The 64552-nt window shown below is 35.1% G+C and overlaps 1 protein-coding gene and 1 long non-coding RNA gene across 2 annotated transcripts; both read left to right on the plus strand.

The window, feature by feature from the left end:
- Window positions 1–5937: 5937 nt before the first annotated feature.
- Window positions 5938–28609, plus strand: LOC127714927 (membrane-associated progesterone receptor component 1-like). Its single transcript, XM_052220948.1, has 3 exons — window positions 5938–6290; window positions 20770–20925; window positions 28051–28609. The coding sequence occupies exons 1-3, from the start codon at window positions 5981–5983 to the stop codon at window positions 28164–28166; spliced, it is 582 nt and encodes a 193-aa protein (XP_052076908.1). The 5' UTR covers window positions 5938–5980; the 3' UTR covers window positions 28167–28609.
- A 13680-nt stretch (window positions 28610–42289) lies between these two features.
- On the plus strand, window positions 42290–45804 carry LOC127714639 (uncharacterized). Its single transcript, XR_007987839.1, has 3 exons — window positions 42290–42374; window positions 42551–43965; window positions 44851–45804. It is a non-coding gene; the product is annotated as an uncharacterized LOC127714639 (long non-coding RNA).
- The last annotated feature ends 18748 nt before the right edge of the window (window positions 45805–64552 follow it).

Here is a 64552-nt window from a genome sequence, read left to right on the forward strand (position 1 = left end):
GATATTAACTATCTCATTTTGATATGCAGAATAGGTTAGTTGTGAATTTAATATTTGTACTGCAGGTATCTACCATATTGATGATGCACCATGTTGGCATCAACCTGATGTGATTTAAATATTGTATTTCAAGCCTTCACAAATACTTGTGAGGTAGGTTATGTTATGTTGAATCTATGTGCGTTATGCTTATTGTATTGTCTGCTTTAGAAAGTGCTTTATGCTTTGCTTGCACGTATGTTCTTGCTTTGCATGTATATGTTATTTTCAAATATGCTTATTTAAATTTGGTATTTAACAGTTCATTGCATTACTGTTACAATGTGTTACTAATGCACCGACATATGCATTATGATTAGATTTGGTATTTAGATGTGTTTATGAGACAATAGAATTGGAGATCACTATTTCTGACTTAATGAAATTATATATTATTCTTTTATTATTGAAATGCTTGGAAAAGTAAACAGTTTCCTTGTTCATAATTGTTAACATAATGTTTTAAAGCTTTTATATAGTTACTTAATTATATTACATCCATTAATATAATGTATTGTTATTACAGGGTATTTATTTTGGATTATAGTATATATAAACTACGAAATAAAGAATCCGTAACCCTTTAGATTGTTTCTTGTGTGTTTATTGCCCAGAAACAAGACTACAATAGATCAAATTTATTTGTTCAGTGTATGTTCGCTGGTGTTAATATGTCCTTTGATTGAGTTAAGCCATTTCAGTTGATATTTCATAGTGTGTCTTTCTATGTTGTGATGTTACACTATTGTTTCAGATAAGGGTGAAAGTTTGGTACCATTAAAACGTTTAAACCCGCTGCAATTGTTTGCACCTGTCCCAAGTCAGGAATCTGATGTTCAGTAGTTGTCGTTTGTTGATGTGGTTCATAAGTGTTTCTCGTTTCTCGTCTTTTATATAGATTAGACCATTGGTTTTCCCGTTTGAATGGTTTTACACTAGTAATTTTTGGGGCCCTTTATAGCTTGTTGTTCGGTGTGAGCCAAGGCTCCGTGTTGACGACGTACTTTGACCTATAATGGTTTACTTTTATAAATTTTGACTTGGATGGAGAGTTGTCTCATAGGCACTCATACCACATTTTCTTATATCTATTGTCATTTTTAATCGATGTAACGAAATTCGATTATAATTTGTATCGACATATATATATCGACATCTACTTCAAGTCAATATTTTTATATCGCATTGTTTTGATATAACACAATATTTCGCAATATTTTTTATAATTTATTGCGGTATCGCCACACAAGTCGACATAAAATATATCGATAAGTATGATATAACGCAACAAGTCAATAGCAACAACAACAAAAAAAGATACCTATACGCTTCCGTAGACATGCAACAACAACATATTTAGATGATAATAAATTTGTAGAATGTTGATAGAAAAAAAGAAAGTTCACAATTTCCCAAATAAATAAACAATAGTCCTACGTCAAAAAGCTTATTCACCGACATACTAAACTATGTTTATTGGTTCAAAAAAGAAAGAAAAATATATTTCTAACATTGTCTAAAGGTCAAAACGTTCAGTTTTCCGAATAAAATGAAAGACTTCTTTAATTAAGGATGTATTTTGACTAAGAGATAAATTTTCGCTTCCATTTAGTGAAGTACCAAGATCTAAAGACAGGACAAAAAGTATTTTGTCTAAAAGGTGAATTCTGATTTGTGCATAAACTATTAACTTTTTCTAATACAAAATCGTCTTCTGATCATCTGTTATAAACTATTTTCTGATATTACATGGGTATCATTACACGGACACTTCCCAGTAATTATCAATTTTGGTGCGATTGTTTTTATTTCATGATCATCTATTTTCTTCATGTCGAAAATCCTTTACATTTGTGTGTACACTGTGTTGGTTATTTTCCGCAATCGTTCCACATTTCGAACTACGACACACTGTAAAACTTTGTAAAGGTCAGATAATTAGTTGACACCATTTAATTAACAATGTTTATTTTCAATAGAAAAGGGTGTTTTTCATTTCCAAGGTTTTGGAAATTTTTGGGAATGTATCGCGCAGTCACTATTTGAATGCATCATTCAGTAACTAAGTAAACATCTTAGGGAAACAGAATTTTGCTACACTGACAGTGTCTGTAAAGATCATATGTGCAAAAATGACACAAGCGTCTATGTACAGAGCAACGTCCCCGCTAACCTGAAGTCTGCAGGTTTCAGCTCTGGAGTTGGACCAATGGAGACATCTTTTTTTCAAGTATTGCACATTTAAGGTACACAGTTAACAAAATGAAACAAAAGTTGAAAATCTGAAGCACATCCTTACATATACTCATGAATTGACTTATTCTGAACTAATAAAGTCACTAGAATATGAGAAAAGCTATTATTTTATATTTCGCTGCTTGAATAGTCCGAGTCGCCTTTTAGTGCTAGAACTTATACAGATAGTACCACAATGCCATCTTAATATTAAAAAAATGAATATATACTTGACTATCAAAAAAAATAACATAACTAATAATGTTGAGCCACAGATTTTGTATGAAAAGACACAGTAATGAAAGTTATCTGTTTACAAATATAAAAATGACAGGAACTACATTCATAGACAACCGAATCGAGCGAACGAACGGGTCATTTTTGAAAATCATATTATTCTTTTTTCTTTCTCTTTTGTTCTCTGATCTTCTCATTTGCTTTTTTCATTATATTATGCATGAAATAAATACTTAACTGTATGCTTGAACATATATATGTTTGCGTCACATAGAAAATGTGGGATAAACGTCAACGAAACAGCAACATGTCGACTAAAATAGCAAAAAAGACAGTGAACACGTTTGACGGTAAGAAAAAAGATATATACTAGTATGCAAGTTTCCCTCAATGAGACAGCTAGCATCCCAGCGACAAAAAAAAATGTATGATTGAACTATAAAGTTAACTTGGCTGATGATATCATTTGGGTTTTTTATTCGATTCTATTTAAAATCTCTTGGCATCTTCAATTAACATAATGGAAAACAAAACTATTTATAGAACGAAAACTGTATACAGTGAAAAAAGTTTCTTTCATTTATTTTAGTAAAATTATTGCTTCATTGTATATTTCAAAGTTTGAACCCCGCCTGTTGCATTCGACTCCAATTTTAATTGACTAGAACTGCCAATTTTCCACCCTAAGGTCGGATGGTTCGGAGTGCACTCCGGCTTCCTCCACACATAAAAACTGACCAAAGAAAAAGCCAATATTGCTTAGAGTTGCGTTATAAAACCAAAAATCAACAAACCAATCATTGTTTGTGTCAGACGACACGTTTCCTACACATGCAGACATGGTTTTGTTAAACAAGAATTTATCAACTAGAATTTTAATTTGACTATAGCAATGTTTCCGCATTACATAACTATCCATTTGAAATATGACTGTAATATTTACTGCTGGACAGGAAGCAGCTTTATCAGACTAAATGGTGATTTTAATACCATGAAGAATTGTTAAATTGAACAATTTGTAAACTGGAATATATAATTAGAAAGTCAGTTAATTAAATGTAGAATATGAATTAAGATGATAAGAAATTCATGGATTGTAATGATGAAGCAGTAGGAGTTTGACCTGCGTTAAAAGGTCGGTGCATCCATCACAATTTGTATGTGGCCACCCTTTTGTTTAATTTTTTTCTTTAAAAAGTAAAACTTTTTATAAGGTTTAATAAGTTCGTATTCAAACGACGAGTGGAGTTTTTAACTACCTTGACTACCCATGAGGGTCTTGCACGGTCGGTCGTATTCAAACTCAATGTCGACCATGTATAATGCAGAATGTTTATTTTCAATAGCAAAGGGTGTTTTTTATTGGTTTATTAAGGCTTGCGAAATTTCTGGGAATGTATTGCAAAGTCACTATTTAAATGCATCATTCAATAACTAAGTAGACATCTTTGGGAAGCAGAACTTTGCTACACTGACAGTGTCTGTAATGATCAGATGTGCAAAAATGACACAAATAATTAGAGTAACGTCCCCGCTAATTAAATAAAAAAGGTCTTTTTGGGTTTTTGTGTTGTTGGTTTACTGCCTCACTGAACCAATACCCCATATCTCATTGTATTCATATTTAGCTAGTTTCACACTAGTTTCATATTTCTATATACATTGTTAAAGTCCTTTTACCAAATTTAGATTTCAAAAGTATTAGTAAAATTTAATGACTGTGAACAAATGGATAAACCTTTTACATAACAGAAATCACCATTCTTTTTCGATTAAATTAAGATGCGTATTTTGACTGCGTAACATTTAATTTTGAATAGCTAGGATTCTTATTACACTGGTTTTGTACTACAAAGTGCTATTGTAGGGAACATTTGCCTTTTACCTTTTAGTAGATATTATATAGTGGTCTGGATTATTTCCTTCAGTGCTATATATCTACGAAAAGACATCAGTTTGTGGTATCATTTTTGTCGAGCCTTCGACTTTAGTTGAAAAAGCGAGACATAGCGATCCTACATTCCGTCGGCGGCGTCGTCGTCGTCGTCGTCGTCGTCGTCGGCGGCGTCCACAAATATTCACTCTGTGGTTAAAGTTTTTGAAATTTTAATAACTTTCTTAAACTATCCTGGATTTCTACCAAACTTGGATAGAAGCTTGTTTATGATCATAAGATAGTATCCAGAAGTAAATTTTGTAAAAATAAAATTCCATTTTTTCCGTATTTTACTAATAAATGGACTTAGTTTTTCTGCCAGTAAATATTACATTCACTCTGTGGTTAAAGTTTTTAAAATTTTAATAACTTTCTTAAACTATCCTGGGTTTGTACCAAACTTGGACAGAAGCTTGTTTATGATCATAAGATAGTATCTAGAAGTAAATTTTGTAAAAAAATAAATCCATTTTTTCCGTATTTTACTTTTAAATGGACTTAGATTTTCTGCCAGGAAACAACACATTCACTTATTTGTGGTTAAAGTTTTTAAAATTTTAATAACTTTCTTATACTATTTTGGATTTGTACCAAACTTGGACAGAAGCTTGTTTATGATCAAAAGCTAGTATCTAGAAGGAAATTTTGTAAAAAAATAAATCCATTTTTTCCGTATTTTACTTTTAAATGGACTTAGATTTTCTGCCAGGAAACAACATATTCACTCTGTGGTTAAAGTTTTTAAAATTTTAATAACTTTTTTATACTATTTTGGATTTGTACCAAACTTGGACAGAAGCTTGTTTATGATCAAATGCTAGTACCTAGAAGGAAATTTTGTTTTCTTCCAGTTAACATTACATTCAGTCTGCAGTTAAAGTTTTTAAACATTTATTAGATTCATAAACTATCCTGGAATTTTACCAAACTTGGACAGAAGCTTCTTACAATCAAAAGATAGTATCAAGAGGAATATTTTTATTGATTTACTTCCTCATTTTTGTTGAGCCTGCGATTAACAGAAAAAGTAGGCGAGACACTGGGTTCCGCGGAACCCTTACGAATTTTTAATATCAGTTAATATATTTCCTTGCACATATATATTCAATTATAGAATTTTATAACGAATAAGTGGTACTGTTTATATGTATTTATATTACAATTCTTTGATTTAGGGAAGTGTTTTGCTTTGAGTATAATTTATGCTTTATTTTTTTTTGTCAATTTACAGATGCACAATAAAACCCGATAATTTTGTTTCGTTTTGTTTTTGTTTTTGTTTTTGATTGTTTTATTGTTTTTTGGGGGGTTCTTTTTGTGTTTTGTTTTTTTATTTTGTTTCGTTTCGTTTTGTTTTTGTACCTTTTTTCTTAGTTTTTACGATGTTTACATTATTCTTTTTATGATGGCTTATGAAATGTACGGATGACACGTACACACAATTTAACTCCCCCTTATGGATACCGGTTCCTTGTCAACTACCACAGCTTACCGCTCAAACCAGTACAACTAATAGCGATATATATTCATAAAATGGCTGACGAAGTTGTTGACGAGACCCAAAGTGGCGGATTTTTCTCAAATCTTCTGTCAGAATTGATTGGAAGCCCTCTTAATCTTTTGCTTCTTGCAATATGTCTATTTTTATTGTACAAAATAATTGGGGGAAGACGTGATACTACACCCTCGGCGCCGAAGCCGCAGATTCCCCGTTTGAAGAAAAAAGATTTTACACTTGAACAATTGAAAGAATATGATGGCAGAGGTCAAGATGGAAGAATATTGATAGCTGTTAACTTCAAAGTTTTTGATGTAACACGAGGCAAACGGTTTTATGGACCAGGTAGTTTACAGAAGAATAAATATGATAAATTCAACTAAGAAACACAATTTAGGGCTAGACGTTTTTGTGCAAGTCCTAGTCCAAATAGTATTAACTAATAGGGCAATACTTATTAGGTTTTGTAAGGCTGTTTTTGTTTGTTGATGTGTCACCTTCCTATACTTATTAGGTCTTGTAAGGCTGTTTTTGTTTGTTGATGTGTCACCTTCCTAAGTCATAGGACAGAGTGACAGTAAAAAATGATAAAAATAGCTTTACAGCTTCTGAAGAGGTCATAATTGTTTAGACAACACAAACTGTTCATGTCATGGTCATGTTTGCTACTCTACCGACAGGGTTACAATTCCATCCCATTACTTCCAATGGAGATGTAATTACATATTCCAGATCACCTGACTGTGGCGAATCTGGGTCCATTCTCCCAAAATCACGTTTGCTCCCATTATCATTCGCCCCTTTCACATTCGCACCCATTTTATTGGTTTTGTGTTGAATAATTTTTTAATTGTGTTTTAGTTGGTGTAATGCTATAAAAAAATTTTATTGTTTCAAATTACATGTAAAGTGACATTCTAAAAACGTAATCAGGTTTCCTACTTCATAAGCTTTAACCGTACGCAATCATTCAAATCATGAAATATTTCATTGAAAAAACAGCACTAAAATGTTTAAGAGTAACCAGTGTTCCAGCTTGAATTTCAGGGCAGAAGGGTGCTAGCTGTCTGAAAGGGCACTTTAGCGTTATAACCCAGATTTTAAGGGCAATGTTGGACAGTGTATAAATTACCTTGAATATTGCTAGGCTCAGCTGGAGAACATTAGTTGTATTTAAACCATATTCAGAAATTAATGTGTTCTTGATGTTGGTTCCAGTAAGAATTTTTTTTCATCAAATTATCATACCATGAAGCAAAGCATATCATTTTGATGTTAATCTAAACAAACTTGTACATTCGGTATGGAAAATAATCATCAGAAATTTCAATGTTTTATAACTTCGTTATACCAAAATAAACAAGTAGTTTTGAAAGATAGAGTTATACATACAAAATTGAATGTTGAATGTAATTAAATCATCTACATATAAATTACTTGTTCAAACATATAGTATATATATGTTATTGAGAGTTATTTATTATCATTTGAATTGTTACAAAAAAGTATTTTTAAGTACACACCAAAGTGCTCCTCAGTTAGGAGTTTTATAAATATAACAGGTGAGACAGGAGATGATCATATTTTATATTGATGCAATAATATATTGCAGAAGGTATAAACAGATACTTTTTTCTCCATCATTGTTAAAAATAAATTTGTTGAGTGCTCCTATGTCAGGAGGATTATAAAATACAAGAAGTATTAAAAACAGGAAGTGAATCTTATGTTCAAAGTACAAATTTCTTTGATTCCTCTTTAAATTTCATACTCATGGTTATGAAACAAAACATTTTTTACCAATTAAGTCAAAACTATGTATGCCTTTAAAATTGTTTAAGATTTTATTTTTTATGTTATGCCTACTGAAATAAATTTTTTCAGGTGTACATGCTGTACATAAACATTACAAATGGATAACATATTAAATATCTAGTATTTGTTCAATTATCTTAAATCCACTAATTAGCAGTAAACAATCATAAAAAAGGTGATAAAACTGCCAAAGCACTAGGTATTAAACTTAATACCCATCCATGCCATCGTCAGTTAATTAGTGTTACACAATCAGGTAACAATTTTACCGGAAACGCTGGTAGGCATGAAATTTGGAAATTTTATTTTTTTGAAAAGGCAGAGGGGTGCATTCTTTTACTTTGGAGGGCAGAAGGGCGGGGGTAAGCGCACCAAGGGCGGACCGCCCTTCTATTTAGGGCAGGCGGGAACACTGAGTAACCATTGTAACCACTTTCAGAGTTCGCGAAAACTTATTTTGACCCGTTGGTCATGGGACCGACAAAGCATGATTATTTGTCAGTCCTACAAAATTTTAGCCAGTCCTACAAAATCTGTCAATTTAATCTTAAATAAAATTAATGACATATTTTATCGAAAAATAACTTTATTAATATTAGTTTTATTCTTCGCACCCACGGCACAGGCACATTAACAATGAAGGACCAGTTCAGGTCTTTTGATTGTTCTTATTTAAAGTCATCTTCACTATCCATTTCATCATCTGAATCACTTTCTCGGCTGTTACAGTATTTGTTTGCTCCATTGTAGGGTTCAATCGCCGATTGTTTGCCAGGGATGGCTCTATGAACAAATTTAGTAGGCCACATGTAGATCGCCGCTTTGGTTTGTTCATAATAAATCCGTAAACCAGTACCGAAAATTTGCAGCGGGTACATCTGATAACCGATGTAAACACTTATTGAAAACAGTTGAGGTACATCTAATAACCGATGTAAAAAAAGTGCCGAAATATGCACTACAATGGCCGTTTTTAGATCGGTCATCGGGACCGGCACTAGCCTTCAAAATACTGGTCCGAGCCTCATTTTGACCGACAGGACCGACCATTTTCGCGAACTCTGCACTTTATAAACCAAAAGAGCACAAATGTTTAAAAAAAAACCTGAAACATCACATTATACACCATTAAAACACCAACAGTCAGAGCTCAGACATAAATAAGTCTAATTCGGCTTTTGACTCATAGAGGTCTAAATTTGTAGGTTTCAAGATTTGTCTCCCTTTAATTTAAGACAAATTATGACTTCAATAAGTCAATTAGTGTTAAGCAAGAAATATTTACCTGAATTAAAAAGTTGTAAATATTGACTCCTACAAGTCGATAAGTCATGTAAGTTACCAAAATTGGTCAACTTCAAGACCCAAGCATATTTATAAAAAGGTCAAGCATCTACATGAAATAATGACAACATTGAAAGACAATGCTTTGTTTTTTAAAGAAAAAAATGCATGAGAGCCTAAAAAAACTGAGATAGTGTTTATTTACTTTACAATGCAACCATCTATAACCACACAAAATGAGGAAAATAATCTTATGTTAAGTAAAAATGTTCAATCAGATGATTAAATATAGATAGCTCAGGTCCTTGTGAACTACACAAAATGGGGAAAATAATCTTGTGTTAAGTAAAAATGTTCTATTAGATGATTAAATATTGATACATGTAGCTCAGGTCCTTGTGAACGCTCAGACAGCTTTATGATGTCATAGGTGGTGCACTTTGGCCACCAATTAAGATTAAGTCTTTTCATAAACATAAATAGACCTAAACAAGTCTGTCATTTTCTGACTTAAATAAGTCTGAAAATGAAAACACATTTTTATAATAAATACATTTTTTATACGACCGCAAACAAATTTTTGTGGTCGTATATTGGTATGATGTTGGCGTCGTCATCGTCGTCCGAAGACACATTGGTTTTCGCACTCTAACTTTAGTTTAAGTGAATGGATCTCTATGAAATTTTACCTTAAGGTTCAATACCACAAAAGGAAGGTTGGGATTGATTTTGGGGGTTATGGTACCAACAGTTAAGGAATAAGGGGCCAAAAATAAGCATTTTTGTAACTTCCAGACTTAACTTGTGTGTTAGTGCATGGATCTCTCTGACATTGTACCACAAGGTTCCATATCACACAGGGAATGCTGGGATTGATTTTTGGGGTAATTGCCTCAAAATATTAGGAATTAGGGGCAAAAAAACAAGCATTTTTCTAGTTTCATGACAATAACTTGTGTGTAAGTGTATGGATCTTTATGAAATTGTACTACAAGGTTCCATATCACAAAGGGAAAGCTGGGTTTGAGTTTGGGGGTAATTGCCCTAAAAGTTTAGGAATTTGGGACAAAAAAGGGGCAAAAAAACAAGCATTTTTCTAGTTTCCAGACAATAACTTGTGTTCATGTGTATGGATCTCTCTGAAATTGTACTGCAGGCACTATACCACAAAGGGAAGGCTGGGATTGAGTTTGGGGGTGATGAATCATAAGGGGTTTAAAAAATTGGGGGGGGGGGATTTTTTTTACTTTAAAATTTTCCATTTTAAATTGGTTATTTCTGATTTATATATAAAAGCAAATAATAATGATATGGTTTGAATAGGTAAATTAAAATTTTTTAAGTTCTTAGACCACATTCATTCTGTGTCAGAAACCTGTGCTGTGTCAAATATTTAATCACAATCCAAATTCAGTGCTGTATCAAGCTTGAATGTTGTGTCCATACTTGCCCCAACTGTTCCGGGTTCGACCTCTGCGGTCGTATCAAGCTGCGCCCAGCGGAGCATTTTATTGACTTCTGTACAAGTCAAAAACAAAAAAACGACTTGTTTATTCCTGAGCTCTGACTGACCAATAGGCAATACTATCTAATATGCACTAATACAAACAGTTTAATTAAGAATTAATGTATCAAATTCAAATAACAGTCACAATTGTAATCAAAGTTCAAGTCTGATGTGGCGGAAAATCATCAACTGGTATGTCTGATGGTCCAGACAGTCTTCATCAAATTCCCCCAGCCCTGAATTTTTATTAATGAAAATATAGATATTTTGATTTATTCATCTAAAAACATCTAATAATTCAACCAGTTTTTGAATAAAAATAGGGTGCGAATGGACCCAGGGGTGAACATGTGGGGTGCAAAAGTGTATTCAGAGCGAACGGACCCGATACCGACTTTGGTGATCACAATACTGGTATAAAATTTTATTGCAGTATTGCCTTCCAGTAGTCATGGTATTGTTGGTTTTTTAAGATTTGTAATGTTTAATCCTGGAAGTAATATGAGGCAGGCGTTACCTGTGAAAGCAGACAATATCTGTTTAAATTATTTCTTGAATTCAAGCGTATTGTAACCTCAGAATCTGTTGAAAATGATTTTAAAATGTAAGGAATTTATTTTAATTGTTTAACTGGCAGTATTCTTTTGGAAATTAAAAACAACAATTTTGTGTGAAACAATATGATGCTCCTTAGTATATTTTACTCAAAGTCTTGTGACAAATGAGACCGGAAGAAAGAAAGAGATTTTTACGCAAAAGCGGGAAAATAAATTAAAGAAGTTAGAAAAAAAAGTTAACAATTTTGAGTTTATTAGTAATATTAATTTTATTGATTTTCTTACTGTTATTGGGGACTTCGCCCCCATATTATGTTAAGATACAAGACGTCATGACTTTTCTACATGTGTAAGAAATAAATAAACAAATATTCAATATTAGAAAAATATCAACTTTTTTTATGAAACTAAGAACTGTAATGGAATTCCAGACACTTAAGCACCAAGACAAATTGACAGGAGGACATATGTACCTGTAAAAGATAATTTGGCACCTGAGGAGGACATTTCGGTATCAAGACAAATCGGCACCTTGTAATGACAAACACCTACTTTTGTTTATTTTCCACATTTAGCTTTCAGTCAGGGGTTCTACTTGTACAAGTAATATTTATTTACTTGAAGAAGTAAATAAAATATACTTATATAAGTTAATTATATTGTTTGAATAATCTCCCCTTAATTTTCTCAAAAATTTACTTGTATAAGTAATTTTTTTTACAATCATACAAAAATTCTCAAGTTTTGAGATGTAAAAACATGCCTTTTACAATTTTTCTCAGGTTAGCTCATAACTTTTGATTAGAGTTCAATGTTTCATCTCATTAATTCAACAAAGAAACTGATTGCACAAAGATCTTACATTGTGAGTATTTGCGCAAGGCCTTCAAAAATTGCCCCTTGGGGGCTTGTAAATGAGCAGTGTTCTGAAGATAACAGACAAATGAGATTTTCATTGTCCATGAAATTACATTAAATGATATTAGTAAAGACATCTGCCAAGGACAGACAATTCAAAATTCTATTAAGCAAAGAAGTCCTAAGAATTCAAGAAATGAAGATAGGATGGCTTTTTGTCGAGCGTTCGACTTTTGTTGAAAAAGCGAGACATAGCGATCCTGCATTCCGGCAGCGTCCACAAATATTCACTCTGTGGTTGAAGTTTTTGAAATTTTAATAACTTTCTTAAACTATCCTGGATTTCTACCAAACTTGGACAGAAGCTTGTTTATGATCATAAGATTATATTCAAAAGTAAATTTTGTAAAAAAAAAAAATCCATTTTTTCCGTATTTTACTTATAAGTGGCCTTAGTTTTTCTGCCAGGAAACATTACAGTCACTCTGTGGTTAAAGTTTTTGAAATTTTAATAACTTTCTTAAACTATCCTGGATTTCTACCAAACTTGGAAAGAAGCTTGTTTATGATCATAAGATAGTATCCAGAAGTAAATTTTGTAAAAAAAAAATTCCATTTTTTCCGTATTTTACTTGGACTTAGTTTTTCTGCCAGTTAACATTACATTCACTCTGTGGTTAAAGTTTTTAAAATTTTAACAACTTTCTTAAACTATCCTGGATTTGTACCACACTTGGACAGAAGCTTGTTTATGATCAAAAGCTAGTATCTAGAAGGAAATTTTGATAAAATTTTGTTCCATTTTTTCCGTATTTTACTTATAAATGGACTTAGTTTTTCTTCCAGTCAACATTACATACATTCTGCAGTTTAAGTTTTTAAAACATTTATTAGATTCATAAATTATCCTGGATTTTTACCAAACTTGGACAGAAGCTACTTACAATCAAAAGATAGTATAGAGAGGAATATTTTTATTAATTTTTTTCCTCATTTTTGTTGAGCCTGCGATTAACACCAAAAGTAGGCGAGACACTGGGTTCCGCGTAACCCTTACGAATTTTTTACTTGTATAAGTAAAAAAATCTGAATGTCTAAGGGACATAACTAAGCCCAATTTTTAATTAAATAAAATACACTTGTATAAGTATCCTACAAATTTACTTATATATAAGTATATTAATATTTACTTCTTCAAGTAAATAAAAATTACTTGTACAAGTAGTACCCCTGACTGGCTTTCAGACCTTATTAATTATTGCATAACTCAACTGTTTTAGTGGCCTTCCATTAAAATTTCTTGAAACTGGATGTACAGTAACATAATATTGAGATGGTTTGCATGTTATTCGTGTAGCTTAACAATTGGAATATTAAAAACAATAAAATCTATTTACAGGTATCATGGGTATTTTTTTTTCTATAAAATTTTAGAGATCAAATGATCTTCATCTACAAACACAAGCTGTGCACTTTTGATCGTCATTGTGAAAAAACCTATTATGGCTACTTAAAATTTCAATAAATGCATAACTTTAATTTGTAATCAGTTTAATATGTTTTGATAACATGTGCATATCTTCAATCAAATATATACAACTGTACATGATATAAGAGTATCTGGATGGGGTTTACAGAAGAGAGAATAATGGACCAATGCTACAGAATAATAGGCCACACAAATAAAGAATATATAGGAAACAAGGCCAAAAAAAATAAGAATAGAGAATAATGGAGTGTTGAAATATAAAGCAAAACATATATATAAAGAATAGAGAAAAACAGCTTAAAAAATTAAAGAATACAGAATTGAGGGACCCCTCCTCCATCCAGACCCTCATATAATCAAGTTTTGTTTAGTAACAATTCATTTTATTGTAAATATTTATTTTCCTTATATTATCATAGTGAACATAGATTAATAGCAACTGTATTAAAAAAACAATGAAGTGCAATAATGTCTTTGGAAAAGGGTGCTGAAGTGTCTTTGTGCCGAAGTGTCTTGTTACTCTTTAACTGTTTCATGCCAAATACAAAAAACGTTTATATTTTTCTTAAGTTTACATTGACCTTATATTGTTTTTATACTGCAGCTTAATATGGCTTCAATTATTTATCAGTTAATGGAAATGATAACACAAGAATAAAATGTTTTTTCAATCCCTAAATGAAACCCAAACTGTGAAGAAAAGTGACGTTATATGAAATCGACATTGCATGAATTATCACTATCATGACTATATTTGGTAGATATATAAGACAACAGGAAGTGTTCAAGCTGCAGTATAAAATAGAATATACAGTAAATCCACCAATCACTTTGATGTATTATAATCATCATCATGATAAATTAGTAACTAATTACTCTGTGTTCCTGGAATAAGTAGTCATTAAGGAAGTTCGCTTGTCATGTTTTGGAATTTTTGTCAGATTTTCAGAATCCCCTAGTTTTATCTATTTGATTGCCTTAAAAAATTTTGCCCATTGACCCCCATTTTTCTTTTTAAAAATCTTTTACATGCATAATTATAAGCCATCTGTAAAAGTCTTATAAAATCTTAATTATTTTTTAATAGTTTTTGAGAACTTTAACTTGTCAATGAAAAAGCTATGAAAAATCAAGAGAGAATATTTTCCCGCTAAAATTTCAATGGCTAATATCTGGAAAACAAGCACATTGACCTATATTTTATTTTTGCTCTTTTTGTTCCTTTATTAATCCCCTATCAATATAGACTAGTGTTATGAAAAGCTTGTTATTTTGAAACTGAGTAGCGAACTTCCTTAAACAAGCTTGTTATCAAATTAAAATCACTTTGATCTATAATAAAAGTTTTCTTATTTAATTGTTTCTAAATGACAATTATTTAAATGATTAAATTTAAAGGAAAGGTTGCAAATGAGAATCTGACATGTACATGAACAAACAAATTGTAAGTGAATGTTGTGTACATACATATATATATGTTAAAAAGTATTGTTAAAATAATTGACACCGAAGAAGGCTATTTGTTAAGCCGAAATATTTGTCAACACGATTTATTAACAACATCTTCGTATAATACCATCTTATATTAGTATCGTTGTGCAAATCTCTAGACTTATATAATTTTTTTCCTTATCTGCACAGTATCGTCTATTCTAGACGATCCAGTACATAGTAAATTTGCTGGTTGGTCCTTTTTATAGACTTCTATATATATATATATATACACAAGTCTAAATTGAAAACAAAGGTCAAACCAACATGTATGATTGCGTTGTATAAAAACCGCAATTTTTATATGTGTGCATGCAAAACAAATTTCTTGTTGGAGGGGTCTAAATACAGCACAAACAACATTTTCCAAAAAGACCAAAAAAGTGAAAAAGTATATTTTAACATATATATATATACAGTTGTCACTACACATAGGCAAACATATTATATATATAAATTTACAGTGATTGTATGCTTCTAAAAATAGAATAGCATCCTGTAATTATACTGAAGAGATGAGTAGATGATCATTCCTTTACACTTTAAAATACTTTGTGTATTGAGTTTAGACGTTCTTGTTTAATTCCTACGAGAAGGTAACACCTCCCTAAACAATAGCTGATCTTTTATCAGCTATAGTTAGAAGACGGGATAAGGTGTCTCCGCAATGCTACGTTGTGTTGTCATAGAAGTATGAAGTGAAAAGTACAGGTTACAGCCCCGGTTGGGGAGGAAGTAAAGATTCAGATCTACTCATATTTTGTGAGGTTGATTTTCTAGGCACTTTATAAATATTCTTATGCCTGGTATTTCTTAATCATAAGAAATCCGATGGACAAGGTATAATTTACAGATGTTATTACACATAGGCAGACATATACATGTATATATATATAAATGTGAATTATTTTGTTAATATGTGTCTCATAAGCCAACTTAATGGCTGGATATTGATTGTTTAAATGTGTATTTTTATTACGTTATTGTATATTAATCATGTTAATGTACAATCAACATGATCAATATATATGTGACACAATAATAAAATAAAATTTATACATGAAGAATAATAAATAATGCTTTGAGGAATTTGAATTAATTGATTTTATATTTATTACATTGTATTAGAAAGAAAAATTATCTTCAGTGTTGAAAAAAAAAAATTCTGACATTGAAATAAGTTTAAAAATTATAAAGTGTTAATATAAACTAAAAAAAAGTATAAAAAGATATTGTCCTGTAAAAACTAAACTGACACTAATTACATGTACAAAAGCAGCAGAAAATCATCTCTTTTAATAACAAAATTACCACTTTCAATTTCAAGTACCTGGTTGATTAATTGGAATGAAGTACATGTACAGATATTATTTTGTCTTCTTATAAATCTGACAGACAATAAATAGCTAGCTATTGCAAAGTATTCCTTATCAACATGAGCCAAATCTTTAGTACTTCCCTAAAAACTTTGCTGATACACAATTATTTATGCTTTGTCCACCATACATGTATATATAAATATATATATAACATAATTTGATTAAATCATTACTTCTAACAATACTGGTATACTGGTATACAATCATATTCCAGTATTGTAGTATTTTTTGAAAAAAAACAACAATGCAATACATGATAAAGATATCATACCAGTATTGTGATCACCAAAGTCAGGTGATCCCATATTTCTAATAACTGACATTTTCCCCAGAATGTTTATTCCCCCACCCCTGCTGAGGGGGCATTAAGTGTAACCCTTGTCCTTCCGTACGTACTGGTATGTACGTCCAAATATTAGTTTCCTTTCCCTTACTTTGGTTTGCCTCAACCAAATGTTATGAAACTTATGTTCGAATTTTGGTGGTGTCATTGTTACCGTTCTAGAGTTATGCCCCTTTATAAACGGAAAAATTGCTTTAGTTTGCCTCAACAAAATGTTATGAAACTTATACACAATGCTTATTACCATTAAACACAATTTGGGTGGCATCACTTTTACAGTTCTCTTGTTATCAGTGATCTGGAAGGATTTTTTCTCTATGGGCCCAGGGCCCCCCAAAAATAAATTCAATGGGCCATTTTTAGAATGAATGGGCCATGTTGTCAAATGAGTGGGCCATTCGTTTACAATAAAAAAAATATAAAAAAAGTGTATATTTCACTGTACTTAAAAGTATGATTCTAATTAATATCATGGATATTGTTCCTGTGATTTTGTAATTTCAATTTCAATGAATATACAATAACTTTTACCAAACCGGGCAATATTTACGATAACCTTTATTTACAATGTTAAAACTTGTACTGTTCCCTTGTTCATGTTCATGTTTTTTTTTACATTAAATTTGGGTCTTCGTCGATACCATACTTATTCCAGACGTTCCGTATTAGAGGACGTTTCTGGCATTTCCTCTGCACTTGTATTATTATTACTTCATCACGATGACAAGAATAACAGTAGAGAGCAACGTTAATTGATAAGACACAACAACAATTCGCTGAAGGCATGTTTACAAAATTCAAAACTAGCCAAAGACCAAAAAAATTGACAAGGACAGTTAAGCCCCTTTTATGGAGACAAATACTATGCTATTCATAAAAAGGCTTTTGGATTTTTCAATCGAAATAATAGCAAGCTTACTTAAAAGATTATAATTAGAGAAGAATTATCGCCTGTACTAGCAAATTTAAAGTTGTTTACATGATAAAAAATTATATCATGAATGATGGTTAATTACGTTTTTTGGGTAATCAGTCATCCCGCATGTTGCTATAGCCTGGGATCCTGTGACTCTTTTCACAATAAATCTTACGATTAAAATTGATCGTAAGTTATACTGAAATGTTTATGACTTACGAGTATTTTTACTCTTAAGTTTTTTTGTGAAAAGAGCCGCTGGCCAACTGCTTGACAGTAGTATTAGATTGGGTCAGGATGCCAGGCTAATGTTGCTATTATTACCATAGGAAAACACCCGAGACGTCCCAAAAATATATAGGTGCTCCTATCATTGGAGTAAACACTACACAGTTGTGTACTCACACATGGCGGTACGAAATACGACCGGAAATCCATTTGACGATATCTCAACGTTTCAAAACGAAGTGAAAAATATCATGCGTCACACGGGCGCTTACATTTGTCACTCTATGCGCCAATTCTGGTCGATAAGCGCAATTGGCGCAAGGCGCACGTCCTTCCCGATCACTGGTTATGTCTCTTTATAACGTTATATACATACATGTATGCAAGTGGGGACATCAACTGTGTCCCATGGACACATTTTCCAGTTATTTATATTTAACACTATTTAATAAGTACTCTATAAAGCTTTATGATGGCTAAATTATCTTCAGCCATTGCCAACTGATTCCTGCCATCGTTATATTATCTTCCGCTATTGTCAAATGATCTCCACCTTTGTCAAAATATGTTTGTTTCGCTAGCCGCCACCCTTTTTCTTCGCAATTATAATCAATTGCATGTAATTGTATTATAATCCAAAGGGTCCCCCTGATTATAGAACTTTGTAAACAAAGCCCTCAGGGATATCCGGCTATAGATCGCTAATCACTTGTACAGGTAGATCAACACACCTAGGCCTGACAGGAGAACATTTTATCAAGATAGAAGCTTAATTGCATTATTTATTTACGTTTCAGCAAATGCTCATGAAAATTTAGATTAAAAAGTAAATTTTAAATCCAGTTACGAAGAAAAAAATTTAACAAGTCGAACACGTGCTTTTATATTGACTTCTGCAATCAGTATCCCCCTTTTTAAATGAGTACAAAATAAGAAGTAAAACAGAACATAATTTCATGCCAAATAACACGAGTACAACAATTATCGATATTATTGAATCACTTTACAATTTTAAAAGTATCAAAATACATGAATACTAACTGCTGCTGAAACTTGATAATTTGAAGGTATTGCGTATCATAATTCTGAATTCATTTCATTGCTTACAATCAAATTAATACTTCCAGTTTACATTCAGAATCGAAAGATGCATGTCGCATAGTCTATTACTATGAAAGGAGTTGGTTCATGAACTCATAATTTTGGCCCTAAAATTCAGAAATTTTTTAACTGCAATAATATTGTGAAATTTTTCTGAAAACATATGTTAGAATGTCCAATTATTTCAGTTAAAAAAAAGATTTTCACCAATTGCGTCATTGGTGATGTAAATTGTGACGTCGTATATGTAGCTGAATTTGTTACCTACATTGTACTGATTTTCTGCATAATTTGGGAAAAGATATGACAATTTTCAAAAAAAAATTAACAGTGATGCCACCCCTCACCAATGAATATTCATTTTAAAATGTTTTAAACATACCATGTTCTTTACTTTTCAACCAAAATTTCATTGGGCAAGGGGTGGCACCACATATGAAATCATGAAGTAAGGTCGAAAAAGATGACAAATTTCTATAAAAATGGACTAAAATAAAATCTATTCCTTTTCAGGCTAATATACTTATAATTTATGAAGCAGATATACAATTTTTGGTATTATACTTTAAAAAATAATACATTTAGCTATACATACACAGTAGATTTATTCAAACAATTAAAGTTTAAAAATCACACTTTTACAGGGCCGTTTAGTGGTGTTACTGGCTCTACTCCTTTGCAGTTAAAAGTCATTTAAACCATTTTAAGTTGTAAAAGTTTGCCCTCCAAATCTGTATTCAATGTTTTACAAAACGTCATATGAAAAGTTTCCAGGTCTACTTCAATAATTCCTCAACACACTGGATTCTATTTCCTTTATAATTTTATGCAATAAATATATGAAAATAGGCCTTTCTTACATCATGTACCTCTACAAATTTAAAGTGTAGACAATTTAAAAGGGAACCAGGCCATCGTTTCAGTAACAATTTTACGATTCATAGGATGAACATAACTTAAATCATGTACCTCTACGAATTTAAAATGTAGACAATTTAACAGGGAACCAGGCGATCTTTCAAGTTACAATTTTACAATGCATAGGATGAACTTAACGTAAATACTATTCAACCGATCAAGACAACGGAGTGGGTTTGAATTACGACCGCTTTCTTTTTGTTGTTATCTAAATAAAATGAAACTAAAGTTCAGAGAATACTTTGTATCTGATATAGTTTTGATTAGTACGTTTCAATAGACAAAAACACAAAAAAGAATTAAATGGGAAAAAAAAAAGATGAATAACCTAAAAATGTTTGTACATTCATGAGCCAAGGTAATTCTGGGACATAATATATTGTATAATAGTCCCAGGTAATTGCAGCTTTGATTGGTATAAACATGTCAAGGTATTTGGCACTTATTCTTTTGTGCAGCTAAAAAGCAATGCAAATGCTCCTTGTCATGCAAGTCTTGACACTTTCACAACAAATCATTAGCTAAGACCCTTACTAACTGAATATTTGATTTTCTGTCAGGACATGCATTTTTCAGAATGTGACAGGCTAGGGTTAAACATGCTTGTGAGTGTTCAACCCTCCTCTCACATGACTAACCTGGGACAGAGGTGTTACAGCACAACATAAGAACAAAGTCATTTGCAAATGGCTTAAATACAACTAAATACATATGTAAATGGATATGACACACACAAAAACCAAATAACATAAAAACAGGGTTGTTTTTCGATTCTGAGAATATTGAGTAAAACCTGTAAAAAATGTCTAAATCATTATGGCCGTATTATTATTTTTGAGACTACAGATTAAAAACTACAGAATTTTTATGGTTGTTCCCCTCTTGCATGTCTTGTTCAAGTTGTTGTTAATGGTCAACACAAATCTTCTCTTTTTCAGATGGTGCCTATGGAGTATTTGCAGGTAGAGATGCATCAAGAGGTCTTGGTACGTTCTCACTTAATGAGGAGGCTCTAAAGGATGAATATGATGATCTGTCAGATCTCAATCTAGAACAAATGGAAAGAGTCAAAGAATGGGAGATGCAATTTACAGGTAAATAAAACTGGTGTAATAGAATCCGCAATACTGTGGATTCATCATTATTCGTGGGATACCAATTTTTCCTAGATATCATTAGTATAGGTAACCCACGAATTAAAATGTTCAACGAAGTACATATGTTCTCAGGCTTGTGTGCAAAATTTGGCAAAATCACAAAAATAAGGGAACACCCATTTAACTTCAAGGAGGGGTTATGGTTTTTACCTAAAAAAATATTCTGATCCCCAATTTGATGAAAACAAATATTGTGGTCAAGCAGATGACTAAAAAAATATTCTGAATCCAGATTTTCCCCATACCTTAGTTTAAGTTTTGAAAAAAATAATTTGATTGATAGCGTCGAAAAACTAAAAAAAAAATTCACGCTTTGCTCGAAAAAAAAAATTCTGACTCAAAAACCATAACCCCCCCTTGAAGTTAAATGGTTGCTCCCTAAACAGTCAGAGCTCAGACATAAATAAGTCTAAATCTGCTTTTGACTCGTAGAGGTCTAAATTTGTAGGTTTCAAGATTTGTCTCCCTTTCAGGGATGGGCACGATTACTGACAAATGTAATCAATTAATAATCGATTACTTGAAGGATTTTTGTGCAATCGATTAATAATCGATTACTCAAATTGTTGTATGTAATCGATTGCAATCGATTACTTTATCAAAAGTAATTACATTACTTTTCGATTACTGTCAATTACATGCTTCAAAATTTTAACAAAAAAATAAAGTTAGTTAAACACAATTATTTTGCTCAAAGTTTGTATAGTGGAAATTTCGAACTTTACCAAAAACAGCATTTAAAGCATTGTTTCCAAATTATAAGTTGACAGTTGTTTTAGATGGAATCTCTTACTGAGAATCAGAAATATTAAAATAAATCTTGAAATTTTGACTTTCAACATGAATGAAAGATGATATTGCATTGCATCAATCACTTATTTATATTTAAGGTTTTTTCAAAAATTTTGCTTTCATACTGACTTAAGTTAATGTTTTTGTTTTTACTCATTAAAAACAGGTATATTTTAGCATAGTTAATTACAATGTTGGAAGTTTTCTCTGACAAAAATATAAAAAAGTAGAATAATTAATTTGTTCAGCTAATTTTAGAGATCAAAATTTATAATTATATGCATAATTTAATCCTTTTGTTTGGATAACCACCCTAATTACAGGTTATAAAACTGCCATTGGAGTACAATTTATAACCTGGGGCAAATATAATGTAAATCTCCCTCTTAATTAGACATACAGTAATTGAAATAAAAACAAAGTCTGTATCTTATTGATTAGAAGACTTTGATCATCTGATTAGTAAAGACAAGAAGTTTGTTAAGATTTTTTTATTCTCTAATCAAATTATAAACAATGTATATTTATAGTGTCAAAGAGGGATACATATATCTATTTCTGAAAAGAATTTCAATGCATAGCCATTGGTTCATTGTTAAAAGGATTTTGTGTACTTTCTCAATTTTTATATACATGTATATCATAACATTATAAGAAATCAACTGTTTATCTATTCTTAGTATAAATTTCAACTCTTATTGAAAATTATGCTTAAAGGAATTTTAATACAAATAAGCTTACTACTTTAATGTAGTACAGAACTTAACTTAAGACACATTTCTTATTCGAAATCTATTTTCTTATTTCAAATCTATTTTCTTATTTCAAATCTATTTTCTTATTTAAATATAAAAGGTCTTGAATTGTTGACAAGCACATAAATCCATTTGTTTCGAAAGCTAGATATAAAGTAAATTTTGGAAGGGGATCTGGTTGAAAATAATGCAGCTCGAGACAATAGATAGAAATAAGGCAGTTGATAAACTCTTTAAGTCATATCAATACATTCTATTTTATCTGTACTACAAAGTGATGAATACATATACATATTTCCATTTAAAATAGGTTATATATCTTCAAACAATTTTACAAAAGTAATCGAAATGTAATCGAAAAGTAATCGATGATTACATCATAATTTTTGCTGTAATCGATTAAATTACGATTACATGTAATCGAAAATGTCTTAGATTACAGATTACTGTCGATTACTGGAAAAAATGTAATCAATTACAATCGATTACGATTACAGATTACGATTACCCCATCCCTGCTACCTTTAATTTAAGACAAATTATGACTTCTATAAGTCAATTAGTGTTAAGCAAGAAATATTTGACCTGAATTAAAAAGTTGCAAATATTGACTCCTACAAGTCCATAAGTTACCAAAATTGGTTAACTTCAAGACCCAAGCATATTTATAAAAAGTTCATGCATCTACATGAAATTATGACAACATTGAAAGACAATGCTTTGTCTTCTAAAGAAAAATATGCATGAGAGCCTAAAAAAACAGAGATAATGTTTATTTACTTTACAATGCAACCATCTATAACCACACAAAATGAGGAAAATAATCTTATTTCAAGTAAAAATGTTCAATCAGATGATTAAATATAGATAGCTCAGGTCCTTGTGAACTCTCAGACAGGTTTATGATGTCATAGGTGGTTTACATTGGCCACCAATTAAAATTAAGTCTTTTCATAAACATAATTAGACCTAAACAAGTCTGTCATTTTCTGACTTAAATAAGTCTGAAAATGAAAACACATTTTTATAACAAATACATTTTTTTTCACTTCTGTAAGTCAAAAACAAAAAACGACTTGTTTGTATCTGAGCTCTGACTGCTAAATATCCATATAAAATGCCATTTGTAGTCAATCCAAGATTGAAGAAAATTGGTACCCACGAAAGTTGATGAATCCTCTGTACATCAGGGGTCACCACACCAGGCAAAGTGACCAACTATGTTGCCCTACCACTCCCTACTTCGCTCTAGAAAAGCTCCAGGGAGAAATTTATGTCGCCCTCGATTTTCAGTAAAATTCCCCAATTTCTCATGATTTTTGAAAAATTCTCGATCCAAATGCAAAAAAATTCCATTCTCAATTTTAATCAGATATTCAACGAAATAAAAAACATGTTATCATGTTTATCCCCGAATTCAGACTTGAATTGTCCACCGTCTTATTCTCCAACATTAAAATTGCAAGACAAGGTGTACTGTAAGCATGATAAGCAAGAAACAAGAAAAAAACTTGATTTTGTGATGTTTGTTTATTTTCTAACATCTTTGTTATTGAAATTGTAGAAGGCGCCCTTTTTTCTTTCAAAACTCTTATCATCTGCCTAATCTAATCATCTACCTAATCCATATTAATATGCAATTTGGGTTTTGAAATCTAATATTTACTGACATGACTGATAGATATCAAAATTTGATGCTTCATTAAAAAAATCTCATTTCTTTTCAAAAGTTGCATAATGTAACTGGAATCCTCTTGTATTTAAACTACGTACAAAGTTTATTTTTTGTAGTCAGCCGGGAACCAGCACAATGATGAATAACCTACAAAATGTAGTCTGTTTTTCGTTCAGGATTTGGTGTTATATAGACTGCTGCATGTGCTATGACATGTATGATTTAGCTAATGGTCCTTTAAACAATATTGTGATGAATACATTTAACATTAATTTACTAAAGGACAACACTTAACTTCAAAGACAACACTTAACTTCCAGAGTTGTATATTTTTGTAAACTATGAAGTACGAATTTTCCACCACATCTGGCACAGTATTTGTTTTTGATTTACAAGTACTTAATTCAATTTCCGGTAATGACATTTACAACTTTTCCAATGTTACTTTTTATAATTTTGTCACATTTTAACACTCCTGAAGTGTTTTAGAATCATTTAGAATCATTTTCAATGTCTACTTGATGACATCTTCGCTAGCCAAGGGTTACGATCCACTTCCCTCCTCTCCACCCTTGGCGGATTGAGATAGAATTTCGGAGACACAAGGTAATGATTTTCATTGGTTGCAGTCGAAACTCGCTGCATCCAATCAAAAAGTGCCTATAACATGATCATGTGTAAATGTAGAAAGTGTATGTAAACAATTGCCACGTGCTTATTGTGCAACAAGCCTTTACATCCCTAAACATACAACTATATTTAGTGACAATTTGAATGTTTTTAATCAATTGATAGAAGTTCCTGTGTATGTTTCTTGCACAAATGCATGAATGTCAACGTATATTTTCGTTTCCTGCTTTACCGAGTGTGTAGAATCTAGACGCTACCGTGTTTTTACCTCCAAATTGAAGAGTTCAAGTGCTACCATTGGTCATGAATAATGTATTCGGAATGGGCGTGACTTTAATCTACCGATAGATGGCGCAACATTGTTATCACAAATGTTGGTTTAATCTGCCAAGGGTGGAGAGGAGGGAAGTGGATCGTAACCCTTGGCTAGGGAAGATGACTTGATGATAGAAAACAGCCTTTTCCTTGAAAAAAACACAAACAATCGCACACGATTTGAAATTAACAAGAGTTTTACTACACGTTTTCAGCAAGTGACAAAAATTTTTTTTTCTGAATTCTTTTTAAGAATAAAGAACAAATATATTTGTTTATTCATTATGAAATGGCAATAAAAGACAGTGAAACCATATTCAAGATATATAGACTTACTTATCAATTAATAATTATTATTTTTCTTGCTTTATTTAAACACAATTATGAGCAATTGAAAATAGACTTTTGATTGAAAAATCTTTGATCAGTTGCATCAAAATTTGACTAATTTCAAACTTCAATTCATTCAGTCCTAGCTGCAGAACCATAGCTCTTATGGTCCTTATATTTTTTGACAATTTGTGTCCGTAGGTATAAAAAAAGGGAAAGATGCTTAGAAAATTTAATTCTTAGAAAGTATTTATGCGATCCATCAATTTTCCCTGAAGTCTACCTGTTGGGGCTTCACTTCTCCCTGAAGTCTCCCTGTTGGGGCTTCACTTCTCCCTGAAGTCTACCTGTTGGGGCTTCACTTCTCCCTGAAGTCTCCCTGTTTGGTCTTCACTTCTAACTGTTTGGCTGCCAGGGAGAAGTCTTCCCTATAATTCTAAAGTGTGGTGACCCCTGGTACATTATGATTGTACATGTTTTATATATAAATAGCATATAAAATGTAAATGCAATTTTTGACATTAACAAATCAGTTTGCAAGCATTCATTAGGACATGTAGGACAACTTTACCAAACGTTGATGGAACTTGCTATGAAGTTTGACTTTCATAATTTTGCTTCCATTAATATCTCCCATCTAAGTGATTATAATAATGTTCTCCATATATTCATTGATATTGTATCTATATTATTTTATTTTACACCTACAAAAAAAAATTGGAAACAGGAAATGGGTCTAAGAGACAACAGCCTGACCAAATACATGTAGCAGAAAACAGCCCAAGGTCACTCAAGAAAATCCCGCACCTGGAGACAAGCTTTAGTTTGCCCCTAAACAATAATGTATACTAGCTTAGCGAAATGGACGCCACACTTAACTCTGAAAATGTACAATTCTCAATTCTCAATTTTAAATGAACCAAAAACTTAAGTAACACAAGACTAACAAAGGCTAGAGGTTCCTGACTAGTCAGATACAAACATGCGGTGGGCATGGTGGGGTTAAACATGTTTGTAAGATGTCAACCCTCCCCCCCCCTTTTATACCTCTAGCTACATGTAATGTTGACTAAACAAACGCACAGCAAGTTATTAGAGAAAAATAACATACATGTCGTTAGTGTGGGCTAAAATATAAAAAAACTGTGATAACATATGTATGTTACATGTTTCAAAGAGGCAATATACTTCCTTTACTTTGATAAATTGTATACAAGTTCTACATGTTCTATAGGTATTATTATAGTCTTTATGTATACTAAACTTTAGAAAGATATAACAGTTCATAGTTTGCCAATCATGTATAGTACACCTATGTTATTACAGAAAATATATGCCTGTAATAACTAATGGGTGTTATTACACCTTCTCTACATCTCTTCAAAGCCATTTCTCAGACATATATCACAATATATTTTAATTCATTGTAAGAAATAATGATCAGAGCATGCAATGAGGGTCTGCGCAAGATTCCAAGTAATTCCCTAGTGTCTCATTTAATAAGTTACATGCCTGTAATAACTAATAAAATTGAGAATGGAAATGGGGAATGTGTCAAAGAGACAACAACCCGACCATAGAGCAGACAACAGCCCAAGGCCACCAATGGGTCTTCAATGAAACTAAGCCTTGTTATTACAGCTTAGTGTATCCCTTAAAAGCCTTGTCTCATTGATTTACCATGGTTGATAAAAAATGTATTAATTGAATTGGAAATTTAATTATATAGGTTATGTATTAAGTTTCTGCGCAAAGTTTCAAGAAATCCCAAGAGCCTACTAAAAATAAAAATATTTTTGATGTATTAACCAATAACAAACATGTGTTACTACAGATTAAGAAAAAAAGAGCAGACAACTCATGAAAGTATCTATAATAACACATGTATGTTATTTTTTCTCTAATAACTTATTTAAGTGAGACCCTTGACTGTTGATTTTGCTGATCATGACATGTACAGCCACTATGACAAAATAGGAAATACCAGATTACATTAAACAATCAGAAAGCTCTGACAATGCTGTAAATTTACTACTATTCAATAGTCCTGTATTACTTTATCACCCACGAACAGTGAATTTTATCATTTTATGTGCAAAACTCAACAGGATCACTATCATGAGGGTTATTCCAGAAAAAAAATGTATGGGGGTTTGGGGGTTGGAAGGCAGTTTGTTTCAGCACCTGCCACCCAGACAATTGTAATTGAGAATCATAGTGCATTATAGTGTAAAAAGTTGATCTGATACCCATCACCCATGTATTATTAATATAAAGTGCCTTCCACCCCCCCCCCCCCCCCCTCCTTTGCTTTGAATATATATATATGACATGTAAGAAGGATTTGAGTGCACTGAAAATATTCTACGATACTTACATTTAAACTACATGCACAGTTCAAGCAACTTTCAAATGTTTGTCAAATGACTAATTAACATTGCTTAATCTAAACATGCTAAGTTCAATCAATTTATAAAACAATTATGTATAAGATAACACTTATAAAAGAAGATAATTTAGTATCCTTTAAATACATGAAGTAAGTAAATGCAAATATATTTTCAGAGAAATATGATTATGTTGGACGGTTACTAAAGCCTGGAGAGACACCAAGAGAATATTCCGATACAGAAGATGAACATTCAGAAGACAAGAGCACAGAAGAGAAAAAGAAAGACTAGTTTGTTTTTGTTAAGTTGTTGACTGGTGCTATCTGCCATGTTTAAGCCAACTAATCTGTCTGGACCACATTGACATGTAATAAATCCAAATTAGTGCTGTCCTTTTTATAGTAGTCCTGAATCATTAGCACTTAATCCAAAAATGTTGTTGTTTATATGTTATGTCCAAGACATAAAGGTCTTTTAGAATAATGTGATTTAAACATGTTGACGCTAAAGCGTTAGATTAACAATGATTCATGATTTAGATATCTTGACCATATCAAGGATTTACATACATAGTTTTTGTGGTCAGTTGTTGCAACTTAAATGAAAGAAAAGTATTTATTAAAAATCTTGTACACGATTGTCAAACTGCTTTTAGTCTTATTTTAATTTTTTTTTTTACTTTTTCATATTGTATAAATGTATATGCTATTTATATTAAATGAGTATTACATGTATGTTATTTGTATCAATTTTGGGGGATCATATTGTGCAATGATGTGGCTGGTTTATTTTGCTATAGCTTGCTTTGATATATACTAGTAGTAAAACTACTTACAGGTTACCTGATCATCATGCATATTTCAAAATATAATATTTTTCGTCTGAACTAACATAAATATTTAAGAAGTGATCATTTCCAAATTAGCAAAGTGTAAAACCTTTTCTGAATAGAAATAAAGCTTTCTTTCTGAGCAGTTTGATCAAATCATGCTAGCATGGAAAGACACCAAGAATTTTTCCCACAAGCAAATTAATTTCACTATCTTTTCTTCATTATTTGTCCCTCAAGGCTTTGATATATCTGTTACCTGATTCTTAAAAAAAAAAAAAAAATTGATGGAGCAGCTTCAATGGCTAATTTTACCATATCATATCTTGTCATCGCTTAGTAGAAGGAAACAAGATAGTACCTTAACAGTATGTATCTAAGTGCCTGATTTTAATTCCTTCCTATTACCAGATGAACAAAGGAAGGCTAGGCTGCTGAGTTGACTAAGTAGGTAGATTAATGAGATCTTCTTGTGACTACCTTTGTGTTGTATTGTATCACATATATCTTATTAGCTGATATATTTATAATCATTTTTCAAATTGAAGATTAGCTTTAATTATCCATGTCGCTCTATGTTAAAAGCTGACACCAGAAATATTAAATTCTTTGTATTTTATGAAGTCTGTTCATTCACTGATGCAGAAAACTCAATTTGATTTAAGATGCATTTTGAAAGGTTGTCTTTTTTCAATATTGATAATTTAAAAAAATTTTTTTTTTATTTATTCCAGATACAATTTACCATGTTTAACATATGAGCTGCACATATGAGCAGCGTCGGAAAGAAATCGACCTTATACAAGTGCACGTATACATGTACATGTATAAGACTTTGATTGATTTTGGAACATTCCAATACGAAATAAAGATGAATTTTGGTCTGTTTTGTAGGGTTCTTATAACAACTCAATTTTCAAAGAGTTACAAACTTTGCATTTGTAGAGAATTTTTACACCCGATATAGGTTAACAGATGTATTGATATTCATTTGCATCAGGTCAATTTCTATCCTACGCAGCTCATAGATTGTTTCTCTTCAAATGAGATATAGTAACTAGTTCTAAACAACAGCAAGAGCAATTATGGAAACGGTACAAATTAATTTACTATTATGTTATTTAAAACTACAATTATGTAAGCTTATAGTTTAATATATCCAGTGCTTTAATTGTTTAACTATAGTATGTTGTTTACTGCTCTAGTGTCGGAAATATACAGATTGCTTTAAACTGGATAATTATGATAATTCTAAATAAGGAAGCTTTTGCTGTACATTTACAAAAAAAGACATTAGGTTAAATGTTGCCAGAATGTTTTTAAGCTACTGTTTGGGTGAGTTAAGTAAATTTTGTAGAAAAGAAACAACAAAATTTAATGAAAAAAATTGAAAAAAAAGATTCAATAGTTTCAATTTGATATTTAAAAATAAAAAAATAAAATGGGTCATGCTTTCTCATGTCTATGCTTTACAGTAAACGATGTAACTCTCCAGTAAAATCTTTGAAATTACTTCCCTTATAAAACAAATTAAAAGACTGAATAGATAGATAAATTTCTTTGATTAAGTGATATAATGTTCTTTTCGTGCACTTTATTTTGCCATCTATTTAGGAAATATGTTCAAAAACGACATGTCTTTTAACAACCGTATTTCTAAAAATGAAAGCTTTGGAGACAACCATGTCATTTAGAAGCTGACAACAAATTTGCTGTTGTAGGATCATATTGCATAATATATTCCACAGGTACTGTTTTTGAATTATTCACTCTTAGGTTCAAGGTACATAAAAGCATAATTTTGTATAATGTCACTGTTTAAATAGTAGATGGTATAGGATTATAGTGTGTCAAAGTAGAACAATCATTTCGCTGAGATTTGTTATTTTCATTTTGTTTGCTTGGTTTTTTTTTTCATTTGTTTTTTTCATTGAAAGATCTCTTTTCTGTATTATTTTATTTTGTGACATTCCATAAAGTTTTTGCATATTTCTGTAAATGAGTGGTTTGAAAATATAAGTGTATGATAAGTGTAAGTTTTAACCCCTCATGTGTAAATGTTTTGTGTTTTGCACAAGAACCAGTATGACTACTGGACAATAGATGATAGATAAAACAGGTTTTAAATAGGAGAATGATATTTGAAAAAATATGAACTGTAATCTTGGTAACTCGGCTGGCTTGTCTTTGTTAATAATAATTTCTGATTAGATGTAAACAGCTGTTAGCAGTATTGTTGATATTCTTAAAATTTTGATGTTTTCGGTAAAAAAAATAATAATTAATGAAACAGAATGTTTTCAGCATATAATAAAATAAAATAAAGGTTTAAAGATTTTCCCTGTTCTAAATTTAAAAGCATCAAATCTTCTGTGTAATACACTTTTAGTATCAGAAATTTTTTTGCAATATTGGGAGTATTTCCCCCAATTATAAGTCAGTCATTTTCTGTTCAGATTTAAATGACCTTTAAGTGAAATGTTGAAAGGACAATAGAAAATCAATTATAAATGAAGATAATGCAATATAATTATGATGTTAGTTGTCCAGTTGTTTTAAAATGCACGTGAATAGAAAGGTTTGCATTAATGAGACAGGAAGCCAAGGACACAAATAAACAAATGACATCCATAGGTCAATTTGCAGTCTTCAATAACAGTCAGCCATTCAATATGACAGACTCTAAATTACCCCTTCTGAAAGAAATAGATGAGACTAAATAAAATGAAGCTATTTATAATATACCTTCAACACCAAATGCAACAAAAAACCCAAGTAGATTCGATTTAATCGAAATTATAGATTTAACAGTCCTTTTGTAAATTTACTGTTAATGTACCTCCATCTTACAAAAAAGATCTCTTATGTGAACCACAAATTCCTTTAAGCAATTATGAATAAAGAAACAACATGGTCAGTTTCTCTTGCCATCATTGCATTACCTGTTCCAGGGTTTGGTTTGCTAGTGATGACAGTTGACTCTCTATATATCTTTGGTAAACATAAGTGGATTTGGATTTCATTGTCCACCAGAAACATTAACCAGAATAATTCAGTCCATCCCATTTATCGATCTCTCCAACTTCCAAGGACTTGAATTTCTAACACACATCACAAATCCTGGATTTTGACTGGTGCCCTGTAGAAGAGGTGACCAATCAGCGTTCAGCTGAATTTTTTTGAGATAGGTAAATCCTGAGCTAATTCCAAATGATTGATTGAAAATTTTTCATTGTCTATGCATTCAGGAGTTAATATAGTAATCGTAGATCAGCAGAATTTAACGACTGGATTATTCTGGTTACAGAAACATAAGCAAATATTACTTTGTTGGTCTTTAAACACTCTTCGATAGATCAATTGTAATAGCCTAGTTTATAAAACTGGTTTCAAATAATGCAGATTTCACATATTTCTGGTTTAAATTTTATTGTATCATATTTCTCATAATTTATTGCCGAGAGGTATTTGTACTATTTAACAGAGATGCATGTTCAGAGTAGTTTTTTTCCAACACATAAGGTATCTCAATCTGAAATCGACAAAGGATTTGAATCCCAAGGAGCAATAACACTTTGTTCAGTGCTATTCCAAAGTGAAATCTGGTTCGGATTCCCATGGAGGATTATGCTCCGTGGTAATTAGGTCCAGATTTTACTTACCATGTTGCGGTATTGGGAAATTCCTCCACCGGATTGGGATCCCTCTGCAGATTTTCAATCTGGATACCTGATGTGTTCAAGTGGATTTTTAAGAATTAGACCAAAGTTGATTGTACATGTATGTTGTGCCATATGAATTTTATGTTTTGTAATTTTATGCAGGGGAGAGGGATTAACCACCGTAAGGAAAGTATTCTTATGATGAATGGAAAAACCGTAATGCCTAGAGATACTATTGAAGTTTATATTGTTATGGACTATCAATCCAATACAGATAAACATAACATTTTAAAGTCTTACTGGATACTGTAAGTTCAGAAATTATTGCATTTTTTTTTATTATTGTGATTTTTTAAAAATGAAAAAAAATACGAGATTAATTTTTGCGATTTTGGTAAATGCTGCATACAAATTGTTCAATAAGAATTTTAAATGTGATTTTTTTTTGTAAGACCTATTCTGTTACAATTTTCAGAATAATAAAAACATTTGAAAAATTTCTGAATTTACAGTATTAATTTTTTAAGTATGTAAATCATGGTACCATGGTGGTATAATGCCCTCGGGAGAATACTGATGTGCAGTCTCTATTTTCAGACAAGCAGATGGTATGCCTAAAGTTAATCGAGACAAGAAATTAGCATAATATATCTACAAACCAAATACCATTAGTGTGGCTTTATTTGAACTCTCTGTCCCAGTACAATTGTACAATGCATATAATTTTGGGAGTAACAAAAATACTGTATCGAAATATTTTATTTGACTTGTGAATGATACACAGTCTTTCTCAGTAGCAGCAAGTTTAAAATAAGTGATAATTCACATTTGGTGATATCATGTATATAACTTGTACTGTGAAATTTTGCCATGTGCACAATTATTGCTTAAATGTGAATGTTTGGGTGAAAATAAAAAGGAGGATTTGCATTTTTTTAAAGACAATTTTATTGTTCTAGTCTGAGTGGAGTTGCACTGTATTGTGTGTGTTTGAGATGTATATATTGTTAAAGAGGTATGAAATATTTTGTTTTATAATATTCAATAAAATATATGATTCTCAAGTTGAACAAAGGTTGGGTAATTTATGTAGATTTGAATAAAAATTGTATATATATAAACACTTTTGAATTATAGATTTCTATGTTTTTGAAACATAAGAGAGTTTCCCAGTTACAATCTCATTGTAGGGCAATAGTCCTGATATGAGATGTTATTGAAGGTCAATAGTCCTGAGATGAGATGTCATTGAAGGTCAATAGTCCTGAGATGAGATGTCTTTGAAGGTCAATAGTCATGAAATGAGATGTCATTGAAGGTCAATAGTCCTGAGATGAGATGTCATTGAAGGTCAATAGTCATGAGATGAGATGTCATTGAAGGTCAATTTCCAAAATGTGAAAAAAATGTCGTAGTTTCAAAAATGTACATCTGAGACTTTTAGCACATTTTGATTTCAGACTTTTTAACGGTTTTTTATTACATGTTTCTTGTATGAAAATTTACTATAAACACTGAACACTTATAGATTAACCTTTTCAAAATATTGAAAAATAATTTGCCTTTTATGCAATAATACTATGAAAACTTCATCTATTTTACTTATTTATGCTATTTTTATACAACCGCAAAAAAATTTGCGGTCATATATTGGTATCACGTCGTCGTCAGCATCGTCCGAAGACATATGGTTTCCCGAAATATCTTTAGTAAATGTGAATAGAAATCTATGAAATTTTAACACAAGGTTGGGATTGATTTTGGGGGTTATAGTCCTAACAGTTTAGGAATTAGGGGCCCAAATAAGCATGTTTCTAGTTTCCAGACAATAACTTGTCGAACGGTGTATGGATCTCTCTGAAATTATACCACAAGTTTCCATACCACAAAGGGATGGTTAGGATTGGCTTTGGAGGGTTATGGCACAAACCGTTTAGGAATTAGGGGAAAAACAAGGGTTTCCTGCTTAATGGACAATTAAAATAAAGTACAATGTTATGTTTGGATTACCTCCCTTACACTGCTTTTAAATTATGTATAAAGAAATGTTGTATTGTCTTGAGGTGATTAGCTGTCAATTTATTTAAGTTACTATTTAAAAATGCTGATTAAGGAATATTAATTTTAGCCATGATTATGTATGTCATTTTCTATTTTAAGACTTTTATGATGTATTTAAATGGGTAATTATGGTTGCAAACTCCATTGGAAATTTTAATTTAGAGTATGACTATATCTTGAGGGAAAGGATATTTTTTTTGGAAAAAGGGGGGGGGGGGAGGGGGTGAAGAAAATTTTGGGTGGGGGTAAAAAAGAAATTGTGAGGGGGGCCAATTTTATTTTTTTTTTCATATCAGACTTCAGAAATTAAAAGGAAACTTTTTTTTTTGCAAAAAAAAGGGGGGGGGTCAATTCACAACAGCATAGTGTATTGCACAAAAGCAAAAAAAATTGAATATAAATTCAAATCGTATAACCAATTCTTAGTGTTTTGACTACAGTTATTCTGTGTCAGAAACCTATTATGTGTCAAATATTTAATTACAATCCAAATTCAGACCTGTATCAAGCGCGAATATTGTGTCCATTTTTGTCCCAACTGTTCAGGGTTGGACGTCTGTGGTCGTATCCAGCTGCACTCGGCAAAGCAATTTTTTTACTTCAAAAGGATTGTTACATTAAAGCAAATGTCGATTTTGCACAACTAATTGTTGTTAAAATGTTGCATGGATTTCTGAATTTAAAGTATATATGATAATGAGCAAAATACATTTTAACAATATATTTTTTTGTGTGGATTGTTTTTAAAATATTTGCATATTCTAATTTTAATTTGAACAGTTTGACCTCAGCCTAGTATGGATGCAATATTGACAGCATCAGACATAACTTATTATTATTGTGAAATTCTATTTATTTCCACAGAGAAAAAATGGAGGTATCCCTTTTTAGTTTTGATCATTTAGACAGCTTTCATAAAACAGGAGTCGGTCAAACACCAACTTTTTGCTGCTGTTAGTATCAAATAAACATCTGATTCAAAGTTATATAATAATTCGACACATTGTATTTTTGAGCTACTGTTTTTTTATAAATAGAGTAAAATGTTTATTATTAACACTATTTTAACCCAGAAGAAATATTGTTAATTGTCATTTAATGTACCCCATACTAACCCTCATTTAGATTATGAAAGTGAGTAATGATATATGTAAATTGATTATATGTAAAATACTACTCTTTAAATTTACATAATTTTTACCTGAACGTCTGCTGAGAAATTAATGAGCTCAAACTTGTATTGGATTTATGTTTAATTGCATTGAACAGTCTGGGACGGTACTGAATACAGTTCATTTTTTTAATAACTGGTTTTACTTCTACTGGTATAGATCCTTGTTTTGAAAATAACTAATTTGGGTTAAATTTGGCAGTTTATCTTTAATTTCAATGTTCTCATCAGTTACAGAGTTTTTGCCTTATAAACCAAGCTTTTTTCCTTGTGAACTGACACACCTTCTTTGTATTACTAAAATTGTCCATGCACAATGACCCTAATTACAACGCCTTTTGGTAAAATTTGTTTTAAGATATCTTTCAGTCACATTATCAACATTTACATCTATCATTATCTTAAAGAATTTAAAAAGATCTATCAAATTAGTTACAGATGTCTGTTGATCAGATACTCTTTAAACAAAAACTTTGAATTGCTGTTACTAAGAAAAGCTAATTATGAATTTGGAATAAAACTAATACAAGTTATCTTCAAGATTTCTTTGAGATATGTCCCTTGAAAAGCTAAACTAATAACTGCCTTTGGTTACCTTTCAAATGATGTTATTGAAAAGTTATTTTTAGAAGAAACTGTTTGCAGTTGCACCCCCTGACTGTTGAACTTTAGGCATGACTTAGTTCGTGATACAGACATTTTCATTAATTAACCCTGACAGTTGAACTTAAAATATGTCTTATATATAATTAGTTCATGAGATAGACATTTTCTTTGGTTTAGATCATTCAAATATATATTTTTAATAATTTTGTAAACAGAAGAAACTTTTTAAAACCAGACTTTTTTTGCTTCAGTTATGCTCAAAACTTTTAACTAATTATATTGATTTGCCAATGGGTAATTGTAGATTTATGGTATAAAACAAGTTCTGTATATATATATACACTGATTGTTATTTGATTTGTCCTATTGTATAATGATTATTTAAATCAAATTAAAGGCAAAGTGTACGGTTTAGCTTGTGTATGTACTATTTCAAATCATATAACCAATTCTAAGTTCTTTGACTACAGTTATTCTGTGTCAGAAACCTATTATGTACTATTTCTTACTAAAGCATATTTCTAAGCCTTGTTTCAGTGAAGTTGAACTCAGCCTGAAATATGATGAATGCCATCTTAGCATTCTTGGCCTGAATAACTTTGTTCCAAGAAAAAATGTTTGAGCCATAAACACTTTTTTTTTTACCAAAGTTGCTGTGATAATGCCCATTGTGGAGAGAAAGCCCTACTGATTTTGAGGTCAACACAAAGGTCAATGTCACATGGATCACTGATGAACTGGAATTTTGGTTTTTAAATGATACCGTTTGAACCATATGTCAAGATTTTACCAAACTTGGCGTGATTATGCCCGAAAAAATTATAAGACACCTTTTGATCTGTAACGTCATAAAGTCAAAGGTCAAAGTCACAACTGTACAGCAATTGATAGACTTAAATCATCCAAAATATTTTGTTTCAAGATGATATCTCTTGAACCATGATCTGAGTTTACCAAACTTAGTCATGCCTGTTGGGAAAGAACAGGACTTCCATTCTCTATTCTACCATTGAGGTCAAGGTTACTTTATATATAATGAAATCAGCAATTTTCGGAAAATTCTTTCAGAACAATCAGGTTTTACCAAACTTAATGGTATGGCAATACCCAATAAAATGATTTTGAGGTCATAAGTTCAAAGGTAAAGATTACAACACCACTGAAATTGTGCAATATTTTTATTTTGAGATGATATAACTTGAACCATATGTCTACCTCATTCTTCGACTGATGATGCCTCTTTGGAAAGAAAAGCCCACTTTCTACTATTGGTTTTGAGATATGATAGCTGTGAAGCAATCTGTAGACTTTTACGATCGACTCCTTTCCAAGGCTCTCATGTCAACCGTTTTGTGCTTTATATTAAAGAACAACTCAGATTCTTATGATTGTTCTGTTCTGTTAAAGAGTAAAACAAACAAACAGATTGTTTTCCGTTAGTTTCCTTCTCATAATCCTCATTTTTAGGTCTTTCAACTTTTCTGTGGAAAGACCTATTGTATTTGTTCTGATTATTATTATAAGGTCTTTCCACTTTTCTGTGGAAAGACCTATTGGTTTTCTTCTGATTATTTTTTTTTTTAAATTTTTTCTTCCGCCAAATTTTGTTCTTGCGATAAATTTTTGTTTCGCAAGATGTCGCTTAGATGTTTCGTATATGATATCGAACAGTTTATGCGCCTTTGAAATTGACCCTGCTTAGCCGAATACTTTTCTTTGTAGGAGTTATCTCCCGGAACACTGTTTTCCTTGTGCGTGCATCTCCTCCGTAACCGTAAAAGAAAGCGACAAAATTTTTTTACCAAATTGCTCGTTATATCCTCAGGATGTTTTGTCTAATTTTGACAGAAGCGATAAGTAAAATCCATATGAGAGTTATTTCCCCTTCTGTATTTGACATAAGGGAAATATAAATGTATAGCATGAATGGTAAGTGATAGAGACCTAAGGTATATTTATTTGAGTTTCTTGGTTCATTTAAATGAAATTGAGGCCAAGGTCAAAGGTCAAGGTCATATTCTAAATTTTGAGTTTTCCTTGTTATTTGATCTCCTCTGTCACTTTTAAAATTACAAATTAAAGAACTAGTGCAAAATGTTTGCTTAATTGTGATTAAGATATGATACATTTGGTCTGAAACAATCCAATGAATTCTTAAAGGAGTTATTGTCCCTGAAATGATTCAATTTAAGGTTAATTGATTATTACTCCAACTTGGTACATGATAAAGCCATAGGGTCTTTTACAAACTGTTGGTTGACATATGACCTTGAAAAATGTCAACCGTAAGTGACATTGAGTGAACCGGAAGTAGTATTTTTTGCACTTATTTCACGGAAAAGTACCTAGAAACCATATATTTTTTGAATGATCATAGGTTAACCTATCATTTGAGACCGGAAGTGACATTTTATATACCGGAAGTAGCATATTATCTTCCTTATTACAGGCATAAGTATATACAAACTATATATTTTTGGAATCAGTGTGAATAAAGCTATCATATGAGACCGGAAGTGACATTTTCTAAACCGGAAGTTGGCAATTATCTCCCTTATTTCAGGCAAATGTATATAGAAACCATTTATTTATTGAATCCGTATAAAGAAATCTGTACTTTGACGCTATTTATAACTTTGAGTAAACCAGAAGTAGCTTCCTATCAATTATTTAGATAATTTATGTGGAAAGACCTTCAATTGGTTTTTTATTTTTTTTTTTTTCTTCCGCCAAATTTTGTTCTTGCTATAAATGTTTGTTTAGCAATATGTCGCTTAGATATTTCTCATATTGTATCGTATAGTTTATGCGCTTTTAAATTTCACCCTGCTAAGCCGAACCAGTTTCTTTGCAAGAGTTATCTCCCTATTCACTGTTTATCAAGTGTGTGCATCTCCTTCGTAATAAAAAAAGATATCGACAAAATTCTTTTTCCAAATTGTTCGTTACATCCTCAGGAATGTTTGACTAATTTGGATCGAAGCCATTCGATGAAATTTTATGGGAGTTATCTACCTTTACCAAAAAAATTTGTCGGTATGTTTTTTTAACTCATAAACCTTTAACCGTATAACCTTGGAATCTTTTTATTTGAAGCCTGTAGGTCCTAACTTAGGAAATGAAGTCAAGGTCAAAGGTCAAGTTCTCAATTTTGACTTTTCCCTGTTTTTGCATTTTCTCCAACACTTTTAAAGATATTTATGAAAGAACAAGTGCAAAATGTTTGCTTTATTGTAATGAAAATATGGTACATTTGGTTTGAAACAATATAAGTGCCCCTGAAATGTCTAATTATAAGGTTACTTGATTATTACTTCAACTTGGTTCATCATAAAGCCATATGACCTTTTACAAAAGGTTTGGTGACATATGACCCTGAAAAATGTCAACCGGAAGTGACCTTGAGAAAACCGGAAGTAGCCTTTTTTGCACTTTTTCATGGAAAAGTACTCAGAAAATCATATATGTTGTAATATAAATACATAAACATCACTAAAGACCAGAAGTGACTTTCGATAAACCGGAAGTGGCCAATTATCTCCTGTTTTACATGTAAAAGTATATAGAAACTATATATTTTTTGAACCGTGTAAAAGAAGCTATCAAATGAAACCGAAAGTGACGCTAACTTCACCGGAAGTAGCAAATTATCTCCCTTATTTCACTCAAAAGTATATAGAAACCATTCATTTATCGCATCAGTTTGAAGAAACTTATGATTGGATACCAATTTTAACTTTGAGTAAACCGGAACTAGCTTCTTTTCAATAACTTTGAAAATTGATGTGGAAAGACCTTCAATTGTTCTCTGAACAATTGGTTTTTAATTTTTATTTGCTTTTATTTTACAATACGAAAAATCAGTATGAAGCAGTATCTATATTTATGGATTCCCCACTCCATTGATTTATTTGCAACTCAACGAGATCCTTTCTGTGTTTTTATCCACTATTTAGGGTTATTGTTGTTGCATTATTAACTCGGAAAATGTAGTTATAAACAGCGTAATGGTAGAAGTAGAAGTAGAACACCCCCTCAGCCCAAGTGACGTCTTCCTAATTATAAACTTGCATGCAACTTGTTGCTCATTGTTGATCAAAATGTTTTTAAAAACGTGAAATTCATTTAACATGTTTTAATATGTATTTATTTGCTATTATTCCTGTTTTGTTAAAAATCTTAGTAGATTAATAATGAACTCAGCCATTAATACATTACCTTTGGATAGACTATTCCATTCAAGTCATGCGCTAAAATCTGTTGGAATAGAAGACTTGTAATAATCAAGACCGTGTCCAGAGCAAAATTTAGAAGAAAAAAATGCATTTGTCTGTGTATTACTAGTAATTGAAATTGGTTGTTTTTTTTACTGTTAACTTATAGTTATTTTGGCTATTTTTTTAAAGTGAAAAACTATGTTCAGATTGAATCAAATAGGGAATACATGTGCATGCAGTTTAATTTTTTTTTTGAAAAAAAATACTAATATCAATGAAAACAATGGCGATCGTATCCCTCAGAGCGATCAAACTCTTTGGTTGGTGGAAGGTCCAAGGTCCCCTCATCCATGAAAAGTCTGCATTTCAGAACAAATGTTTCACTCAGAAATATAATCTTTCACAAATTATTAAGAGCATTAGGGTTAAAAGATCCTTATTGACTTTGCGGTGTCAAGGATTTAAAATTTGGTATATTTTCGTTAATTTACATGAACGGTCTTAGCAGTCTACTTCACCAAAACCAAGAAGTTGAAGAACACAAAATTACGTTACACAAAATACTGTTTCTTCCATAACAAATCAATAGAGATTGCAACTCAGCTTTGAACCCATTGTGTTTCTGTAATTTTTATCAACTTTTGTTATTTTTATTTCTTCTAACATTTTTGTCGAGCCTGCGACTTTTGTCGCAGAAAGCTCGACATAGGGATAGTGATCCGCCGGCGGCGGCTGCGGCGTTATCTAACTTCTTAAAAGCTTTATATTTTAGAATGCGAAAGAGCTGGATGCTTCATACTTTGTATATGGATGCCTCATGTTACGAAGTTTCCGTCAGTCACATGTCCAATGTCCTTGACCTCATTTTCATGGTTTAGTGACTACTTGAGAAAAAAAGTTAAGATTTTTTGTAATGTTAAATTCTCTCTTATTATAAGTAATAAGAGTACTATATTTGGTATGTGCGTACCCTGCAAGGTCCTCATGCCTGTCAGGTAGTTTTCACTTGACCTCGACCTTATTTCATGGATAAGTGAACAAGGTTAATTTTTGGTGGTCAAGTCCATATCTCAGATACTATAAGCAATAGGTCTAGTATATTCGGTGTATGGAAGGACTGTAAGGTGTACATGTCCAACTGGCAGGTGTCATCTGACCTTGACCTCATTTTCATGGCTCAGTGGTTAAAGTTAAGTTTTTGTGTTTTGGTCTGTTTTTCTTATACTGTATGCAATAGGTCTACTATATTTGGTGTATGGAATGATTGTAAGGTGTACATACCAGGCTGAAGCTAGCGAACAATAACTAGCGAACAATAAGCCAGCGAACAATAAGGCGATATATCTAAAAACCGAAAAAATGAATAAGACAGCAACGGCCGTCAAATGAAAAACATTTAAAAAGGCAGACATTCCGTCCAAATATTGCAATTTCAACTCTATCGTGAAATGGTATTTATCCCATCCATTGATAAAACAAGTCACATCTCTTTTTAGGCTAATATTCAGTACCACAGTAAATCTGCATCTGTCAAGGGATTATTTGTAGGTGTAAGACCACTAATGCATCCACTTCAATTTAGAACGTATGTAAAAGTAGTCCTTCCCTGTAAAATATAGCACCTTTGATGTCATTGTTTAATTGAACTAAAATACACATTTGCAGAAATGAGGGTTGGACTATTCCATGGCTTCTAGAGAAAAATAATGAGGGGTGTCACGGGGTATGACTATATAGGTCTTGTAGAAGAGAAACAGGCGCATCTTTTGCGCAAGGTATCGAAGAGCGCTATGTTCAAAAATCTGAAACTAGAGCTCTAAATTAAAAAAAAAAAATGGTAAAAACAGGGGGGTTGGCCTATTCCATGGCTTCTAGAAAAAAATAATGAGGGGTGTCACGGGGTATGACTATATAGGTCTTGTAGAGGAGAAACAGGCGCATCTTTTGTGCAAGGTATCGAAGGGCGCTATGTTCAAAAATCTGAAACTAGAGCTCAAAATTAAAAAAAAAATGTTAAAAACAGGGGGGTTGGTCTATTCCATGGCTTCTAGAGAAAAATAATGAGGGGTGTCACGGGATATGACTATATAGGTCTTGTAGAGGAGAAACAGGCGCATCTTTTGCGCAAGGTATCGAAGGGCGCTATGTTCAAAAATCTGAAACTAGAGCTCAAAATTAAAAAAAAAATGTTAAAAACAGGGGGGTTGGCCTATTCCATGGCTTCTAGAGAAAAATAATGAGGGGTGTCACGGGGTATGACTATATAGGTCTTGAAGAGGAGAAACAGGCGCATCTTTTGCGCAAGGTATCAAAGGGCGCTATGTTCAAAAATCTGACACTAGAGCTCAAAATTAAAAAAAAAAAATGTTAAAAACAGGGAGATTGGCCTATTCCATGGCTTCTAGAGAAAAATAATGAGGGGTGTCACGGGGTATGACTATATAAGTCTTGTAGAGGAGAAACAGGCGCATCTTTTGCGCAAGGTATCGAAGGGCGCTATGTTCAAAAATCTGAAACTAGAGCTCAAATTTAAAACAAAAAAATGTTAAAAACAGGGAGGTTGGCCTATTCCATGGCTTCTAGAGAAAAATAATGAGGGGTGTCACGGGGTATGACTATATAGGTCTTGAAGAGGAGAAACAGGCGCATCTTTTGCGCAAAGTATCGAAGGGCGCTATGTTCAAAAATCTGACACTAGAGCTCTAAATTTAAAAAAAAAATGTTAAAAACAGGGGGGTTGGCCTATTCCATGGCTTCTAGAGAAAAATAATGAGGGGTGTCATGGGGTATGACTATATAGGTCTTGTAGAGGAGAAACAGGCGCATCTTTTGTGCAAGGTATCGAAGGGCGCTATGTTCAAAAATCTGAAACTAGAGCTCAAAATTAAAAAAAAAAATGTTAAAAACAGGGGGGTTGGCCTATTCCATGGCTTCTAGAGAAAAATAATGAGGAGTGTCACGGGGTATGACTATATAGGTCTTGTAGAGGAGAAACAGGCGCATCTTTTGCGCAAGGTATCGAAGGGCGCTATGTTCAAAAATCTGAAACTAGAGCTCAAAATTAAAAAAAAAAATGTTAAAACAGGGGGTTGGCCTATTCCATGGCTTCTAGAGAAAAAAAATGAGGGGTGTCACGGGGTATGACTATATAGGTCTTGAAGAGGAGAAACAGGCGCATCTTTTGCGCAAGGTATCGAAGGGCGCTATGTTCAAAAATCTGAAACTAGAGCTCAAAATTAAAAAAAAAATGTTAAAAACAGGGAGGTTGGCCTATTCCATGGCTTCTAGAGAAAAATAATGAGGGGTGTCACGGGGTATGACTATATAAGTCTTGTAGAGGAGAAACAGGCGCATCTTTTGCGCAAGGTATCGAAGGGCGCTATGTTCAAAAATCTGAGACTAGAGCTCAAAATTAAAACAAAAAAATGTTAAAAACAGGGGGGTTGGCCTATTCCATGGCTTCTAGAGAAAAATAATGAGGGGTGTCACGGGATATGATTATATAGGACTTGTAGAGGAGAAACAGGCGCATCTTTTGCGCAAGGTATCAAAGGGTGCTATGTTCAAAAATCTGAAACTAGAGCTCAAAATTAAAAAAAAAAAATTTTAAAAACAGGGGGGTTGGCCTATTCCATGGCTTCTAGAGAAAAATAATGAGGGGTGTCACGGGACATGACTATATAGGTCTTGTAGAGGAGAAACAGGCGCATTTTGTGCGCAAGGTATCGAAGGGTGCTATGTTCAAAAATCTGAAACTAGAACTCAAAATTTAAAAACAAATTGTTAAAAACAGGGGGGTTGGCCTATTCCATGGCTTCTAGAGAAAAATAATGAGGGGTGTCACGGGGTATGACTATATAGGTCTTGTAGAGGAGGAACAGGCGCATCTTTTGCGCAAAGTATCAAAGGGCGCAATGTTCAAAAATCTGACACTAGAGCTCTAAATTTAAAAAAAAAATGTTAAAAACAGGGGGGTTGGCCTATTCCATGGCTTCTAGAGAAAAATAATGAGGGGTGTCATGGGGTATGACTATATAGGTCTTGTAGAGGAGAAACAGGCGCATCTTTTGTGCAAGGTATCGAAGGGCGCTATATTCAAAAATCTGAAACTAGAGCTCAAAATTAAAAAAAAAAATGTTAAAAACAGGGGGATTGGCCTATTCCATGGCTTCTAGAGAAAAATAATGAGGGGTGTCACGGGGTATGACTATATAGGTCTTGTAGAGGAGAAACAGGCGCATCTTTTGCGCAAGGTATCGAAGGGCGCTATGTTCAAAATTCTGAAACTAGAGCTCAAAATTAAAAAAAAAAATGTTAAAAACAGGGGGTTGGCCTATTCCATGGCTTCTAGAGAAAAAAAATGAGGGGTGTCACGGGGTATGACTATATAGGTCTTGAAGAGGAGAAACAGGCGCATCTTTTGCGCAAGGTATCGAAGGGCGCTATGTTCAAAAATCTGAAACTAGAGCTCAAAATTAAAAAAAAAAATGTTAAAAACAGGGGGGTTGGCCTATTCCATGGCTTCTAGAGAAAAATAATGAGGGGTGTCACGGGGTATGACTATATAGGTCTTGTCGAGGAGAAACAGGCGCATCTTTTGTGCAAGGTATCGAAGGGCGCTATGTTCAAAAATCTGAAACTAGAGCTCAAAATTAAAAAAAAAAAAATGTTAAAAACAGGGGGGTTGGCCTATTCCATGGCTTCTAGAGAAAAATAATGAGGGGTGTCACGGGGTATGACTATATAGGTCTTGTCGAGGAGAAACAGGCGCATCTTTTGTGCAAGGTATCGAAGGGCGCTATGTTCAAAAATCTGAAACTAGAGCTCAAAATTAAAAAAAAAAATGTTAAAAACAGGGAGGTTGGTCTATTCCATGGCTTCTAGAGAAAAATAATGAGGGGTGTCACGGGACATGACTATATAGGTCTTGTAGAGGAGAAACAGGCGCATCTTTTGCGCAAGGTATCGAAGGGCGCTATGTTAAAAAATCTGTAACTAGAGCTCTAAATTAAAAAAAAAATGTTAAAAACAGGGGGGTTGGCATATTCCATGGCTTCCAGAGAAAACTAATGAGGGGTGTCACGGGGTATGACTATATAGGTCTTGAAGAGGAGAAACAGGCGCATCTTTTGCGCAAGGTATCGAAGGGCACTATGTTCAAAAATCTGACACTAGAGCTCAAAATTTAAAAAAAAAATGTTAAAAACAGGGAGGTTGGCCTATTCCATGGCTTCTAGAGAAAAATAATGAGGGGTGTCATGGGGTATGACTATATAGGTCTTGTAGAGGAGAAACAGGCGCATCTTTTGTGCAAGGTATCGAAGGGCGCTATATTCAAAAATCTGAAACTAGAGCTCAAAATTTAAAAAAAAAAAGTTAAAAACAGGGGGGTTGGCCTATTCCATGGCTTCTAGAGAAAAATAATGAGGGGTGTCACGGGGTATGACTATATAGGTCTTGTAGAGGAGAAACAGGCGCATCTTTTGCGCAAGGTATCGAAGGGCGCTATGTTCAAAAATCTGAAACTAGAGCTCAAAATTAAAAAAAAAATGTTAAAAACAGGGGGTTGGCCTATTCCATGGCTTCTAGAGAAAAAAAATGAGGGGTGTCACGGGGTATGACTATATAGGTCTTCAAGAGGAGAAACAGGCGCATCTTTTGCGCAAGGTATCGAAGGGCGCTATGTTCAAAAATCTGAAACTAGAGCTCAAATTTAAAAAAAAAATGTTAAAAACAGAGGGGTTGGCCTATTCCATGGCTTCTAGAGAAAAATAATGAGGGGTGTCACGGGGTATGACTATATATGTCTTGTAGAGGAGAAACAGGCGCATCTTTTGCGCAAGGTATCGAAGAGCGCTATTTTCAAAAATCTGAAACTAGAGCTCTAAATTTAAAAAAAAAATGGTAAAAACAGGGGGTTGCCCTAATACATGGCTTCTAGAGAAAAATAATGAGGGGTGTCACGGGGTATGACTATATAGGTCTTGTAGAGGAGAAACAGGCGCATCTTTTGCGCAAGATATCGAAGGGCGCTATGTTCAAAAATCTGAAACTAGAGCTCAAAATTAAAAAAAAAAAATGTTAAAAACAGGGGGGTTGGCCTATTCCATGGCTTCTAGAGAAAAATAATGAGGGGTGTCACGGGGTATGACTATATAGGTCTTGTAGAGGAGAAACGGGCGCATCTTTTGCGCAAAGTATCGAAGGTCGCTATGTTCAAAAATCTGAAACTAGAGCTCCAATTTAAAAAAAAAATGTTAAAAACAGAGGGGTTGGCCTATTCCATGGCTTCTAGAGAAAAATAATGAGGGGTGTCACGGGGTTTGACTATATAGGTCTTGTAGAGGAGAAATAAGCGCATCTTTTGCGCTAGGTATCGAAGGGCGCTATATTCAAAAATCTGAAACTAGTGCTCAAAATTTAAAAAAAAAATGTTAAAAACAGGAGGGTTGGCCTATTCCATGGCTTCTAGAGAAAAATAATGAGGGTGTCACGGGGTATGACTATATAGGTCTTGTAGTTGAGAAACAGGCGCATCTTTTGCGCATGGTATCGAAGGGCGCTATTTTGCAAAAAATTAAACTAGAGCTCAAAATTAAAAAACAAAATTGTTAAAAACAGGGGGGTTGGCCTATACCATGGCTTCTACAGAAAAATAATGGTGGGTAGTAGTGTAAAAAGGGGGATTCTGCCGCACTTGCCATTTTTAAGCACAAATCCTGCATAGGGACCCCAACCTCAAACATAAAATGCAAATTCATTGTGTTTCAACTAGTCTAAGGGTAGAAACAAGAATATGGCTTTTTGTAAACAATGTTAGAGACACCTTAAAGGGATGTAATCCTAGGGGTAGATACAAAAATATGGCTTACGTACAGAAGATGGAGGAACTCAGAAGTTAAAAAATCGTAGACGACGATTTTATTAATGATAATGTTTTCAAGGGTAAAGGCAAAGGACCAGAGCCTGGAAATTCTAAAATGGAAGGAACTCCCAACCTGGGTAAAATATAAAATCCTAGAAGTGGTAGAAGTAGATGGGAAGTTTGGGAGGAGTAAGATCTTCACCTTGAAAAAACAGAGAAGGAGAAACGACAAGGGTATGGGCCTGCAGTAGTCTGAACAGAGAGAAGGAACCCTTGGAAGGAGCCTTCGTGAGAAGTACAGGCTTAAAAGTTAGTAAAATGACTAAACAGGAGTACTTTTCTTGCGATCTTGTAAGAAATTAATTAAAAAAAAAAAAAAATGGGTTGGATGGGGTACAAAAAATATTTCCATCCGATATTTCTGCCGGATCGGAAAGTTTTGTTTTCTTTTTTGTGTTTTTTTTTATGCTTGAAACGGAGCACATCGTGAAGTGAAGCAGAACGGAACACATCGTGAAACGATGTGTGTAGTGAAGCGTAATGGAATGATGTGTGACGTTTTTACGGCGCATGCGCATTAAGGTCCTCACTAAAAGTGGTGGAAGGTTGTCGCAGCTGATCTTTCTCATCATAGTAGTTCTTGAGGCAGCTTGTGATCTTACCAAACTCAGCATCATCAATTTGTTCATCATCAGCCAAAGCAGTACTAATACATTGTTCAACCAAGGATTTTGTGGACTGTGCCAATCGCAAGGTGTCACGGTGTTTTTTCTTCTTTTTCATGATACGCCTTGAGATCAGTGTGAGTACCATCACGCCAGTGGCACTCAAGCAAGCAAGGGATCCTAGGGGAAGGGAGGCTATAATACCTATACCGGTCAAAGCTGAACCCATGGTGCAGCTGTCAACATCAAACTGGCTACGGAACACACACCCTGTGCTATAGACACTACTTTATCGAGTCGTTTGTAGATCTTCAAGGTACGTTGACACTTTAGAATATCCGCGTTGAGTTGGTCTTCCATACATTCGACTCTGGTCTGCCGGTAACCAGAATCTAAATCATCCATTTATTTATAGGAGCATACCGAGGAGGGGAATGTTTTTGAAGGGGCTGTTAGCACCTAAGATCAGACCGGCTCCGTCGTGGAATTGCTGACCACGCTTTAAGTAGAGTCCATCACCATAGGTGATCTGGGCGTTTGATGGTTTGAGGTAGAGACTGTTGCCACTAGGTTTCACGGTACAAACACACCCACCACGTTTCAGGTACAATCCAGACAATAAGGCCTTGTTGATGGCTACACCACCCAGACCGCTCAAGGCTCCAACACCCAAGGCAGGTAGAATGGTCTTAGCTACCATGGGAAGTGCCCTCATTACCAGCCCTGCCAACATGGGTAGGAATCCACCTACTTTTTGCACGTTTTCCTTCATTAGGGCGGCACTCAGCTACAGATTCATACCACCAGTACCTTTCTGGAGAAGCTTAATAATCTTTTGAATCTGCCGAGAGGTGAGCCATATCTTGTGTTCACCTTGCAGGTTTGCGTGGGACAAACGAATGGAGACCGGACAACCTTGCTTGACAGCCCGTTGTAGTTTATCAGCTTGACCTTTTGTCAAGTTCAAACCATGTTCGTGATAAGTCATTTATTTATACCTCACGAAGATAAAAGCGGATGGTGAGATGTTCACCCCTGAAATCGATGGGCCTACCATCTTGATCGGTGAGATACGTTTGCATGCGATTGATGGTTCGCAAGGTCACCGGCAAGTATACTAGATTCTTGGGGGTTTGAATGATCTTCATACCAGGACCGTCTGCGGGAAAGAAGCTGTAGATGGTAGACTGCTGTGTACCATTCACATAACTTCTATCTCTATGGATGATATTACTATTCACCAGAATGCTGTTGATGCTGATGATATTTACAATGTGTTCCCCTTCTGTATAGCCGTCTGTGATCATATCGAATGTGTAAATCTGCCGCTTGAATCCCAAGACGGTGTTGATGCTATTGACAACGTTGAAGTCTACTCGATAGTGTCTTGTGAGGGTTAGCGTTGCTCTTAAGGTCGCCCGGTTGGTATCGATGATGATTTTTGTTTTGTGTTTGTTGAGCCGTAGCCGCCGCTGGATCTCATTGTTGATGTCTTCGATGTCACATGAACCTGTGCTCAATGCGATGGGAAACCAGTTGGCACCATCGTCGGGGGAGTAGCGGAAGGAATTGTTAGCTGAATGAATGTTGGGGATGGAGTTATAGGTTTCCAGGTTCACTAATGCCATCTCATAGGTCTTGGATTCCTTGAGTTCCAGTGGGGGGGGGGGGGGGGGGGGGGGTTGAACCAGGTAAGGATTTGACTATCGTTTCCAGAGACGATGAACGAGAACCCCTGTTTGGGGTCAGTGTTGTTTGCAATTCGTCGCAAAAATGTGTTATCCATTTATTTATGGTACACCATTGTCACATATTTTTGCTTCCACTCTTCGATACCGTCATACTGCTCCTTGAGTTGTCTACCAGTCTTCACCACGATCGCAAAGACTTCTGCAGGGCGGCTGGCAAAGAGGATTTGTAGGTAAATGTTTTCCATTTTTTACTTTTAGAACACAACGTTCATCTTCTGATCATCGGATTCAAAATGTAGGATTCTGTCGGAAATGATAAGTGCAAATGCTCTGGTGTTGGCCTCCACGTTACGCTCGAACTGGGCCCGGATCTGAATGTCCACCGTGGATTCTTTCAGCCGCTCGGACTGGTGACTCACGTCAATGACAAACAAGGAGTACAGATCGATGAAGTCAGAGGGGTTGATGCCACCGTTGCTGAGGAGGGTGTCCATGTTGTGGAATTTCTTCATGAAGTCAGCAGCCTCTTTGAACACTCTGGCTACCCTGTTTTCGGTGAAAACGGCATTGTAGTCGACGGCCGGGTAGCGTTCAGCGTTGAGAGTGACAGGGGTGTTTTGCAATCGACAGTTATCGAACACGGCAGCATTGCGCTCCTGGTTCCCACTTCTCTCGGTTTGGAAGGCAACGATGATGTACCTGGGCTTCTCGCGACCGCTCTTGGCAGATAAACGCCAGCTGAACTGTGAGGCTTTTGGGACGGCTATGGAATCGCACTGCCTCATTCGAAATCCACAGTTGATCTTCGCTTTACTCTGAATGGTTTTGTATAGCTGCATCTTGTTTTCGTCTGAAGGAGTGACGTGGGGGACGAACCATGAGATCTTACGCAGGACAACTTTTCCCACGTCGACGGCGTGGTCCCTCAGGATGGCATTTGTATCTGAATCGCGCACGAGTGTGATTTCATGCCTTAACCCGTACACGATCTTGTCGTAGTCATCAGCGAAATAAAAAATGTGCTTCAGGGGGATGGCGAATGAAAACGACCCTTTGTTCGCCGGCTTGGCAATGATATAGCCACGGCGCGCTACAAAGCCAGTGTTGTTTGCATGGGTGTCGGTGGAGGAATCCTTGAACCACAGTTGGTTGAGACCTTGTGATTTGGAAAAGTCGTCGGGGTAGGTCAACATTCCCATCATGGAAGTGGCGACGCCGGGGTCGTTGATGTGCTCGATTTGCTGGCCGGAGATCTAGAGTCGATAGCTGATGGTTCTGAAGAGATACATGATACCATTATGGACGAGGGACACGAGATCAGCGTCGGCATATGCAGTGCCGTCGTTCATTATGAGCCGTCCTTCGAAATTCTACCAAGAGATAACTCTCGGCGGAGTGTAGGAACAAATCCTGGGTTTCGATGTTGATTCGGAGTTCAGAACCGGCACTGTTCAGCTGGGCACTGGCTTGTGGTTCGTATTCTCGATCCTGATATTCCGAGAGACTTTCGTCGAAGGTCAACCCTTCGGTGATTGTAAGGATGTCAGACATAATGTATTTATTTATAGCGTTTGACGAATTCGTGGATGGTTTTGATACCAGAGCCAAAGATAAGATTGTTCAACCGAACTTTCTCTGGCTTCTTGCGTTGAACACTTGACTGTTGGGGGGTTTTATTGTGTTTCCTGGGGCGGGTCACATTATCAACCACATGGTCGACGGCTTTGGAGGCCCCTTTCAATACCTTTCCAGGCTGCATTGGTGGCAGCACTCACGGCCTTACTTCCTAGGGTTTTGGCGGCAGAGGAAGTAAACATGTGTCCAGCCGAACTGGCGATTGTGTCAAACAGTCCTCTTCTACCGTAGGCGTACTTTCGAGCGTAACCTTTTAACACTTATTTATAGGATGCTACGATGAAGCGCCATATATTCCTCGATGAGGATATGTCTACCCTTTTTCATAGCATCGATAATCGACACAATTTCGTTGCGCACACCATTAGTTCCTGCTAGGTATGCTGCGGCACACAGTTCCAAGCGATTGAGAAGCTGCTTGAAGTTGGAAGGTAAAAACACGGTTTGCAGCCCACTGCCAAACTTATTCTTTTAGTAGATGTGGGACACGATTTCCTTCCACTTGTAACCCTTATTTGCCTTCGGGGTTCTCGAGAGGGTGGAATTGCCTAGATACATGGCACCGGAACATTTTAGAATCTGTGCATAGTCCTCTAGGTCTTCGTGCTCGAACGATTCTGGATTCTTTTTCACCATGAGTTCCCAGAGGCCAAGGGTTCCTTTGTACCTCACACCATCCACGAAAATATCATCACCGTCAAAAGTAACTGGTGAGATTCCGATAAAGATACTATCGTTTTCAGATCGCAATCCAAAGGTGTGGTCGGCGGAAGGAGTCATACTGAGCTGCAAATACTGCCGTGCTCGGGGTCCAAGGGCGGTGTCTGTAGGTGGTGCGATGGGTAGTGGGTCGGTAAACTCGGGCGGTGGAGGAGGAAGGGCTGGCACTGCTGCAGGAAGGTCTGCGATCGTTTTGGTGATCTGTGAAGCTACCTCTCGCTGAGCCTCAACCACAGGCTTATACACCTTGGAAAGGTCTCGGCTAAGTCCAATCTTGTCGAGGCGATGCTGCATGTTACTGGCTTGAATTTTCCGCTTGGTGTCTTGCAACTACCTGGCAAGCGCCTCACGCTGCTTAGGGTCGATAATCTTGATAAACGTCATTTATTTATAGGATCAAACGCCGTTAAACGCCCCATAGCGTTGGTGTGAACGCCCCTAAGCGTTGGTGTGAACGCCCCATAGCGTTTATAGACGTTTTTCCAAACACCTTATAGCGTTTGAAAAAATATCTCTAATTTAGCGTTTAAAAAGTTGTTGAAACAATGGGGGTAACGAGTATGGTTGTATTCTCTACGAAAACTTCAAGTGTCTTAGGCATATGTCTATACGCGGTTGGCATGGGTGTGTACACTGGTGGCCTCGAATCGTCTTGGTAGGGCATTGGGGTTGAGGAAAGCGCTCCAACTTACCATACTGGCAGCCAGAGTTTCATGCGTCGAAATCACCTACACCGCTATCGATCGAGCGGGGGATCGCGCGACCACACTTCCAACACATACTCCTCATATCGACTGGGTCCCACTCGAACTTACATTTGCAGGGCCACTCAAACTTGTAGGGCTGGGGTTCCTCTGTGTCTTCATACTCCAGTTCCAGGAAGAAATCTTCAAACTGATCCATTCTTTATCTTATACCTCATAGAACTCACCTAATTTGTATCGGTATTTACCTGCTGACTTGTGGCTCGTGAGATCGATGGTTACAAATCCATAGGGTTGGGACCAGCAATGCTTACAAAGAGCGTCAAATTGTTACTTGGTAAGATCGTTGCAGTGGTCACGCCGGATATGATCGAGAGTCTTAGCATCTTGCTAAAAGAGACAGATAAAGTTTGCATGTTCTCGGATCGATTGTCTTGGCAGTTTGAAGTAGTTCTGTCACAGGTAGAAACAATCGACGTTGTTGTGGCGATCGCGCACGTAGTAGTCTTCACACGTGTTCTGTTTGCTCAGCATCAAGTCGTCGAACACCATGAGGTTCTTGTGGCTAGGGTCAAGTTCCCGGGGTCTGGTACATCGCTCCCTTGCTCGAAGAAAAAAGTGTCGATATCATTTGGGTGTGGTGGTGGAGGTAAGGCGTTGACCACATCGATCAACGAGTAGGGTGACTTGCCCTTGCACTGTAGGAGGTCTCGGATATCTTCCTTAGGGAAGCCTTTTCCCAGCGCTTGCTGCAACCGCTGGTAGATAGGCTGGTGAAGCGATTTTCCGAAAACGTACAATCGATCGTAGTCGAGCCATCCATCGCGCAGGAGTAGGTTGTTCAACAGCGTTGTCTTACCACAGTCCGACTTCCCAATGATCAACCCTCTGATCGACCGCTGCGGTAGGAGGTAGTGATTGCTCCTTTTGGGATCGTTGGCACTGTAGGAAATGTCTTCGACGTTCATTTATTTATATAAAATAGCGATGATCTTCTGCGAGAAATGTCGTAGGAAGACGGACACAGTTAACCCTGGCGAGACAATTACCACCAACGGGCGATGGAGGAAGTTTGGCAACAGCAAGGTGTGCGGTGCCAAGAAGTCTCAGTTTGTTGCTACAACCGGTGCAGGGTTCATGAACAAACTAATCAACCGATTACCCATGGACATGCATCTGCCCGGACACAACTTCGACGTAACAGGGACTTAACTTAGCAAGCGGCTACTCCCCGATGGCACCCCGAAGGCTTGGTAAAAACCCATTAATCGAGTTGACCAGGCTGTATATCACCACGATCTCTGTTATGCCCAGCACAAGGATACAGCCGCACGCAACTCCATCTGTGACAAAGCTATGCTAGACTCGCTTAACACCATTCCCAACCCTACCACACGCGAACGCATGGACCGCAGCATCGTCGGACCCATTATCGGTACCAAAGCTCGATTTGGTCTGGGTATTAAAAAAAACTAAGTTCGCTGGACCGATGATTTAGCTGAGGAGTTGCACAAACCTGTTCGACGCAAGTCTCAGAAACACCGTGTGGTAGTGGGTGGTGTGGATGAGACCTGGGCGGCCGACCTTGTTGATATGAGTGCCTTTTCCAGGGACAACAAGGGAAATAAGTTCATCCTGAGCATCATCGATGTCTTCTCCAAATATGGCTGGTTGATACCACTCAAAAACAAGAAGGGGGTGACGGTGCGGGATGCCTTTCAAGCGGTGTTCAAGGAGCGCGTTCCTGAGAAATTGTGGACAGACAAAGGTACTGGGTTTTACAACAATGATGTGAAGCAGCTGCTCCAAAAGCATGATATTGAGCTTTACTCCACTGAGAATGAGGAGAAGTCGAGTGTTGTCGAGCGCTGGAATCGTACCATGAAAGAGAAGATGTTCAAATATTTCTCAGCCAACTCTACACGCACCTACATCAATCTGTTGGATGATCTTGTTCACAAGTACAATATCGCCAAACATAGATCCATTAAAATGACTCCTTTGATTGCAAGCCTCAAGAAACATGAAAACAAGGTGTATTGGAATTTGTATGGAGACCTCCCTCCCATGCAGCAGGCACGGTTTCGTATAGGTGATAAGGTTCGAATTACCAAGAAGAAAGGAACATTTGAGAAGGGTTACACAACGCGCTGGACCAAGGAAGTTTTCGAGGTGTCTCAAGTTCTTTTCACCCAGTCACCCACTTATTATCTCAAGGATTTAAATGGGGAGGAAATTCAGGGATCCTTCTATGAGCCCGAACTTCAGAAGACTGATCAGGACGTCTACCGCAAAGAAAAGATCCTACGCAGGCGAACCAAGTACAGGATTAATGAGGTTTTTGTGAAGTGTAAGGGTTATCCTGCAGAGTTTAACTCTTGGATGAAAAAGTCAGATGTACAATAATGTCAAGCTTTCAAGCTTTCCCATCCTTTCAATCAGGACGGGAAAGATTGTTGAGGTTACACCAAGAGTTCCTTAATCCTATCAATGTGTTTATCCTCTTCAGATGCAACATCTAGCTCGCGCCGTTCGCCCATTCGCCAAAGGGATGCGCGCTTTCTTGCATGAGATCCAAACTTATCGATTTATTTATAGAGTGAGAAGATTGTATCTTCCATCGATTTTCCAGTCGCCAACACTTTCAACACGAATAGGCAAAAGTTACCACACACCACCGAGCCTCGCTGCTGTAATTCATCGGTGCTATATCGAATTTCAGGCTGTAAATAGTTCACCATCTCTGCAGAATCCATAAGAGTCAAAGTAATACTTTACCGGTCCACGTTTATACCAGCAAGTCCAATGCGTTCCAGGACCCTCCCAGCTATCATGATACAAGATTCCACATTCGATGCGGCGCCGACTGGGTGGTAGGCTATCTCGCATAAACACCCCACTAAAACTTGGGATTCCTAGGGCTGTGACGGCGTTCTCCAATTCCTTATTCGACAGAGGCTTGCGGGGAAAAACTTCATTGTGCACCTCGAGGTATTTCATTCTTTTCTGAGTTTTACCCATACTTTATTTATTGCAGGCGGTGTTGCTCCTCAATTTTATAATGTCCGTGAACAAGGGTGCTAATTTCGTCGGGGAGAATGTGTCGCTTGGTATCTTTAGCCGAAAGTGCAACCTTGTTGATCTCCTGAGTGTAGATCTGATGGCGGTAACTTTTGAAAATATTCATCGGTCGGTATATTTCCTGCTGGGTGTCTAAACATCTCTTATAGTTGTCAAAGGTAATATGCTGCTTGATGACAGCCTTTGTAACTCCCTTTGATTTCTTGGTATTGTCTTCATCATCCATTTTGTACGCATATAATTTTGGTCGAAGTCCCACGAAGCCAGTCATACTCTTACCACCACACTCGTCCTTAAACATTCCAATTATCTTCTTGTTGACGCCGGATGGAATTCCTGAAGGGTGGTCAGCTGGATAGTTCGAGGTATCGACTTTTACCTGAACATGGGGGGTAACATCTTTGTAAAAATCCTCGGTATGAATTTCATAGGCCAAGCTATCTGTATCGGTAAACAGTACCCGGGTGTTATCACCATACATCTCTTTCATGGTGGCTTTCACCACGATTTTCCCTCCAACTGGGGTATCCTCTTCCTCCTCCTGCTGGCGTGGTTCTTTGCTGTGTCTCCAGCAGAGCCAATCTTTTCCCGGTTTACTCTTGCAGAATTGTCCCTTCTTCCTCTTCAGTGAAGCGCCGCAAGTTTTTGGTTCTTCATTCTCAAGAAAGAAATATTTGAACTGATCCATATTCATTTCAACACTATTGGATGCCATCCCTTTATTTGTATCAATTAAAGGGGTGCTTCCTTCTAAGGTGTTTGGGGCTGGGGTATCTCTGACGTGTTGTGTGAAAGTCATACTTGTATCTACCCTAGAATTACGTCCCTTTAAGGTGTCTCTACCATTGTTTACAAAAAGTCATATTCTTGTTTCTACCCTTAGACTACTACTTGAAACACAATGAATTTGCATTTTATGTTTGAGGTTGGGGTCCCTATGCAGGATGTGTGCTTACAAATGGCAAGTGCGGCAGAATCCCCCTTTTTACACTACTGTGGGTATCACGGGATATGACTATATAGGTCTTGTAGAGGAGAAACAGGCGCATCTGTTGCGCAAGGTATCGAGTGGCGCTATGCTGCATTTTTGTACAACCTACATTTACCCAGTGCAAAAAATATAGGTTGTACAAAAATGCAGTAATTGTGTACGATGTCCGAGGGTAGCACGTTTAGCTGCATCGATAGGTAATGTATCTGCAAATAAGAAGATGGAGGAGGCAGTGCAGATAGTGATAAGACTACAAGGAGGTCTACATTCGACTTGGTTGACTAAGAAGCAGTTTTTTCTCTTGCCCTTTTAAGACTGGTTTAAAGACTCGTTTAGATCACGACTAAATAAAGGCAACATCAGTATACCACTGTTCGAAATTCATAAATCGATTGAGAAAAAAACTAAACTGGGTTACAAACTATAACTGAGGGAAACACATCAAATATAAGAGGAGAACTACGACACAACATTAAAATGTAACACACACAGAAACGAACTATAATATAACAATGGCCATTTTCCTGATTTGGTACAGGACATTTTAAGAAAAAAATGGTGGGTTGAACCTGGTTTTGTGACTAGCCAAACCTCCCGCTTTTATGGCAATATTAAATATAACATTAAAATGACAACATTACATGACAGGACTACAATACAAATAAATGGGAGAACATATAGGACAGAGAAACATACGAATAATAGCTAACAAGTTTGTCAAGTAGTTATTGTAAGTTACTAGATTTGATGGTACGCTTTTCATCCTGGAATCCTGGAACTTCATGTGAAGTGTTTCATGCTGCTTTGAATAGGCAATAATTAGTATAACAAACGTCATTTTATGTAAAGCGTTTGCAAAAACTCCCTTAAGCGTTTGAATGCGTTTAAAAAACCATCATCTAGTGTTTAATACCGTAAAAAAAATTAGCGTTTAATGGTGACAAAGCCGTAAGGCTCAGACCAGCATGAAGTTTTGACCAGGGCCGAACGGTGAATGTGTCTGGAAACTCTGGTTGTATTGTTTAAAGAGATCTTGACAAAGTTGGATCGTCTTGCGCGAGAGTTTCAAGCAGTTTTCACAGAAATAGAATCAATTAGCGTTGTTGAGTCCTACTCGGACGTAGAAGTCTTCGCACTATTTTGCTTACTCAGCACCAATTCATCAAAAACCACTATGATCTTACTGTTTATGTCAATTCCCGATGGTCTGTTCGAAGACGAACAATGACATTGATGAGTGATGTGGGACATTTACCTATATCGGAAATCAGGTCGCTTATGTCATTTGTAAGAACCTCTTCCCCAGTGCGTTTTGCAGGAGAAGATAGATAGGTTGATGAAGTGATTTTCAAAACTATCGTAACATAAATACCTGACCGATTTTTTAGCAGCGTCGGCTTATAACGACTTACGGCAGTCTGAAGTGTAAGTAGAATACAAAGACAAACAACCGCTTCGAATTAACGACTAGCAAGGGGCGACGACAGAGGGGTGGATCGAGGATATTCCACTTTATGAGTACAACCAGTGGATGTTTCATGAACAAGCTAAAAAAAAAACGCCCCGATCGTTTGTTGCACAACTTCACCAGACCTGGTACTAAGCTGAATAACGATTACATACAGTAAGAACCCGAAACACCTTGGTCCATGAGTCGCTGAAGCTGTGTATCGTCAAGATCTCTGCTTTTTGTACACTTCTTTGGTCCAACGGAAGGTGTGTATTCCTTATCAAATATACCTAAATTCTTTGTGATTAGAACTTTGTCATCCACGTGGAACCAAGCCGTGTAAATGAGCTGTCGATGCTCAACATAAGAATACAACAACTCGCAACTATGTGAGTGACAGGAACATGCATTGTTAACTTTAATTTTGCACTCTATAAAAATCCAGCAATGAGAAAGAAGATGGAACCCGACACCGTTTGACACCTCATCTTCACCAAAGTTCAATTGGTCTTGGCGTCTCAATAGAAAAGTTCGTTGGACGGATAAAACATTTCGACGTAAATTCAAGGAACGATGCATGATCGCTGTTCATTTAGGTGAAACTTGGATTACAATTCTATCTCAACAGAACAAAGAATTTACGTTTATTCTTAGCATCATCAATGTTTTCCTTGCCAAATACGACTGTTTAGTGCCGCCAAAGACCAAGAAGGTGTGACGATCAAGGTTGCTTTTTTTTATACCGTATTTAAGTCAAGTTAACGATTACATACAGTAAGAACCCGAAACACCTTGGTCCATGAGTCGCTGAAGCTGTGAATCGTCAAGATCTCTGCTTTTTGTACACTTCTTTGGTCCAACGGAAGGTGTGTATTCCTTATCAAATATACCTAAATTCTTTGTGATTAGAACTTTGTCATCCACGTGGAACCAAGCTGTGTAAATGAGCTGTCGATGCTCAACATAAGAATACAACAACTCGCAACTATGTGAGTGACAGGAACATGCATTGTTAACTTTAATTTTGCACTCTATAAAAATCCAGCAATGAGAAAGAAGATGGAACCCGACACCGTTTGACACCTCATCTTCACCAAAGTTCAATTGGTCTTGGCGTCTCAATAGAAAAGTTCGTTGGACGGATAAAACATTTCGACGTAAATTCAAGGAACGATGCATGATCGCTGTTCATTAAGGTGAAACTTGGATTACAATTCTATCTCAACAGAACAAAGAATTTACGTTTATTCTTAGCATCATCAATGTTTTCCTTGCCAAATACGACTGTTTAGTGCCGCCAAAGACCAAGAAGGTGTGACGATCAAGGTTGCTTTTTTTTATACCGTATTTAAGTCAAGCATTTTCATAAAACTATGGACGGAAAAGGTTAATGAATTCCACAAAAAAGAGGTCAAATTGCTATGCCGAAAACACGACGTTGATCCCGCCAGAATGGAGGAAAGCCGGGTTTTCTCGACCACTGGGACCACACCATGATGGGAAGATGATCAAATACTTTAAAGCCAAATCTACGCGCACATGCGCGATTGGTACTTTAGATGATCTCGTTCACCAACAAAAACACCACCAAACAGAGATCGACTTAAGACCTTTGGCAGCAAGTCATAAGAAATATGAAAGAAAATAAGGTGTTCTGTAACTTGTATGCAGACATGCCTACTATACAGAAGGGTCGGATCCGCGTGTTTACCAATTCCCACGATTTCAACGATGAGGAAATACAGGGTTCCCGAACTTCTGAATACCTCGTATCGCATCGATAAGGTAGCAATACACAGTTAGGGGTTTGGTTTCGCATTTTGGCCCCGGTGGATTTTTCAAATATGAAAGTTATTGTGTAATAAAATAAATTTTTAGATAGCTGAGTTCTAATTTAGCCTTCAAAGGTGGTTTATAAGAACATCAAGATTATTTTTTTCATGTTTTATGGGCTATTTTCTGTTTGACTTTCCGTATTTTCATGGCTAGACCGGTCATCGGTCCAGAAATTAATGTAATGTTTACAAACACTTTTTTTCTACACGAAGTTTTTGACGCAATTTTACAAAAAAATGAGACGAAAGACATATGATTTTCATTGGATTTATTGAAAGATATATGTAAACAGTTTCAGAAAAGGTATTACTTGAAGTGATTGAAATTCTACTTTTGGTCAAATTTTGGGGAAATATGTGACATCTTTTCCCCCCTTTTTGCTATATTTTATAACAAAAAAATGCAGATTGTTGCCATGGATACACCAAGTAGAAATTATATTTTACCATTTCATATACTGGATATGAAATCTATGGAAGATTCTGATTACATACATATGAACATATATGACACAAACAGTAAGCTTAATATTGCAAGAAGGCAATGAAAAGGGGATGGTAAAATTTATGAGGGAACATTTTAATATTTTTTCCTAACTGTTTATTGCTACCTAAGGTATTGCGAAGGCAAAATCGGGGTGATGTCAATGATCTCTTTGAGAAATGGATAGGTAATCTCAGTCATTTATTTCTTGGATCAAACAATTAGACATGGAGTCACAACCTCTCTGTTCAAACACAAAGGTTCGTGGTTCGATCTCTGTTCCTGGAAGAAAATTTCAGGGACCAAATTTTCGGCTCTCCCTTGACACCATTTGCGAGTATTATCTTCAGGAACGATGATAGTCTGTCGGAAGGGTACGATAAACGGCTGACCCACATTAAGAGAGATCCATATCACTTCACGTAAAAGACAACCTTGTAGATTTCGAAAAAGACCAGGCTAATGCCGCTACAAGGCAGCACTCGCACCAGCAAAGTAGAGAGGGATATGATTAATATAAGTTACAATAACTTGTTTCGAAATCCACTAAAAATAACTATGTTTAAACTAACCTCTCTAGAAGGTCTTTATTCTGATGATTCTCCAAGACTGTAAAGGTTATGAGAATGTAAAGGTTACTAGTAACCAATGGGTTTAACGGTTTTCTCTGATATAGCAGGGTAACTAGTATAAAACTATACTGCATTTTATTGTACAAGAGGTGTCGACGTGAATCATTTGGCGTGCGGGTTCTATTGAGAGGAGTCGCTTGCGGGTACACTATTGCCTGTAGGTGAAATCATGATATGTATGGGTGTATCAGAGGGAGTAAAATGACTAGCTTGAAAAACGGTAGTATTGACGAATAAATTATGACTAGTTGATTGTGAGGATTGAATGATTTTTTAATTTGACGGATTTTTTAATCTAAACGAACATGTACTGATCTGTTTGCTGAATTTCTTCCACCACGTTTTCATCCGAGCAAGCTTCTACAATTTTATCATTAAGACCTTTCTAAATATCACTTTTCTGTGACACGGAATCTAAAATAGCTGTGACTTCCTCAATTTCTATATCGAAACTATCTCTGCAGTTGTGTCTCCAAAATTCTTCCAAAGTCTTGTAAGCGCTCGTTTATGTCCGAAACGAATGGCTTTCAGCTTTGTATCCATTTCCCTTCTTAAGATAGAAATAAAAGTGACGTGACATTACATTAAGTGCGGCACATAGTAAACGTCATGTGTGTGGTATTTACGAGAGGTATGATTATGATGCAACGTATAACCCCTTAATTTTTAAGGTCTCGATATCTACTCTAGTTTATTTTAACACATCTCACTCCGTCAATCTATTGAATTTCTCTTTCTTGTTCTTACTATTTCTTTGCATACCAAACATTCATCACCTTGTCCTCTGCCATTTTATTTTCGTGAAGTTAACTAATCAAATGGTTCTGCATGTTTGAGTTTGTGGTCACACTTGTCCAACTTGTCCATTATTTTTTCTCATGTTCTTTGATTGCTGCATCATATTCTATCTTCATTAATTTTATATCCGTTTAAATCTGGTCGCACTAGGTTTCATACGTGCTGTCTTTTACTTTTTTTAATAACCCACCATTTCATTACAGCATCCGAACATGGTTGTCGTTCATGTTCCAGTATTTGAAGGAACTACCCATGATCATCCCTCTTTATCAATGGCCTTTGTGTTGTTCCATTCCCTGAAAAATGCTATTTGGAGATTGGCGAGCATTTCCAATGGATTTTGGCTCTTTCTGATGGGTCGTCCAAGTTCGTCCCAAAGATGTTCCATTGGCGATAATCTGGAGACATTGCTGGCCACGGCAACACACGAATGTGATTATTCTCCAAAAAATCATTAAAATGTGTGCCACGTGACAACGGGCGTTTTCCTGCTGAAAAACGTGGTTAAAACGATGCCTTCGGAGAAACGGGAGAACGAGTGGAGCCAGAATTTCGTTCCTATACCTTTTTGCATTTAGGTTACCTTCAATAATTGTCAGATCGGTGCGTTCCTGGTAGGTTATTCCGTCCCATACCACAATTCCGCCACCCTCAAACCGATCCGTTTCCTGTACGCACGCATCAGAAAATCATGCATTGCACCTCCGGTAGACACTGGCTTTGCCGTGCCTAAATGTCAAGTTGAATTTCTATTCATCGGTAAAAAGGACTTGTCTCCATGTTAGCCTATTCCATCGAATCCGTACCCGAGTCCATTCAAGTCTCGACATCCTGTGACCCTGCGTAAGGATAGGTCCCTTCAACGGACGATGAGCTCTTAGGCAAACTTGATGCAGTCGGTTACAAACTGTTTGGGAATAAAGCCTGTTGTTGTTTCTTCCATGAGTTTGTCGTGCTGTTTGTGACAAGTTTACAAATCGATTCCGGAGATGAATAATGCGGATGTGACTGTCTTGACGTAACTTCGTTTCACGTTGCCTGCAACCTCGGGGACGATTATTTGTCGTGCCAGTATCTCTAAGACGAGTCTTAAGCCTTTCAATATTCATTCTAGAGACATTGGGATGATTTGCAACCTGTGTAAGAGTCATTTTTGCTGCAAACAACACAATAGCTCGTTCTCGCTCATTATGACGTAGACGTGGCATTGACTTACGTGTAACCATTTCAATTTTTTAATGCGACCTTTTGTTAACAATAGTGCTCGACACATCTAATGAACAAAAGGACAACTCAATTCCATCTCTATACAGGTAAATGTTTGAAAAAATGCTTATTTGTTTAAAATCAGAAAATGACGTAACGTCGTCTTCGAATTTTTAACAAATTAGTAAATGATAGATAAATCATTCAGGTCACTAGTTTTAATCTGGAAAATATTATAAATTAATACATGTAATTTCTTTTAATTAAAAACCAGGGTAACGTTTCTTTTTTTGCCTATATAGCTAGTAAACATTTATTTATATCAGACAATGCACGCACGTGGACGAGGGTACTTATACCGTCTTTAAGAATGTGGCGCTTGGATTGTCAATGATAAAGTTAACTGGTCTGTATGTAGTTTTACTATCATATCTTTAACAACTCAGTACTGTTTGCCGATTTTGTTTTATTCTGGTACAAAACCTCTGATATAAATAGACTTTTGAAAATAATACAAAGTAGACTGTCTATTAAGTCTGTCATAGTATATAGAACTTTAGGTTGTATACCAGCTGGCCTTCGCACTAAAGTTCCTTCATCTTCGTCGTTTTCTTTTTCGAAATTCCCTTGAAAAAAATTCAGCCAGTGTTCAGCCTTGTCTTTATCAGTACTTACATAACACATTTTACAATCTCTTTCATCATGTAATTCGGATGGGGGGATTTGGATTTTCATTTCGACTTCATATGACAAGAAATTCTTCTTTCCTGACTCTGATATGTCTTTTTCACGGTTTTCACGTTCTTGTCTGACATTTGAGTTGGCTTTGTTCCTCACTAAATTTTAGTTCCTTTCGACATAGCACCTCTTGAAGCTTTGCGCAAACTATGCGCCTGTGTTCCCTCTACAAGACCTTTATAGTCTTACCCCGCGACATCCAGAGGCTATGGAATAGGCAAATTCCTGTTGTTTTTCCCAAATTTTTTTGAAATTCCGAGCCCTAGTTTCAGTTTTTGGACAAAGCGCAACTCGAAACCTTGCGCAAACCATGCGCCTGTTTCTCCTCTACAAGACCTATATAGCTATACCCCGTGAAACGCCACATTATTTTTTTCTCTAGAAGCCATTGAATAGGTGTAATACCACCAATGCTTGGTACGTCACATCCGGTTGCATACGAAAATAGGTCGAAAAAAAATATTCCCTTGAATTTGACAGTTATAGGTAATTAATTCATCATTTTATTGCAGTAAAACATTTCTGGGTCATAAACATGTACATGTATCTTGGGTATTTCAAAGCATCATTTTTTTTAAATTTTGGGTTTGTATAGAATATTTTGGAAACTTGAGGTTGCATGGTAACTAAAGCTTG

Source organism: Mytilus californianus, unplaced genomic scaffold (assembly GCF_021869535.1).
Source record: "Mytilus californianus isolate M0D057914Y unplaced genomic scaffold, xbMytCali1.0.p SCAF_9, whole genome shotgun sequence".
NCBI classification, from domain to species: Eukaryota; Metazoa; Mollusca; class Bivalvia; order Mytilida; family Mytilidae; genus Mytilus; species Mytilus californianus.

Bases quoted from the DNA above. Each gene is read 5' to 3' on its own strand.
- LOC127714927 (XM_052220948.1), top strand. From the start codon at position 5,981: ATGGCTGACGAAGTTGTTGACGAGACCCAAAGTGGCGGATTTTTCTCA. The intron at 6,291-20,769 runs GTAGTTTACAGA...TCTCTTTTTCAG, and splicing joins CAAACGGTTTTATGGACCAG to ATGGTGCCTATGGAGTATTT. The intron at 20,926-28,050 runs GTAAATAAAACT...ATATATTTTCAG, and splicing joins ATGGGAGATGCAATTTACAG to AGAAATATGATTATGTTGGA.